Raw genomic sequence first — 67,005 nt, 5'->3', positions numbered from 1 at the left:
GTCCTCAAAAGAAAGCAGGGGTAGCCATCCTTATATCAGATAAACTAAAATTTACCCCAAAGACTGTAGTGAGAGATGAAGAGGGACACTATATCATACTCAAAGGATCTATTCAACAAGAGGACTTAACAATCCTCAATATATATGCTCCGAATATGGGAGCAGCCAAATATATAAATCAATTATTAACCAAAGTGAAGAAATACTTAGATAATAATACACTTATACTTGGTGACTTCAATCTAGCTCTTTCTATACTCGATAGGTCTTCTAAGCAAAACATCTCCAAAGAAACGAGAGCTTTAAATGATACACTGGACCAGATGGATTTCACAGATATCTACAGAACTTTACATCCAAACTCAACTGAATACACATTCTTCTCAAGCGCACATGGAACTTTCTCCAGAATACACAACATATTGGGTCACAAATCGGGTCTGAACCGATACCAAAAGATTGGGATTGTCCCCTGCATATTCTCGGACCATAATGCCTTGAAATTAGAGCTAAATCACAACAAGAAGTTTGGAAGGACCTCAAACACGTGGAGGTTAAGGACCATCCTGCTAAAAGATAAAAGGGTCAACCAGGAAATTAAGGAAGAATTAAAAAGATTCATGGAAACTAATGAGAATGAAGATACAACCGTTCAAAATCTTTGGGATGCAGCAAAAGCAGTCCTAAGGGGGAAATACATCGCAATACAAGCATCCATTCAAAAACTGGAAAGAACTCAAATACAAAAGCTAACCTTACACATAAAGGAGCTAGAGAAAAAACAGCAAATAGATCCTACACCCAAGAGAAGAAGGGAGTTAATAAAGATTCGAGCAGAACTCAACGAAATCGAGACCAGAAGAACTGTGGAACAGATCAACAGAACCAGGAGTTGGTTCTTTGAAAGAATTAATAAGATAGATAAACCATTAGCCAGCCTTATTAAAAAGAAGAGAGAGAAGACTCAAATTAATAAAATCATGAATGAGAAAGGAGAGATCACTACCAACACCAAGGAAATACAAACGATTTTAAAAACATATTATGAACAGCTATACGCCAATAAATTAGGCAATCTAGAAGAAATGGACGCATTCCTGGAAAGCCACAAACTACCAAAACTGGAACAGGAAGAAATAGAAAACCTGAACAGGCCAATAACCAGGGAGGAAATTGAAGCAGTCATCAAAAACCTCCCAAGACACAAGAGTCCAGGGCCAGATGGCTTCCCAGGAGAATTTTATCAAACGTTTAAAGAAGAAACCATACCTATTCTCCTAAAGCTGTTTGGAAAGATAGAAAGAGATGGAGTACTTCCAAATTCGTTCTATGAAGCCAGCATCACCTTAATTCCAAAGCCAGACAAAGACCCCACCAAAAAGGAGAATTACAGACCAATATCCCTGATGAACATGGATGCAAAAATTCTCAACAAGATACTGGCCAATAGGATCCAACAGTACATTAAGAAAATTATTCACCATGACCAAGTAGGATTTATCCCTGGGACACAAGGCTGGTTCAACACCCGTAAAACAATCAATGTGATTCATCATATCAGCAAGAGAAAAACCAAGAACCATATGATCCTCTCATTGGATGCAGAGAAAGCATTTGACAAAATACAGCATCCATTCCTGATCAAAACTCTTCAGAGTGTAGGGATAGAGGGAACATTCCTCGACATCTTAAAAGCCATCTATGAAAAGCCCACAGCAAATATCATTCTCAATGGGGAAGCACTGGGAGCCTTTCCCCTAAGATCAGGAACAAGACAGGGATGTCCACTCTCACCACTGCTGTTCAACATAGTACTGGAAGTCCTAGCCTCAGCAATCAGACAACAAAAAGACATTAAAGGCATTCAAATTGGCAAAGAAGAAGTCAAACTCTCCCTCTTCGCCGATGACATGATACTCTACATAGAAAACCCAAAAGTCTCCACCCCAAGATTGCTAGAACTCATACAGCAATTCGGTAGCGTGGCAGGATACAAAATCAATGCCCAGAAGTCAGTGGCATTTCTATACACTAACAATGAGACTGAAGAAAGAGAAATTAAGGAGTCAACCCCATTTACAATTGCACCCAAAAGCATAAGATACCTAGGAATAAACCTCACCAAAGATGTAAAGGATCTATACCCTCAAAACTATAGAACACTTCTGAAAGAAATTGAGGAAGACACAAAGAGATGGAAAAATATTCCATGCTCATGGATTGGCAGAATTAATATTGTGAAAATGTCAATGTTACCCAGGGCAATATACACGTTTAATGCAATCCCTATCAAAATACCATGGACTTTCTTCAGAGAGTTAGAACAAATTATTTTAAGATTTGTGTGGAATCAGAAAAGACCCCGAATAGCCAGGGGAATTTTAAAAAAGAAAACCATATCTGGGGGCATCACAATGCCAGATTTCAGGTTGTACTACAAAGCTGTGGTCATCAAGACAGTGTGGTACTGGCACAAAAACAGACACATAGATCAGTGGAACAGAATAGAGAATCCAGAAGTGGACCCTGAACTTTATGGGCAACTAATATTCGATAAAGGAGGAAAGACTATCCATTGGAAGAAAGACAGTCTCTTCAATAAATGGTGCTGGGAAAATTGGACATCCACATGCAGAAGAATGAAACTAGACCACTCTCTTTCACCATACACAAAGATAAACTCAAAATGGATGAAAGATCTAAATGTGAGACAAGATTCCATCAAAATCCTAGAGAAGAACACAGGCAACACCCTTTTTGAACTCGGCCATAGTAACTTCTTGCAAGATACATCCACGAAGGCAAAAGAAACAAAAGCAAAAATGAACTATTGGGACTTCATCAAGATAAGAAGCTTTTGCACAGCAAAGGATACAGTCAACAAAACTCAAAGACAACCTACAGAATGGGAGAAGATATTTGCAAATGACATATCAGATAAAGGGCTAGTTTCCAAGATCTATAAAGAACTTATTAAACTCAACACCAAAGAAACAAACAATCCAATCATGAAATGGGCAAAAGACATGAACAGAAATCTCACAGAGGAAGACATAGACATGGCCAACATGCATATGAGAAAATGCTCTGCATCACTTGCCATCAGGGAAATACAAATCAAAACTACAATGAGATACCACCTCACACCAGTGAGAATGGGGAAAATTAACAAGGCAGGAAACAACAAATGTTGGAGAGGATGCGGAGAAAAGGGAACCCTCTTACACTGTTGGTGGGGATGTGAACTGGTGCAGCCACTCTGGAAAACTGTGTGGAGGTTCCTCAAACAGTTAAAAATATACCTGCCCTACGACCCAGCAATTGCACTGTTGGGGATTTACCCCAAAGATACAAATGCAATGAAACGCCGGGACACCTGCACCCCGATGTTTCTAGCAGCAATGGCCACGATAGCCAGACTGTGGAAGGAGCCTCGGTGTCCAGCGAAAGATGAATGGATAAAGAAGATGTGGTTTATGTATACAATGGAATATTACTCAGCTATTAGAAATGACAAATACCCACCATTTGCTTCAACGTGGATGGAACTGGAGGGTATTATGCTGAGTGAAGTAAGTCAGTCAGAGAAGGACAAACATTATATGTTCTCATTCATTTGGGGAATATAAATAATAGTGGAAGGGAGAAGAAATGTGTGGGAAATATCAGAAAGGGAGACAGAACGTAAAGACTGCTAACTCTGGGAAATGAACTAGGGGTGGAAGAAGGGGAGGAGGGCGGGGGGTGGGAGTGAATGGGTGACGGGCACTGGGTGTTATTCTGTATGTTAGTAAATTGAACACCAATAAAAAAAAATAAAATAAACAAGCAAAAGCTAAAGGACTTTCTCACCATTAATACAGCCTTACAAAGGATGTTAAAGAAAAAAAAAAGCAGAAACAACCCAAGAGATGCTAAAGAGATTTCTTTCAATTGAAAAGAAAGGGTGCTAATTAGTGTTTAGAACACATATGAAGAATAGTTCTCACTGGAAAGGTGCATATGTGGTAAAAGACAAATAATAAAAATAACTGATTACAATTAAGTAAGGGATACACAAAAGAAAAACATGTAAAATGTGACATCAGGAACATAAATCATGGGGGGAAATAATGTTGAGCTTTACAATGGGATCAAACTTAAGTTGTTATCAACTTAAATAGACTGTTATAGAAGTTGCTTCACGATAGCCATAAAGGAAAAACCTATAGGAAATATGCAAAAGATGAAAAGAAAGAAATACAAGCATACCACTAAAATAAATCAAAGCACAAAGGAAGAGAGCAAGAGAGGAAGAAAGGAAGAGATCAAGACTATACAAACAGCCAGAAAACAATTAATAAAATAGCACTAAGCCTATAATACATAATCAATAACTAGTCAAAATGTAAATAGACTCAATTCCCCAATCAAAAGACAGAGTGGCGAAATGGATTAAAGAACAAAATCTACCAGGGCACCTGGGTAGCAAAGTCAGTTAAGCATCTGATTTTTGGTTTAAGCTCAGGTCATGATCTCAGGGATGTGGGATTGAACCCCAAGTCAGGTTACATGCTTGGCACAGAAACTGCTTGAGATTCTCCCTCTCCCTCTGCCCCTCCTGCTCACGCTTGAATGCTCTTTCTCTAAAATAGGTGAATAAATCTTTAAAAAATAAAATAAAAATTAAGACCTATCTGTATGCTGCTTACAAGAGACTCACTTTATATGTAAGGACACAGAGAGACTAGAAGTGAAGAGGTAGGAAAAGATATTTTGTGCAAATGAAAACCAAAAGAAACGTGGAGGAGTAGCTATACTTATATGGACAAGACAGACTTTAATAAGAGACAAAGATGGGCATCATATAGTGATAAAGGAGCCAATTCAACAAAACATATAACATTTGTAAATATGCACCCAACATAGGAGCACCTAGATATATAAAGCAAATACTAACAGACCTAAGCAGAGAAACAGCAATACAATAATAGCTGGAGACTCTAATTTCGCACTTATGTCAATGCATAGATTATCCAGACAGAAAATCGATATGGAAACACTGGCCATACAGTAGACCAGATACTTAAAAATATTCCATCTAAAAGCATCAGAATACACATTCTTTTCAAGTGTAGGATACTGAAGAAAGACAAAGAAGAAATCAAAAGAGAAATAAAAAAAAAATCTTGAGACAAATGAAAATGTAACATACCAAAACTTACGGAATGCAGTTCTAAGGCGAAAGTTTATAACAATGCCTACCTCTAAAAACAAGGACATTTTCAAAAAGCAGCCCAACTTTACACCTAAAGGAACTTGAGAAAGAAGAATAAATAAGCCCAAAGTTAGAGAAAGGAAGGAAATAAAGATCAGGGAAGAAGTAAAATACAAACTAAAAATACATGGAAAAGATCGATTAAAGAGCTGGTTCTTTGAAAAGATAAACAAACTCGACAAACCTAGACCTAGACTCACCAACTAAAAGAGAAAAACTCAGAATGAAAGAGGAGATGGAATACTGGATACCACAAAAATACAAAGTATCAAAGAGATTCCTATAAACAATGATGTGCTACACAAACCGGACAACTTGAAAGAAATAGATAAATTCCTAGAGGCATACAACACCCCAACACTGAATGATGGTGAAATAGAAAATCTAAACAGACCAATGATGAGGAAGAAGATGGAATCAATCATCAAAAACCTCCTAACAAACAGAAGTCCAAGATCAGAAGGCTTCATTGCTAAATTCTACCAAACATTCAAAGAATGAATACCAATCCTCTCAAAGTCTTTTAAAAAATAGAGGAGGTGGCTCAGTATTTTATCATGCTCACATCATTGTTCCAGTGAGGCAAGTGTGGGAGAAAAGGAATGACTAAAGGATAGCCAGTCTTATTCCTCAATGTGGATGCACAAGACACACAAAATCCTAACAGGAATTGGGAAAAGGAGAAATGGAAGATTTAAATAATTCTGAATCCAAATAGCCAAGAAAAATAAAGGTATTTCAGAGATCCCAATAACCATCTCAAGTTACCATACAATGTTTTACGACGTGGTAGCTGGAGGACAGGCGTGCTACTTAAAGCAGTGCTTTCCAACACTGGCTGCATATTAGAATCATTATTAGAATCATGGAGCAGCTAAAAGCACGCAGATGCCTACATGCAGAGAATCAGAAAGTCTGCTGTGAGGCTGGGGAGTCAGAGCCCACTCAAGGGGAGTTTAGAAATACTTCCCAGGTGGTTCTAATATATGGCCAGTGCAGAGAAGCACTTTGCTGAGATACAAGAACCTAGGCATTCCTGGCTAAGTGCTGGTGCCAGGGGAAGGGACGCAGGTAAGCTTTCAGCAAAGCAAATGGGCTCAATTTAGCATTTATGAAAGCTAAAGAACTTATCACCCTCTGCCGCTAGCTCACTAGGAGTGTAGGAAGCTGCACACCCCCACCCCCTCACTGCAGGCAACCTTTGGTGTGCCAGGACATCTTTAAGTCTAAGAGCATAAGTGATTCCTAATAGGCAGCCACTAAAACTATTGAAAATGGGGAGTCAGTCAAGTGGCCTGACTGCCAATGTGTGGCTTCGCTCAGTGAAGTCTGATGAAGCTACACGACAAAGATGAGTTGAACGAGAATAGCCAACTCATCTGTAATAAGAAAAGCATTTACATTTGTGGAACGCCCTTACCTTTAGAAAGCACATTTAATCACTGGCCAACATGGACATCTATTACAGCCAAGGCACTATGGGACACACATCTAAATAAGACGGGGTCCAACCCTCAAGGAACGAGGAATGGAGGGGAGAGCACAAGATCTATACCCAACTAGCTGTGATAGACTGGAAGCCCCGAGGCCAACTGACAATGAAACAAAATAGTTCAGAATTTGGTGTGTGGGCTGCAGAGCAGGGAGCCATGAAAGACTTTTCAAATGGCACCACCAAGGTTAGGGTTTCTGATGACAGGGATTAAAGAGCAAGTTTTGAAATAAATTAAATAAATTTGGTTTGGAGACCACAACAATAGTGTAACATAGGCCTTTCCAATTTATAAAATTAACTCTCTGCAGCTCCAGTCACAGGTAGTCAAGTACCAACATCCTTATCTTACCAAAAGGGGACAAAATAAGGAAACTGAGGCAAAACAAGGTCAACTGACTTGCTTAGTTAGACACGGTAGGCACTCCATAATTACATCAGAGGGGAGACTTTTTTTTTTCTAAGCGCAGTTGCCTGTTTGACAGAGGAATAAGTCAGTTGCAGTGCCAGGTTCAGCATCCTTACCTCGCTCAGCTGTGTCTTCAGTTCCTGTACTTTTCTGTATTCTGGAGTGTCAAGCACCACTTGGTATCTGTCTCACATCTTCCTCGCCTTATCAGTGTACAGGTAGTTAGACCTAAAGAAAAAAAAGAAAACAGAAGCACAAGTTAATCAGTCATTGAAAGAATTATATTGAGGCTGGTGACGTGGTAATGGAAGCTGTGCCAGGGTAGCTATGTGTCATGAAGATGTGCACTCGCCCAGAACTTGCGCACGTGCCGGCAGCGGACCATGTCAGGAATGTCACACAGGAAGCAGCCCAGTCCCGAGGATCTGCAAGTCCTCCTTATATTAAATCTGTGTGGCAGAAACAGAAATAAAGCTGGCCAGGATTAAATGCAAACCAGGAACAAATAAGAGTAGTGAGACCTTCATGTTGATACAGGTTTCATTTTGGTTGAACACGTCCACCCTATACTCTTAGTTGGCTTGCACTCAAATGAATCACAGGTTTTTAAATTTAATCCTGAGCTAAGGAAAATATTGCTATTTGTTGTTCTTATACTGATGGGAGGAAAGCATGGATTGAATGGAGTGGCCTTTCAGGAGATGGAAACATTTAAGGAGAAACAAACATGGGAGGAGGAAGTTGCTAATGAGTATGGGCGTGGGGATGAGCAGGAGAAGGATACTACATGGGACCCAGGACGAGACGAGGTAGGGTGAGGGGCCGGTCATGGTTCAGTGTTGAATTCAGAGTGGTGGCCAGCAATGCTTGTAATTCCTAAACGTTCTTCCTACTACTGTTTCCGTGGTTGGAGAAATGCGGGGTCCCGCTTCCACACAATTTCACCTCCAAGCTGTATACCCAGTGTAGAAGGACTCAATGCAGCAGGCAGTTCAAAGATCACCAGTTGGCTTACATGTACACAGCCCCTTGGTATGAGCTTTTCTGAAAGACCCAGACGAGATGCTTACGTCACTGGTGATGTCTCCCACGTAGCGGCAACGGATCACTTGGGGTGTGTAAGGCAGTGAGATCACGTGGCCTTGCATCTTGAAGAAGTCTGATTTGTAGATCAACTGAAAAAATGGCCCAAAACACACACATCAGAGACCACATGGCTGACATTCCTCCCGGGGTGCCACAGCCTGCCCTCTCTCTTAAGAAAATACTCACCTCACTGACAGCCTCTTGTGTCTTCTTGACTTGGCGGATTTCAGGTGTATCAGGAGTTGTGTGAATCTTGTCTTTCAGTCTGTGGTACAATTGTCCATACACGTGGATGGAACTGGAGAGTATGATGCTGAGTGAAATAAGTCAATCAGGGAGGACAAACATTTTATGGTCTCATTCATTTGGGGAATATAAAAAATAGTGAAAGGGAATAAAGGGGAAAGGAGAAAAAAATGAGTGGGTCATATCAGAAAGGGAGACAGAACATGAGGGACTCCGAACTCTGGGAAACGAACAAGGGGTGGTGGAAAGGGAGGTGGGTGGGGGGGTGGGGGTGACTGGGTGACAGGCATTGAGGGGGGCCCTTGATGGGATGAGCACTGGGTGTTATGCTCTATGTTGGCAAATTGAACTCCAAAAAAAAAAAAAACTGTCGATACTATCTCTACACTGGAAGCAAAACCACTGCAGGTATTTAGTGTGGGAAGATGAGGGCAACTGTTGACTAATCAATAATCAAATATTCTATACAAAGAGCCATTAGAGGAGCAATTAAGGATCAAGGAAGTGTCTGACAGGAAAAAAGAGGAAATGGTACTTATTTTAGTTAGGTGAAGAATTCTGAGCATAAAGTCTTCCACATTCTATCAGATGGTTGGATATGGTCAGATATACAGGCCAACCATGTATATAGAAAACCAGGGTCACGAATTAGACTAAAATGCAAATTCATTAGTAAATGTTTCATAACGAATCTCAAAAAAGGAATTAATTTACATCATAATCTGTGAATTGGGATTGACAATGGCATTGCCAAATACAAAAAGACGTCACCGATGGATACAAACACCAAAATGGTAACAAAAAGGACCCTCTCATTCCTTGATGATACAGAGATTTCTAACTAACATATAGTACAAAGCCGTGGCCTCTGAAACTCAATACCCCCCCGCCCCCCCCCGCAGAATCAACATTCACTGTACCTCACTGGTAACATTGTTCACCCTCTGGACATGGACAAATGGGATTTCTTTAGGGCCAAGTGTGTATCTGTGTGCCTTGATGTGTTCCCACTCTTCTCTGTATTTGTACTGGGAAGGCAGAGTCAGAACGAGTTCGCTGCTGGGTCACAAAGAGTAGCTGTACATTCCTCACACAGGAAGGAGCTGCTGCTTACATTTGAAAATCACTCTCCATGGATTAAGTACAAGAAAAAGTCAGGGACAAAATGTCACCAGTAAACAGGACCTTGGCAATTATTTTCTTGGCTATATAAGCCAGGTGCAGAGAGGAATAAAATTCAGTGTTGCCTAGAAAAACCTGTTGGCAGGCAGCTATGAAAATAAAAGGGAAACCGTGTGTTTTTATGTTTTTTAAAAATTTTTTCTTGGTGTTAAATTTGCCAACATAGAGAATAACACCCAGCGCTCATCCCATCAAGTGCCCCCGTCAGTGCCTGTCACGCAGTCACCGCCAACCACCGCCCACCACCCCTAGTTCGTTTCCCAGAGTTAGGAGTCTCTCATGTTCTGTCTCCCTCCCTGATATTTCCCACTCGTTTTTTCTCCTTTCCCCTTTATTCCCTTTGACTATTTTTTATATTTCCCAAATGAATTAGACCGTAGGATGTTTGTCCTCCTCCGACTGACTTAATTCACTCAGCATAATATCGTCCAGTTCCATCCACGTTGAAGCAAATGGTGGGTATTTGTCATTTCTAATGGCTGAGGAATATTTCATTGCATACATAGACCACATCTTCTTTATCCATTCATCTTTCGATGGACACCGAGGCTCCTTCCACAGGTTGGCTATTGTCGACATTGCTGCTATAAACATTGGGGTGCAGGCATCCCAGCATTTCACTGCTTCTGTATCTTTGGGGTCAATCCCCAGCAGTGCAATTGCTGGGTCGTAGGGAAGATCTGTTTTTCACTCTTTGAGGAACCCCACACAGTTTTCCAGAGTGGCTGCACCAGTTCACATTCCCACCAAGAGTTCAGGAGGGTTCCCCCTTTCTCCACATCCTATGATTTGTAGTCTCCTGCCTTGTTAATTTTCGCCATTCTCACTGGTGTGAGGTGGTATCTCATTGTGGTTTTGATTTGTATTTCCCTGATGGCAAGTGATGCAGAGCATTTTCTCATGTGCATGTTGGCCATGTCTATGTATTCCTCTGTGAGATTTCTGTTCCTGTCTTTTGCCCATTTCATGATTGGATTGGTTGTTTCTTTGCTGTTGAGTTTAAGAAGTTCTTTATAGATCTTGGATACTAGCCCTTTATCTGATATGTCATTTGCAAATATCTTCTCCCATTCTGTAGGTTGCCTTTTAGTTTTGTGGACTGTATCCTTTGCTGTGCAAAAGCTTCTTACCTTGATGAAGTCCCAATAGTTCACTTTTGCTTTTGTTTCTCTTGCCTTCGTGGATGTATCTTGCAAGAAGTCACAGTGGGCGAACTCAAAAATGGTGTTGCCCATGTTCTCCAGGATTTTGATGGAATCTTGTCTCACATTTAGATCTTTCATCTGTTTTGAGTTTATCTTTGTGTATGGTGCAAGAGAGTGGTCTAGTTTTGTTCTTCTGCATGTGGATGTCCAATTTTCCCAGCAGCATTTATTGAAGAGACTGTCTTTTTTTCCAGTGGATAGTCTTTCCTACTTTGTCGAATATTAGTTGACCATAAAGTTGAGGGTCCACTTCTGGATTCTCTATTCTTTTCCATTGATCTATGTGACTGCTTTTGTGCCAGGACCACACTGACTTGATGACCACAGCTTTGTAGTACAACCTGGAATCTGGCATTGTGATGCCCCCAGCTGTGGCTTTCTTTTTTAATATTCTCCTGGCTATTAGGGGTCTTTTCTGATGCAACACAAATCTGAAAATAATTTGTTCTAACTCTCTGAAGAAAGTCCATGGTATTTTGCTGGGATTGCATTAAACATGAAAATTGCCCTGGGTAACGTTGACATTTTCACAATATTAATACTTCCAATCCGTGAGCATGGAATATTTTTCCATCTCGTTGTGTCTTCCTCAAATTATTTTAGAAGTGGTCTGTAGTTTTTAGGGTGTGGATCCTTTATCTCTTTGGTTAGGTTTATTCCTAGGTATCTTATGCTTTTGGGTGCAATTGTAAATGGGATTGACTCCTTAATTTCTCTTTCTTCAGTCTCATTGTTAGCGTGTAGAAATGCCACTGACTTATGGGCATTGATTGTGTATTCTGCCATGCTCCCAAATTGATGTATGAGTTATAGCAATCTTGGGGTGGAGTCTCTTGGGTTTTCTATGTAGAGTATCATGTCATCAGCAAAGAGGGAACGTTTGACTTCTTCTTTGCCAATTTGAATGCCTTTTATTTCTTTCTGTTGTCTGATTGCTGAGGCTAGGACTTCTAAGACTATGTCAAATAGCAGTGGTGAGAGTGGACATCCCTGTCTTCTTCCTGATCTAAGGGGAAAGGCTCCCTGTGCTTCCCCATTGAGAATGATATGTGCTGTGGGCTTTTCGTAGATGCCTTTTAAGATGTTGAGGAATATTCCCTCTATCCCCACAATCTGAAGAGTTTTGATCGGGAATGGATGCTGTATTTTGTCAAATGCTTTCTCTGAATCTATTGAGAGGATCATATGGTTCTTGTTTTTTGTCTTTCTGATATGATGAATCACATTGTTTTATGAGTGTTGAACCAGCCTTGCGTCCGGGGATACTTCCCTCTTGGTAATGGTGAATAATCTCCTTAATGTACTGTTGGATCCTATTAGCTAGTATCTTGTTGCGAATTTTTGCGTCCATGTTCATCAGGAGTATGGGTCTATAACTCTCCGTTTTGGTGGGGTCTTTGTCTTGTTTTGGAATTAAGGTGATGCTGGCCTCGTAGAACGAGCTTGGATGTATTTCATTTCTATCTTTCTGAACAGCTTTAGTAGAATAGGTATGGTTTTTTTTTTTTTTTTGGTTTCTTCTTTAAACGTTGGAATAAATTCCCCAGGGAAGCCATCTGGCCCTGGACTTTTGTGTCTTGGGAGGTTTTTGATGACTGCTTCAATTTCCTCCCTGGCCTGTTCAGTTTTTCTATTTCTTCCAGTTCCAGTTTTGGTAGTTTGCGGCTTTCCAGAAATGCGTCCATTTCTTATAGATTGCTGAATTTATTGGCGTATAGCTTCTCATGTTTTTAAAATTGTTTGTATTTCCTTGGTGTTTGTAGTGATCTCTCCTTTCTCATTCATGATATTATTAATATGAGTCTTCTCGCTCTTCTTTTAATAGGGCTGGCTAATGGTTTATCTATCTTACTAATTCTTCAAAAGAACCAACTCCTGGTTTTGTTAATCTGTTCCATAGTTCTTCTGATATCTATTTCATTGAGTTCTGCTCGAATGTTAATTTGTCAAATCTCTTCTTCTGCTGGGTGTAGGATCTATTTGCTCTTTTTCATCTAGCTCCTTTAGGTGTAAGGTTAACTTCTGTATTTGAGTTCTTTCCAATTTGTGGATGGCTGCTTGCATTGAGATATATTTCCCCCAAGGACTGCTTTTGCTGTATCCCAAAGATTTTGAATGGTTTTATCTTCATTCTCATTAGTTTCCATGAATCTTTTTAATTCTTCCTTAATTACCTGGCTCACCCTTTCATCTTTTATCAGGATGGTCCTTAACCTCAACGTGTTTGAAGTACTTCCAAACTTCTTGTTGTGATTTAGTTCTAATTTCAAGGTATCATCCTCTGAGAATAAGCAGGGGATGATCCCAATCTTTTGGTATCGGTTCAGATCTGAGTTGTGATCCAGTATGTGGTCTATTCTGGAGAAAGTTCCATGTGCACTTGAGAAGAATGTGTATTCAGTTGCATTTGGATATAAAGTTATGTAGTTATCTGTGAAATCCGTTTGGTCCAGTCTATCATTTCGAGCTCTCGTTTCTTTGACATGTACTTAGAAGACCTATTTAGTGTAGAAAGCGCTAGATTGAAGTCACCAAGTATAAGTGTATTATGATCTAAATATGTCTTAACTTTGGTTATTAATTGATTGATATATTTGGCAGCTCCCACATTCGGGGCATATATATTGAGGATTGTTAAGTCTTCTTCTTGGATAGATCCTTTAAGTATGATACAGTGTCCCTCTTCATCTCTCACTACAGTCTTTGGGATAAATTTCAGTTTATCTGATATAAGGATGGCTACCCCTGCTTTCTTGTGAGGACCATATGATTGGTACGTGGTTCTCCAACCTTTTATTTTCAGGCTGTAGGTGTCCTTCTGTCTAAAATGAGTCTCTTGTAGACAGCAGATAGATGGGTCCTGCTTTTTTATCCAGTCTGAAACCCTGTGCCTCTGTATGGGGTCGTTAAGCCCATTCACGTTCAGTTACTATTGAAAGATATGAATTTAGTGTCATCATGATACCTATTCAGTCCCTGTTTTTGTGGATTGTTCCATTGGACTTCCTCTCCAAGAGGAATTTTAAGAGTCCCCCTTAAAATTTCTTGCAGAGCTGGTTTCCTGGTCACATATTCTTTCAGTTCCTGCCTATCTTGGAAGCTGTTTATCTCTCCTATTGTGAATGAGAGCCTTGGATAAAGTATTCTTGGCTGCATGTTCTTCTCATGTAGGACCCTGAATATATCCTGCCAGCCCTTTCTGGCCTGCCTGGGTCTCTGTGGAGAGGTCTGCTGTTAATCTAATATTCATCCCCATAAAAGTTAGAGATTTCTTGTCTCTTGCTGCTTTAAGGATCTTCTATTTATCTTTGGAATTTGCAAGCTTCACTATTAAATGTCGAGGTGTTGAGCGGTGTTTATTCATTTTAGGTGGGGGAAGGCCTGTGTTTTTAGTCCCAGCACAGCTTGGAAGTTAGGACCTGCAGGGAAGAGAGGAGCGACTATTTTTGAGGCCAACAAGTGGCTTTCCAGATGGATTTACCAGAAAAAAAAGACATATTAGGTGGTTGGATCTGCAAGTGTCTGATTTGGATACTGTAGGTTTGGGTCTTTGGTTTTGTGTACTGGCTGGCCGGCAAGCTTGGGTCCCAAGACTCCGAAGGCAGCAGAAGAGGGCTGCAGGCTGTGTGCAGCACCCCCGGGCTCTGCCCTGCATGGGGCTCCCTAGCATCCCCAGCATCCCTGCAGGGTGGTGGGAGCCACTGGGCTAGGAAGCCCCAGATAGCAGGAGCCCCTTCACCCCCAGCTTTCTGCTCAGTGTGCAGAGGGCATGTGGTGGGGCCAGTATCGGAGCCAGCTAGCCCACAAGCAGTCCTGTCTGCCCAAGGGACGCACACAACATCCTGTCCCCAGGCAGCTGCAGCCGCCCATGGGGTGCCTGGGGTCACAGGGATGCTCCTACGCTTCTTGAAGCAAAGGCGCCGTGATGACCACACTCAGCGGGGGCCTCCACACACACCCCCGGCCCCCAGGGGCCCAGGTCAGCGCCCCTCCCCTGGCAGGCCGTGGTGCGGGGAGGCACCTACATAGGTGATCTGGTAGTGCTTTTCCCTGGAATGCTGGAAGGCGGCTGTGTCACCAGGGAGCCGGTATCCTGTGCGCTGGTCACGTCGGCCGGCACCTGGGTACAGGTCCTGCGGAGGGCGAGGGGTCAGGCTGCGCCGGGGCCCATCGAGTCATGCGCATCGCACGCGGCCCATGCCAGGCTTTCGGTCGGGATGCAGCGTGTTCTTGTTTACCAGGCCGATGTCATGAGGAGTCAGAGGAGTTCAAAGGGCCAGGTAACTAATGCATCATCCTTGACCCCCTGCTTCGAAACCGACAGGTGCCTGCGTGCTCCACTGCCCAGGCCTTGGGCTCAGGTCACATCTCTGAGCCCATCAGTCTCCCTGCTCGACCCCCACCCTCCTCGCTAATGCTCCCTCGCTTCCACTCTGTCGAGTAAATAAACCAAATCTTTAAGAGAGAGAGACAGAGAGCGAGAGAGATGCCTGGGGGTGCTCAGGGTGTGACGCTGGGTCATGGGATTGAGTCCCCAACGGGTTCCCGCAGGGAGCCTGCTTCTCCCTCTGCCTGTGTCTCTGCCTCTCTCTGTCTCTCTCATGAATAAATAAAACCTTAAAAAAGAGAGTGAGCGAGTGAACGATGAGTGAAGGGGCCCATAGGAAATAATTCTTCTATGTTTTGAACGTATGCCCAATTACCTGCATGGAATCGAGCAAGAAAACGGGAGCAGTAGAGGGAACAGGCAGTCAGTGCCGCCTGTGTCGTGAACCCTTAGATGGCATTCACATCATCACAGTCCCGGAGACAGTCATAATGATAAGGCACATCCCTGGAACCCCATTCCTCCAATAAACACAGTGTCAGGCCATGAAGAGGTCACGATTCCCCAATCCCTGGCAGATGGGGGAAAGGAGTTTCTGACCATGATCCTAAATAGCCTGTCTTTGGGGGGGAGATCCAGGAGTAGGAATAGTATCAGAGACATCAAAGAGCAAATGTTTTTCAATATTCAGTACAGGAGAGTGACATCAAAGAGGGAAACCAATGTTGCCTGAGCAGGTAACACCCAAAAGGGATATTAAGTAAGTGAGTGGAATCCAGGTCTTTCTCTTCTGAATTCCAACAGTAATTTCTAGCCCTTTCTCTTACTACTAGTAGTCCCTTATGATTATGTGTCTTCTCTTTGTCATCTTGGTTTTAAGTTGTTTGAGAAAGGTTGGCTTTCTTTCTCCCTCGTATCTTGTAAATGTAAATGCAATGTTGCTCTAAGAATGCCCATTGCTTGCGTGGTGTAAGAATCCCACCAACCAGGAGGGAAGACAGACTGTGTACTGTTTGGGTTTTTTCTTTGTTTTTTAACTCAGGTGAATGGAATAGCATTGACAACTGAGAAGGTCAGGCTGAGATAAAGCACAAGCCAAGGAGGTTTCTGCAAAAGCCAGTGGCCTGGCCCTCGGAGGCCGCCCCTTAGACTTCTGCTGCCCCCTGCACTGGGTTCTCACTGCTCACCTCACTCTGGAGCTTGTGTGCATGAAGGGCCCATCCAGTTCCATGGTTTTCATAGTTGCAGCCACCTTGCCTCTGACGCTATCCATGTAGTCATGGTGGTAGATGGCCTGTGTCAGATAGAAGAGGGGTCAGCTGATTCTGATCACAGCAGCATCATTGGAAAGAAGCAAAGTAAATGGAAACCTAAGTCTCTCTTAAAGGAAGGAAGGAAGGAAGGGAGGGAGGGAAAGGGGAAGGGGAAGGGGAAGGGGAAGGGGAAGGGGAAGGGGAAGGGGAAGGGGAAGGGGAAGGGGAAGGGAAGTAGGTAGGTAGGTTTCCCTTTGCCTCAACAACTGATCCATCATTGTCTTGTCCACAGGCTCGCAAGTGGCATGTGGACCCCGCAGCATGAGAGAAGCAGAGGACATGGCTCAGCAAAGGGAGGGAACAGCGGCTATGGTACGGCTCTAAGTTTCAAAACAATGGGTTTTTACATTCTAACTCGCTGGTGGGATTTGATATTTACTTACTAATTTGCGGGCTTAGTTAAAAGAAAATAAAAGAGCAGCCGTGTGCTGGCTCTGCCCCCCAAGTCAGAGAGTGGATGTGGCATGGGGCCGAGGCTTGGGCACCGGGCCTTCCCAGACCACGGACGAGGGGCCCCACGAAACCCACACCGCTCACTGCACGGCCTGCCCCCTCCTCACCCTGCCATGACCAGCTCTAATTTTCCAGAGGGCTGACCAGCAAGATACAACTGCTGCTCTTGACACGAGGCCTCAAAAAACAACTTTAAAGCAAAAAACTCTAAAACACTGAGTATTCCATAGTTATAGCATTTCTACCTCCACCTTGGGAACTGATTGAACACACCAGGTTTTAGGAAATATGAGCAGAACCATAAGTACTATCTAGGACACTAACTCTGGTCTCCCAGTTAGCAAAAGCCACTTACTTTTTCTTTTCTTTTTTTTTTTTTGCCACTTCTGTTTGAGTGGTGGCCCCATTTATTACTGTCCACACGACTTCCCCACGGGGACTTACATCACTCAGTTGTTTCCCACTTTTCACAGCCTGCACATAGACTTGTGTGTCTGTGACCAACTTGTAGCCATTCCTGGTCTTCTGTGTGTGAGATTTGTACTTGATCTGCCAAGAGGAATAAAAGAAGCCTGTGGTAGACCGTTTACGGTTCTAGAAATTGCTGCTTTCATGGAGGGTTTGGTTGCTTTTAACTCATGACATTTACTTTCATTAGCACATATTCAATCGACCAGGAGGCATTTGAATTTTAGGACAATCTGCATAATCGATGCTTATAGTCCTATGGAGCTTCTAGAGCCTTCTAGCAGGCTTGACAACTGCTCTTCTAGGAACATTTACGCATTTTTACTGAAACCTTTATTACAGTGTTAATTTGCTTAGCAAATTCTCTCTTTATAAATAGGTCCTGTCTATAGCGTCACAAACACCTCACAAGTGAGATTTCCCTAATAGGAGAATCATGTGCTTGATAGATCTGAAATAGTCCAAATGTAGAGAGAGGTTCCAGGGAAGGACAACAGGACAGCTCGACTGTGTTGTTGAATAGAGAGCTACGCGCATTCCAAGAAACAGCCGTTCCCTGCTCCTTAGCATTCTTCTCCAGATCAGCCATCCTCAACACCATTTAAGACATAGCTGGTCTGTGACAATGTACATAACTCCCCCTTTGACTTAGACTACGTAGAAAAGGAAATACACTTTAAAAAAAAAAACCATAAGATAGGGCAAACTCCCATGGTTACATAGAACATAAACATGCTTGGCATGAAGAATTTCAGGAATGTCCGAGATGTAGCATCCAATGCCCTTTAGCCAGTTGAGGTCATCCTTGTATACAATCTAAAGATTGCGGTGGATAGAGGGAATTAGAAAAAAGAAACTGACCGTAACTCAAACACCAAAAACACAGACACCCAGTGGGCCTGGGAGGACTTTATCGAATGACATTCGAAGGGTGTTATGCAATGAGGCTGTGGGTGCCGTGAAAACACTGGCACACAGAGCCCTGCTTCCAGGGACAGACCCATGGGTACAGAGGACAGCAACGCTGGAAGAAGGCCAGGGTACATGCAGGTGGGTCTGCTTCCCCTCAGGATGGGCATGTGGAGCCAGCGCGGGGGACCTTCACAAGCAGTGGGCTTACGTTGCTGTAGATCTGATCTGTGACTTTCCTGATGTGGCTGTTGACTTGCAAGTCAGGGTGGCAAATCCACTCACAGAGGTGTAGGCAGTAATCAATCTCACTGCCTTTCTTCTGAGATTCCTTAGCAGTAACCATCTCCACCATGTCAGGCACGATGTGGATTCTCATCTTGTTCTTTTCATAAACTGATTTATATAGGCGCTGGGAAGATAAAATAATATGCCAATTATGTAGGAAATTGTGCAAGGTCTCAAGGCAATCTGGTTCTTAAATCCTTCTTATACACCAGAGAAGTCGAGGTAAAGAATGTATGGCAATCAGGTGGGATCTGGTAAATATTAAATTAATTCCGTATACTGTCTAACAAAGTCTTTTACTAAATACGCATCTCTAGGCCAGAAGGCATTGAAAAATTTTATTGGACCACTAGCATTTAAACGAATGGAATAGAATTGAAAAGATCAGAGTGTATTGCCTTTAGTTTGGCAGTACATAGTCTTCTGTCATATGTCAGAAGGAAGTCACATAAACGTCAGCTGTGTGTGTGTGTGTGTGTGTGTGTGTGTGTACTTGATACAACATTCTCACTGGTAAAAAACAGGGTTTGAGAAATACTGATCTAAAATGCTATGTAAGGGACGCCTGGGTGGCTCAGCAGTTGAGCATCTGCCTTCGGCTCAGGGTGTGATCCTGGGATCTGGGATCGAGTCCCACATCGGGCTCCTTGTGGGGAGTCTGCTTCTCCTTCTGCCTGTGTCTCTGTCTCTCATGAATAAATAAAATCTTTAAAAAATAAAATAAAATAAAATGCTATGTAAAAGGTTCACAATTAAGAGGTAAAAGTCTCTAAAGGAGGTTAACTTCTGAAAGAGAACTAGCTTCTTAGGACTGCAATGAAGGTTATAGGTAATTTTACAATAAAAGGCTTTACTTAAGAACATTCTGGGCATAAAGGGTTGAAGTTCATAAACTTTTTTTTAATATATTTTTTATTTATTTATGATAGTCATACAGAGAGAGAGAGAGAGGCAGAGACACAGGCAGAGGGAGAAGCAGGCTCCATGCACCGGGAGCCCGACGTGGGATTCGATCCCGGGTCTCCAGGATCGCGCCCTGGGCCAAAGGCAGGCGCCAAACCGCTGCGCCACCCAGGGATCCCCGAAGTTCATAAACCTTAATACGATATCTAGATAGCTCATTGTAATTTTAGATTTTCTTTTACAATATACACAAACATATAATATATAAAACACATGTGGATGGAACTGGAGGGGATTATGCTGAGTGGAATAAGTCAATCAGAGAAGGACAAACATTATATGGTCTCATTCATTTGGGAAATATAAATAATAGTGAAAGGGAATTAAAGGGAAGGGAGAAGAAATGGGTAGGAAATATCAGAAAGGGAGACAGAGCATGAAGACTCCTAACACTGGGGGTGGTGGAAGGGGAGGAGGGCGGGGGGTGGGGGTGAATGGGTGGCGGGCACTGAGGGGGGCACTTGACAGGATAACCACTGGGTGCTATTCTGTATGTTGGCAAATTGAACACCAATAAAAAATAAATTCATTAATAAATAAATAAAACACATGAATCAGTAGAAAAATTCTAGGAGCGGAGAACTGGGGAAGGTAGAGGGTGGGTGAGAGGCCATCACAATGCACTTGACTTACATTGCTAGCCAGATGCTTCTGGTTCTTAGCATGCATCAGGGACATGGTACTGGTAGGCAGGATGTAGCTGGTGGCTTCACTCCATCCCAAGCTTCCTTGTACAGGTTCTACAGGGGTTATAAACCATTTTGTGAGTACAGAAAATGCACTCTGGTTGGATCTTTAGAAGGGGATTTTTCCTGTATCTTTTTTCAGACACTGCTTAACAACCCCTGATCTTCATACTCAGCAGGACCCAAGTCCCCCTCAGTAAATAATGGGTTTAATGCTGTGACCATAATTTTCTGGTCCATTATTCTGTTCTCTTCCATAGTACTTATTTCAGTTTGGCAGTTATCATGGAGCACTGCATCTTGACAACAGTGGTGAATGTATGAATATGCATTTGTACAGCTATAGTACTGTAGGCCACAAAGAGTGACATTTTACTGTATGGAAACGAAAACAAAGTTTTTGACGCTGTGTTCCTTTGCTCTAGGTCTAGGAATTCCTGAAGGGTGAAAACCACTAACTTAAAATCTATTTATCCTATCTTACATTTTTGTAGCTAGTGGGAGCTCAAGAAAGATTTCCACTCCTAGGTATTTATTTACTCAAGAAAACAAAAATTACATATGCACAAAAACCTATACTCAAATGTATATAGCAGCTTTATTCATAATTGTCACAAACTAGATACAATCCAGGTGTCCTTGGACTGTGAATGAATAAATTGTGGTATATTCATACAATGGAATATCACACTCTGCAATAAATCCAATAAACTACTGGTTTTTACAGCAATGTGTAGAGTACACATGTGGATTTTACTAAGACAAAGAAACAGACCTGACGGCTGCAGACTTCATAATCCCATTTGCAGGACATTCTGGAAAAGGTTTTTCAAAGTTTGTTTCTTTAAAAATAGGTCCAGAAAATGCTTCTATGGGTCTCAAAGAAGGAAAAGGAAGAGGGTAATTTTGAGGTGATAGATTTTCTGTGGCTTCACTGGGGTGAATACATGACTTTGCATTTGTTAAAAGCCATAGTCCAGAGGCACCTGGGTGGCTCAGTGGGTTAAGCATCTGCCTTCAGCTCAGGTCAAGATGAGCTTGGAGAACGCTGCTCAGAGGGAAGTCTGCTTCTCCCTCTTCCTCTGCCCCTCTTCCTGCTCATGCTCTCTCTCTCTCTCTCAAATCAATAAAATCTTGTTTTAAAAAACATCCTGTAGTACTATATACTACAAAGAGTGATTTACTGTGTGTAAATTAAAACAGAATCAAGCTGAATGGGGAAGAGGACACCAATGGAATAGAAATCATAACAAATAAACCTAACTGTGTTACAAATGCATAACAAGACTATGCTGAAGGAAGTGAGTTAGAAAACAATTTAGTTTATTTTTGAAAATGGTATTTTGACTCATTAAGCTATAGACAAAAATAACCAATAAGATACTGTAGTTACTACATTTGTTTCTCACAGGAATATGGGTTAGCAATTCTCAAAACTATGTGCCGATAAAAGTTGAACAAATAGGAGCGCCTGGGGGGCTCAGGGGTGAGTGTCTGGCTTCAGCCCAGGGCGTGACCCTGGGGTCCTGGGATCGAGTCCCGCATTGAGCTCTCCGCAAGAAGCCTGCTTCTCCCTCTGCCTGTGTCTCTGCCTCTCTCTGTCTCATGAATAAATAAATACAACCTTTAAAAAAGTTGAACAAATAAGCAAACATGTCATAGGTAATGAGGGCCAGGCTTTCTAGGAAAAAAAAAAGCCACAAGTTGGAAAAATAAAAGATAGAAGTCTAAAGTCTGTAGTGTTGAATGATATAGGAAGCATCAATAGGAACTCATGGTTCAAAGCACACATATAATTAGACAAATATAGAAATAAATACTGATATGTATGCATATAGAGGTTAGTATCCATAATATATTTCTAAGCTCTGTCCATAGAAGGGTCCCAGCAGCAGTGAGCACGCCTAGTGCTGAGATTTTTGCCTTTGAAATGCCAATCCTTAATACATAAACCAGGGCTCCTTGGAGAGGGGGTATCTGGAGCAGGTAAATACAAGATGAACATCTTGTGGTGCCAGAATGTAAGGAAGCACTCAAAAACAATGACAGAGTATGTTAAGTTCTTATAGGAGCCACCCTGAAAGGCACCCAATGGGGAAAGGTGAAATGATTTGAGCAACAAAATAAATAGCAGTATTAGACTACATCACGTAGAAGAAATTAAATATCCATGAGTTCAGATATAATTACTTACTGATACAAGTAAAAAAAAAAAACCCAAATGGTAGGAAGAAAGAGTGGTTTCTTACCGAAGAATTCCAATTGATAAATGTAGGAGGGATGAAAAAAAAAAAAACAGAAAATCACCAATAGGCATATTTTATACTAAAAGTTGTTTCAGGCAAGACCCATCAATAGATGGTAAAATACATGAGAGAACATTTGAAGAGAAACAGGCTATCTGCAAAGTCCCAAAATATCTCCCTCCATGATATGTATTAACAACAAAGGGAAAAATCACGACATTACAGTAGAGAAGCTCAGCAGCCAGCCACCTAACCAAGTCACCACGTTCAACATCACCAGTTACCGGCATCACGTCCCACCTGCCATGATGCCGGAGAGAAGCTTTTGTGTTAAACTCGCCAAAAATGGACTGTCTTGATCTAATCATAAGAAGACATCATATAAAACCAAATGGAGGGGCATTCCACAAAATAACCGGAAAGTATTCCTCAAAAGTGTTACAATCAGAAAAAGACAAGGGAAAACTGAGAAATGATCAGATTGAAGAAAGCTAATGAGTCATATGAATTAAATGCAAAATGGGATGACAGGCTGGCGCCTGACATAGAAAAGCACATTAGTGGAAAAACCCTGGTGAAATCTGGATGAAGTCTGTAAGTTACACTGCAACAAGGTTAATTTAGTTTCCATGATTGTATTACAGACAAAACTATGCTGGAATTCTCTGGACTCTTTCTGCAAGTTTTCTGGAAACCTAAAAGAGTTTCAAAATAAAGTTTTAAAAAGTTTGTTGAATTAACCAATTCAGAGGAGACAAAAAAAAAGTGTCTTTGTAGGCTGTACGCCCCTTGTCCCTGGAGAAGCCAGGGAAGGACAAGTCCAGGGTGAGGGTAGCCTAGTTTCAACAGTGCTCACCTGCAATAAGGAAGGAGCTCCCAAATCTGTGCCAATGCACAGCATGGTGTGATATTCCACTTCGGGCTCAATGAATTGTCACTAGGACTACTGAGGAGATAAAATAGGAAACTGGAAGTGCCTGAAAAAACCTGGGCGGTAAGGTGCTTATCCCAACTATTCCGTTATTGTCTCCAGGGAAGAAGAGAAAAATAACTCACTCTGCTGTAAAGATTCTTCAGGTTCTTGGTTCTGTCATAATCCACTGTTTCTAGGACTGTTGTATCTTTGTCCTTAATCTGATGATAATTTTCTTTACATTTCACCTACACACAAAAAAGATGGGTTATTCTTTTCTGCTGTTCAAAAATACAGAAGGACAGGAATGGCTTGTGTCGGGAGAGAAGTCCAAGAAGACGCACCTCACTGGCATTAATGCCACTTTGAAGAGCAGTCACCTAAAGTGGTGTATCTGTGACCAGGTTCTAATTCTGCAGATTTTCTTTACCTGCTGCCATGTACCCGTATCTGTAAAGAAAAACCAGGCACCGGAAATGGTAAAATACACGTCTGCCATCAGCATGAGCAGTTTGTGCCAACTTAGATGAGCCTTTACTTCATTCTGGGTTCCTGCTTTAATACTAACAGAGACACAGTCGTTCTGTGTTCCTGCCAACTTTGTAGGGTTGTCAAAACCTGGCTCTTTGCCAGATCTTCTTCACCATTTTGTTGCCTTTTCCATGCATGCACCCCCATCCCTGAGTGCCTCAACCGTCCGTGAACCTGCCCTAGGAGAGCTAAACCATATCCTGGGGACATTTTCCAAATATCTACTTTTTTACTTCAGAACTTACCTCCCAAAGGTCAAAGCATGCATTTGCATTCTACTCTCTGCAGGCTAACCTAAGCAACTTCCGTATAGATGCTTGAGGGTGGTTCACTCTGAAACACCTCACAGGAAACGTTCTGGGTAAACCTCAAATGCTTAAACCCCTGGAGAGACCAAAACCGAGAAGGTCCCACACCAGAGCAGGTCACCAGGAGAGGCTGTATCAGGCAGGGGCCTCTGGTTTCTGTGGCTCACGTACTGTTAGAGCAGCTTTCTCTAACCCGGGCACAGGGCTGGCCTGGTTGTCACCCCACTGAAAGCACCACGATTTCACTGATCCACAGAGAGCCAGTCCTTCTGGGAAGATCTCACCTGACTCTGGAGATCACAGGATTTCTTGGCCTGGAGGATCTGAGGCATATCCCAAATGTAGCATCCCATGCCTTTCAGCCGATTCAAGTCATCCTTATACACGTTCTGCAGGAAAGAAGGGATGATGAGAGGTGACAGGTACTAACTGAATTTACAATCGGGCATTTTGATAATTTCCCATCAGCCATTGGCTGTGCTGAGTGCTTAGCAGTCATAGGGTGGGCCCCGCACCAGCTGGAGGGCTTTCCCGCTCCGACCTAAAGAAGCCTAGGAGGAGAGGAAGAGCTAAAGTTTTGTCTGGAGTAAAAAACAGGTTAAATATTTAACACAGGGGTCACATGGCTCAGAGGGGATTCTCACACCAAAAAGTGGTTACGCGTGCCACTGTGCTTTAAAAAGCAGTACAATTTATGAAAACGGGGACACGTGGAGCATAGGGGGCCAAGACACGGTTGAGTGAAGGTGTAACTAAGTCAAGCTGCAGAAAGGGCATCGTACATTGCTCAGGATGTCCTGCATGCTGTGGGCCCGAATTACGCCGGGTTCTTCCGGGAGAGACATCCACTGGTGGAAGTAGTGTTGGTACTCTAGGTCACGGAGGATGTACTGACAGTGTTTGGCCAGCCCGTGATTCATCATATCGATGGGGATGTGCACATTTGCTTTGGTATCCGCATAATCTCTTCTGTAGTTCAATTAAGCCCCCTTTTTTTAAAGACAAAAAGAAGGATTAAAATGTTAATTATTCAGATCCATCTCTCTCGGGGTCTTATCCCTAGTATAGATCAGTACCTTTAGGATGAACAAAGGCTAAAGAAGATACTTTTTAAATAGATTCTTCATTCCCAATGTCCCTTCCTTTCAAAACACAGGGGTAAGTAGTCACCTTGTTGCTTTCTCCTTTTTCCAAACACAGGTACTTCACTGTGGGTTTGGAAGTGCAGAAGGGAAGGAAAGGGAGGAAAGCCCATAGTTACCAATGGTAACTGGCAGGGGTGGGGATGAATCTCAGGGAAGGAATGACTCCTTCCTCACCACCCCATGCCTCTCTCAACCGAAGAACGGGTCACAAACAGACCCCCTAATAGCACCCTCCAGGGTACAAATCCTCCGTCACAGTGAGCTTTGCTTTGCTTACTGCACTACTCGTCTTTTGGAAATCCAGGCACTGGACCACACCAGGGAACTCACTGATTTCTTTTCCAGCCAGGTAGTGGCCCTTCTGCTTCTCATATGTCTCTTTGTATTTAAGCTGTGAAGTAGGCACAACTTAGTTGAGAATCTCTGGGATTTTTGGACCAGCTCCCCAGAGAAGACTCTTAAATGCACGGAGGAAAAACCACCACTGACCTCGCTGTTCACATAGTTGGCATGCTTAGCTCCCACGATGGGAATGTAGCGCCTATGCAAGGTGCAGCCGTAAGCGTTGGTCCCTTCTCAAGCCCCTTTGTACAGTATCTGGAACAAAGGAATATGTGTCAGCAAGTTTGCAGTCAACTTCCTTCAGGTATTGCTAAAAAGAAAATGGTAAAACCAAGGTAAAATATTTATGTTTAAAGGCCAAGAGCCCTTACTGCGTCTACCTAAGAGTATGGGAGAATCTTCTATCTTACTGCAGATTGAATCTACAAACACCAGGGTGTTCTAGGACATCTATAACAGAGAATAACTGTATTTAAAGTTATGGTAAAAGTGGAAATACATTTTCACATAGGTAGAGAATCACCAAAGACTGCTTCCCATTGGGCATACACACAGACACAGGGCACGCGCGCACACACACACACATCATCCTTAAATCAGCTGAATTAAATTAGTCTTCCGTCTGTTGGCTGGAGATATTTATACATGACTGCCAGAGAGGGACTGGCCTTTCCTCTCTTTTCCCTGTTAGTGGGTGTTCAGTCCTCTGCGCACCTACAGCTGGTATAGCACCTGCTACCTTATTATCTATTTGCCTGTCCATCTCCCTCATTGGCATGGGCTCCTGAGGGGCTTCTCTTACTGAGTGTTAGCCCCGTAGCACTTCCTCCAATGCCTGGCCCATTACTGGAGCTCAAAAAGAAAAATACCAGCTGAATAAATGCTACTTCTAATAAACAACAGCAGTTATTTCTAAGAAGATTAAATGCAATGATAGGTCTTTTAAGTTCAGTTGTTCACAAAATCAGCCAAGAAGATGAATTAAGAGCTTAAAATTAAGAACTGAGTTGTAAATCAAATAAAATAGAACTTACAGTACTGTAGAGTTTTCTCATGTCTTTGGAGTGGGTGATATATGGTGTATCTGGAGAAAATAGATACTTGCCCTTCAATACTTTATTAAATGTTTCTTTATGTTTTACCTAACAAGAGAAAACAAGACAAAACCAATCCACATCTTTGGTCAATATAAATGCATATTTAAAGTTTCATAGTTTCGGGGCAGCCCGGGTGGCTCAGCGGTTTAGTGCCGCCTTCAGGCCAGGGCATGATCCTGGAGACCCAGGATCGAGTCCGGCATCGGGCTCCCTGCGTGGAGCCTGCTTCTCCTTCTGCCTGTGTCTCTGCCTCTCTCTGTGTATCTCTCATGAATAAATAAAATCTTTAAAAAAAAATAAAAAAATAAAGTTTCATAGTTTCTACCCAAAAAGATAATAACCAGTCTACATTTGGAGATTTAAAACAAACTAATTGGTTAGATTTCAGTTCATTTTGCCTAATACAATAATTTGGACAAGAATATGGATGCTTTTTAAAAGAAGAAATGGGTAGGAAATATCAGAAAGGGAGACAGAACATGAAAGACTCCTAACTCTGGGAAACAAACTAGGGGTGGTGGAAGGGGAGGAGGGCAGGGGTTGGGGGTGACTGGGTGACAGGTACTGAGGTGGGCACTTGATGGGATGAGCAATGGGTGTTATTCTGTATGTTGGCAAGTTGAACACCAATAAAAAATAAATTTATTATTTAAAAAAAAAAAATAAAACCTGCATTCTCACTCTGAAAAAAAAATGTTCGTACAGTACATCTCTTACTAGGGACTTTAAAGACATGCCCACCAGAGATGATCTTCTAGTTTCCTGCCCCACTGTCCATTTTCTTACAAGCAGTTACCTGGAGGTGAGCAAATGCAGTCAATGACACACAATGAACTCCCCAGTCCATGCACACATCACTATACACAAAGAAAACTTACATCACTTTGACTGACTGAGTTAATCTTCACCAAAACAATCTCTGGAGGATCCACCACACTTGTGAAGTTAGGACAGTTGTCGAGATCAGCCTTCTTGTATTTTATCTGCAAGGAAACAGAGATGATTAAGACTGGTCTCCTTCCAGTGGGTACCTGCCCCCACATGACAGGCAAGGCGGCCAGGCATTAGGTAAGAACAGGGTTTGTGTACCTGATTCACCATTTCCTGGTTCTTCGTAACCCTCACGTAGTCCACAGAGTCCACGGGTATCCAGACAATGCCACGGAGCCACTCCAGGTCAGCCTTGTAGACATCCTGAGAGCAGGAAGAGAGATACAACGCAGGCATAAATGACTCAGGCACAGGATTCCAGACTGTAGGTCTGAAGCAACTTTTTCAGGAGCTTTTTAAGGATTTCCCTCTAGTGACTGTCATCTCTTGATGCAATCATGATTTCACCTGTTCACCAGAGAGGTATCCTGTGAGCCTATTATTATGAGCAAAGTACTGTACTAGGTGCTTTCAGAGATAAGTACAAAGGAATCTGGTGTGAAGAGAAGTCCTTTATAAGTGGAGAGTGTAACAGCAAGAACACTCAAGGGCTATGGGAGCTACGGGCAGGGAGCCATTGTATCTAGCATTGAGTCCAAGGAAGGGTTTTACCAGGGAGGGTGGGTTTTTAGAAGGATTTATATTTAATTACTTGGTACGTGGGAAATTTAGACTAACTACACAAAGGAAGTGATACAACTAAATGCTCCTGTATGGTAGAGTAGGGGACACATGCCCCTGGCCAGGCCTAGCTCTCCCCCTCCCCACCCCACATCAACCACAATGGAGCTGCTGATCTGGTTAAATGTCCATGACCATCGTTCTGCTGCAGCAACAGGGAGGTGGCAAGTTCAAGCTCACCACCTGGTGGCAGGCAGCCTCTGATTTCCTGTTTCCAAAGTGGTAATGAGAAGACCAGGTGGGTTAGCTCCAGGGTATGTCTGAGCATCAGGTCGATGCATGGAGTTTCTGTTCCTTAGGAACTGCTGGCGGCAGCTACACGTCTGGGCTCAGGCCTCACTGCAAGGTGGCCTAGGTCATGTATTCTCTTCCCTACCCTCACCCAAAGCTCTGTGCAAGCAGATTCTGGGCCCTCAGGTAGTTTATCAGGATTTTGTTTCTCTTTTGCTTTGATTCTTTGCAAGCAAGTCCTACATCAACGCCTGAAGAAGAGACGCTTGGCAAAGGGCATACCAAGGTCTTTGCCTACACTAACTACAACCCCCATTTACTCTCCATTCTCACCCCAAGCCATTTATTATTTTAAATCAGCTGATAATCTCCCAGGCCAATGTGAGATGTTCGTGATGTCAAAGATGATGCAAAAACAAAAAAAAACAACCAATGAAAAAAATTGGCTTTGAACGATACTCGGAAATAAGTCGTCAAAAAGGCAAAGCTGTCAATCACTGCTCCTGGTTTTTCTCTACAAAAGATTCAGCCTCAGTTCCCTTCTGGGAACAAATTCAGTATTTATGGCTCAAAGTTTCAAAGCCCGGTGCTTCCAGAGTACTGCCTGTAACTCTCTGAGTACACCATACATTCCTAGGTCATTAAGAAACAAAAATTACTTACATTGCTCTGTAGGTCAGAGGCTTTCCTTGCCTGGATAATGTCATTTTGGTCAGGATGACACATCCATTGGTGCAGGTAATTACGGTAATCAATATCACTGACGAGGTCCTGCCCATGCTTGGCAGCCAACACCGACACCATATCAGTGGCTATATATTGATCTTGGCCTTTGTTTTATGGTAGTCCTCTCTGTATAGTCTGTCATTCTGAATCTGGCCTGTGCGCTCAAACCAAACCAGTTTAGGATCATCTCTCATCGTCGAACACCAACATAATGACCTCTTTGTTTTACATGTTCAGCTTTGTAGTTCAGCTGGTGGGAGAAAAAAAAATAGAGATTCCATCGGTTGTGACAAGCTCTCAAGGAAAAGGGGAGCTTGAAACATCAGCACACACAGCCCCTCAGCCTTTTGTCACCTGCCTCCCCGAGAATAAAGAACAAAAAGCACTGACATAATAAATATGAAGAAATACAGATTTAAAAGTAGGAAAAATACATTCGTTTTCTAATTCTGCCTATGTTTTATTGGAAAGCTTAGAGATTTTAAGGAAGTGAGGGAATAGAAGAGAGTAAACACTCAGACCATAGCTTTTAAAGAAGCCAACAAAACAAACACTCTCAAAGCCCAGAGAGGACCAGAAGGGTAGAGGACTCCAAACATCCCCAGGCCTCCTAGCTCCAGGAGCCCCCAGCGTGCGCTCCTAGAAGGATAAATGACCTCGCTCTGAATGTCACCAGAGTGATGGGCGTGAACAAATGGTACGCGTCTAGAGGCAAAATGTAACCCGTAGCCCGTAGCTTTTTGTTTCTCCCAGCCTTCCTTGTAGAGATAGTAAAAGACAGAGAGCCACAACAGAGCTTAACCTAAGGAGTCAGAAGGGCGCTGGTCATGTGCATACATCTCCCCACTGTTACATTCCGGTCCTCGGTTCCCCCGCCCAGGAGTATCAGGCATCTGGCTGAAACCCATACCTGGTCCAGCATCTGGGCTGTCTCCTGGGCAGTGTGCAGCAAGGGGGTCTCGGTGAGGGTGTACTGTGATTTGGCATCATTCCAATCTTTCTGGTATTTACTCTGGAATTGAGAAGCCAGAGGTTTAACATACTTGATATTAAGAAATCATAATGTTGCTCGGGAAAATGCTAGCATCATCTCATGATTACAGTCTGTGTCTCAGACAATGACTGCACGCTGAGCTAAAGTAGGTGAAAATCTTTGGAAATGACATTTCATGATCGGGTAATTTTAGAATGACAGGTACTCACATCATTTAGGATCTCACCGCTTTGTTTTGCAGTCTCGTAATCAGCTCTATCATCCACGGGAGTAAAGTTGAGAGTTTCTATTTTTGGGCGGTATTTTTTCTATTGGAAAGAAAATATCTTTCCTCTCAGGCAGGACAAAGACACACTAGATTTAAGGGTCTTTCTCTACTAGAAGCACAGAGAGCCATATCTGAACGGCACCCTTCGAGACAATTTGACCTTTTTCTTACCATTTTATTTTATTTTATTTTATTTTATTTTTTAATTTTTTATTGGTGTTCAATTTACTAACATACAGAATAACCCCCAGTGCCCGACACCCATTCACTCCCACCCCCCGCCCTCCTCCCCTTCCAACACCCCTAGTTCGTTTCCCAGAGTTAGCAGTCTTTACGTTCTGTCTCCCTTTCTGATATTTCCCACACATTTCTTCTCCCTTCCCTTATATTCCCTTTCACTATTATTTATATTCCCCAAATGAATGAGAACATATAATGTTTGTCCTTCTCCGACTGACTTACTTCACTCAGCATAATACCCTCCAGTTCCATCCACGTTGAAGCAAATGGTGGGTATTTGTCATTTCTAATAGCTGAGTAATATTCCATTGTATACATAGACCACATCTTCTTTATCCATTCATCTTTCGTTGGACACCGAGGCTCCTTCTACAGTTTGGCTATCGTGGCCATTGCTGCTATAAACATCGGGGTGCAGGTGTCCCTGCATTTCACTGCATCTGTATCTTTGGGGTAAATCCCCAATAGTGCAATTGCTGGGTCGTAGGGCAGGTCTATTTTTAACTCTTTGAGGAACCTCCACACAGATTTCCAGAGTGGCTGCACCAGTTCACATTCCCACCAACAGTGTAAGAGGGTTCCCTTTTCTCTGCATCCCCTCCAACATTTGTTGTTTCCTGCCTTGTTAATTTGCCCCATTCTCACCGGTGTGAGGTGGTATCTCATTGTGGTTTTGATTTGTATTTCCCTGATGGCAAGTGATGCAGAGCATTTTCTCATGTGCATGTTGGCCATGTCTATGTCTTCCTCTGTGAGATTTCTGTTCCTGTCTTTTGCCCATTTCATGATTGGATTGTTTGTTTCTTTGGTGTTGAGTTTAATAAGTTCTTTATAGATCTTGGAAACTAGCCCTTTATCTGATATGTCATTTGCAAATATCTTCTCCCATTCTGTAGGTTGTCTTTGAGTTTTGTTGACTGTATCCTTTGCTGTGCAAAAGCTTCTTATCTTGATTAAGTCCCAATAGTTCATTTTTGCTTTTGTTTCTTTTGCCTTCGTGGATGTATCTTGCAAGAAGTTACTATGGCCGAGTTCAAAAAGGGTGTTGCCTGTGTTCTTCTCTAGGATTTTGATGGAATCATGTCTCACATTTAGATCTCTCATCCATTTTGAGTTTATCTTTGTGTATGGTGAAAGAGAGTGGTCTAGTTTCATTCTTCTGCATGTGGATGTCCAATTTTCCCAGCACCATTTATTGAAGAGACTGTCTTTCTTCCAGTGGATAGTCTTTCCTCCTTTACCGAATATTAGTTGACCATAAAGTTCAGGGTCCACTTCTGGATTCTCTATTCTGTTCCACTGATCTATGTGTCTGTTTTTGTGCCAGTACCACACTGTCTTGATGACCACAGCTTTGTAGTACAACCTGAAATCTGGCATTGTGATGCCCCCAGCTATGGTTTTCTTTTTTAAAATTCCCCTGGCTATTCGGGGTCTTTTCTGATTCCACACAAATCTTAAAATAATTTGTTCTAACTCTCTGAAGAAAGTCCATGGTATTTTGATAGGGATTGCATTAAACGTGTATATTGCCCTGGGTAACATTGACATTTTCACAATATTAATTCTGCCAATCCATGAGCATGGAATATTTTTCCATCTCTTTGTGTCTTCCTCAATTTCTTTCAGAAGTGTTCTATAGTTTTGAGGGTATAGATCCTTTACATCTTTGGTTAGGTTTATTCCTAGGTATCTTATGCTTTTGGGTGCAATTGTAAATGGGATTGACTCCTTAATTTCTCTTTCTTCAGTCTCATTGTTAGTGTATAGAAATGCCACTGACTTCTGGGCATTGATTTTGTATCCTGCCACGCTACCGAATTGCTGTATGAGTTCTAGCAATCTTGGGGTGGAGACTTTTGGGTTTTCTATGTAGAGTATCATGTCATCGGCGAAGAGGGAGAGTTTGACTTCTTCTTTGCCAATTTGAATGCCTTTAATGTCTTTTTGTTGTCTGATTGCTGAGGCTAGGACTTCCAGTACTATGTTGAACAGCAGTGGTGAGAGTGGACATCCCTGTCTTGTTCCTGATCTTAGGGGAAAGGCTCCCAGTGCTTCCCCATTGAGAATGATATTTGCTGTGGGCTTTTCATAGATGGCTTTTAAGATGTCGAGGAATGTTCCCTCTATCCCTACACTCTGAAGAGTTTTGATCAGGAATGGATGCTGTATTTTGTCAAATGCTTTCTCTGCATCCAATGAGAGGATCATATGGTTCTTGGTTTTTCTCTTGCTGATATGATGAATCACATTGATTGTTTTACGGGTGTTGAACCAGCCTTGTGTCCCAGGGATAAATCCTACTTGGTCATGGTGAATAATTTTTTTAATGTACTGTTGGATCCTATTGGCCAGTATCTTGTTGAGAATTTTTGCATCCATGTTCATCAGGGATATTGGTCTGTAATTCTCCTTTTTGGTGGGGTCTTTGTCTGGTTTTGGAATTAAGGTGATGCTGGCCTCATAGAACGAATTTGGAAGTACTCCATCTCTTTCTATCTTTCCAAACAGCTTTAGGAGAATAGGTATGGTTTCTTCTTTAAACGTTTGATAAAATTCCCCTGGGAAGCCATCTGGCCCTGGACTCTTGTGTCTTGGGAGGTTTTTGATGACTGCTTCAATTTCCTCCCTGGTTATTGGCCTGGTCAGGTTTTCTATTTCTTCCTGTTCCAGTTTTGGTAGTTTGTGGCTTTCCAGGAATGCGTCCATTTCTTCTAGATTGCCTAATTTATTGGCGTATAGCTGTTCATAATATGTTTTTAAAATCGTTTGTATTTCCTTGGTGTTGGTAGTGATCTCTCCTTTCTCATTCATGATTTTATTAATTTGAGTCTTCTCTCTCTTCTTTTTAATAAGGCTGGCTAATGGTTTATCTATCTTGTTAATTCTTTCAAAGAACCAACTCCTGGTTTTGTTGATCTGTTCCACAGTTCTTCTGGTCTCGATTTCGTTGAGTTCTGCTCGAATCTTTATTAACTCCCTTCTTCTCTTGGGTGTAGGATCTATTTGCTGTTTTTTCTCTAGCTCCTTTATGTGTAAGGTTAGCTTTTGTATTTGAGTTCTTTCCAGTTTTTGAATGGATGCTTGTATTGCGATGTATTTCCCCCTTAGGACTGCTTTTGCTGCATCCCAAAGATTTTGAACGGTTGTATCTTCATTCTCATTAGTTTCCATGAATCTTTTTAATTCTTCCTTAATTTCCTGGTTGACCCTTTTATCTTTTAGCAGGATGGTCCTTAACCGGAGGTTTTCTTTCTTCACTCATGAAGCATCAGGTTAATTTCAGGTCACTTATATTCTTTCCACGGCCTAAACCCTCCTTTCTTCCTAGGCTTCCTAGGCTTTCTTCCTACACTTCCTAGGGAAGTGTAGCCCCATCCCATTACCCTCCAAGGCCACCCAGGCTACAGAGCAGATCTTTGTGCTGTGACAGAGATTTTCTAGACCCGTGCTGTCTGATGTGAAAGCCATGAGACACATGTGACAACAGACCACTTGAAATGTGGCTCATGGGACTAACTCAATTTTTAGTTTTATTTAATTTCAATTAATAGCTACATGTAGCTACATGCTACATTTTTGGACAGTACAAAACTAGAATCTATAGAAGTCAGAGACAGGAAACATTCATTCGTAATCTCACCAAGCTATGAAATCCACTCCTATGATGCTATTATGGCGTTGGCAAGAAAACTGAGAAATATAATATGTCCCTTTTTAAGGAACAGTGAATATTGGCAATTATTGGCCAATCTCACTTTTGTATAAAGATATTTATTTATTTATTTATTCATTCATTCATTCATGAGAGACAGAGAGAGAGAGAGAGAGAGAGAGAGGCGCAGAAGCAGGCTCCATGCCAGGAGCCCGACACAGGACTCAATCCCAGGACTCCAGGATCACGCCCTGGGCCAAAGGCAGTTGCCAAACCGCTGAGCCACCCAGGGATCCCCTCACTTTTGAAGCTGGATGTAAAAGTCCTAAACAATGAAACACTGACAAATCGTTCTCTTAAAAAGATGATCATGTATGATTGATACCAGGAATGCAAGAAGGGTTAATGTCATTAATTATTTAACTGTGTCAATGGCGACAGGAAAATCAAGTAAGGGATAGGAAGAAAATTCCTGAACCTGATATTTAGTAGTGGTGTTCTATATACACTGCCTTTAAAGTCAAATAAGAGCCACCATTCACATCCTGCACACCTGATGCACCCTGCACGTCCAATTCAGGGAGTGTCACTGATCCAGGGCCCACCCTGTTGCCCACAAGAATCCCTGGCAGCCTGGAGCAAGGGCCACACCTCACATGTGTTGCTCTGCACCAAGGACTGCGTGCAACAGACTAGCTCCTGGGAGACACTTTGGTTTGAGGACTTGCCAAGGACTTTGCTGAACCTGCTTGAGAGTGCCTGGTGGATCTGGCACACTTCCACCTCACCTTGCCTCCCTAATTGCCTCATCGCCTATGTCCATCTGTAGCTCTCCAAGCCTTCCTTGGCTCCTTCCTCATTTTCCTTCATAGACAACTCCCCTAGTAAAATCCTTGCACATTTTCCTATCTTAGCATCTGGTTCCTGTGGGGCCTGGACTAACTCAGATGTCATATCGCCGCTTCTATTCAACACTGTACTGGACATCCTGTCACACTTTTACAAGGAAAAAGGTTGTATGAGAACAGGAAAAGAAGAAACAAAAGTGCTAATAAATGTAGATCATATGACTCTTTACACAGGAAATCCAAGACAATCCTAGACAAACCTACAGAATAATAGAGTTCAGCCAGGTTGTGTCACATAAGATTGACATATAGACATCAGTGGTGCTAGTATGTATCAGTAACAACCATTGGAAAAATGTAATCGTCATGATTATAAGGTCCCAATCACAAGTGTACTAGATGGTCCTTAATAAAAGCAACAACAACAACAACAACAACAACAAAATAAATAAATAAATAAATAAAAGCAACAAATGTTTCTCAAGATGTCTTTAAAAGATTTCAAAATTTTGGACCAGAGTATATATAACGTGACAATCACTTAAATTGACTTTTAACTTTCTTATAAGTTTTAGATAATAACAACCATAACACACAGATTGTTAAGACAGCAAAAGGACACTGCTGGGGGGCTGCATGGTGGTGCAGTCAGTTGAGCGTCCAACTCTTGGTTTCTCCCAGGGGTTGTGGGATTGAGCCCTGCAGAGGGCTCCAGGCTCTGCGCTCTGCATATAGTTTGCTTGAGACCCTCTTTCCCTCTTCTTCTGCCCCTCCCCACCACCCTCTTGGGCTCTCATAAATAAATAAATAAATAAATAAATAAATAAATAAATAAATAAATAAATAAAGTAATTAAAAAAGTACACTGTTGGGAGAAATAATTTTTTTGGGGGGGGGAGAAATAATTAAATAAAATCTCCTGTCAGGGGATCCCTGGGTGGCTCAGCGGTTTAGCACCTGCCTTTGGCCCAGGGCGGGATCCTGGAGTCCCGGGATCGAGTCCCACGTCAGGCTCCCAGCATGGAGCCTGCTTCTCCCTCCTCCTGTGTCTCTGCCTCTCTCTCTCTCTCTGTCTATCATAAATAAATAACTCTTTAAAAAAAATCTCCTGTCAACCCAGTACAACCCCTTCACAAAATGTAGACAAGAATGAAAGTTTTGTTATTAAGCATTAAACCAGACCATGATGCATATCACAGGCATTCAGCTAAAGAAATTGGAATGATAAAGAAATCTCACCCTTTTAGATAGCTAGGCAGAAACAATCCATTACATACATACAACTGTCTTAGTCCAAAGGAAAAATTAAAACTTGGAGCCAAGTGCTTGGACAAAACTTCCACAGAGTTAGGGAGACAGAACCCCACACTCCTCTGTGTTCACCTTTCACAGAGGTGGCTCCAGAAAGACACACCTAGAATGCAAAACTGGCAAAAGGCTTGTTCAGCTTTTTAAAAGATTACATATGTGTGAAAAGAACAAAGAAGATTAGGATCACAAATTTTCAAAAGGAAATGCTGGAAAGAAAAGCAGGGGAAGAAAGTGTTCTTTCCCTTTTGGCACGAGGGACACATCAAAGTTCTTGAGACTAAAGCAAAGTTATTTGTTTTGTATATTTTTTAATTGGAGTTCAATTTGCCAACATATAGTATAACATCCAGTGCTCATCCCGTCAAGCGCCCCCCTCTGTGCCCATCACCCAGTCCCCCCGTCCCCCCGCCCCTTCCACTACCCCTTGTTTGTTTCCCAGAGTTAGGCGTCTCTCATGTGCTGTCACCCTCTATGATATTTCCCACTCATTTTCTCTCCTTTCCCCTATAATCCCTTTCACTATTTTTTATATTTCCCGAATGAATGAAACCATATAACGTTTGTCCTTCTCCAAATGACTTACTTCACTCAGTGTAATACCCTCCAGTTCTATTCATGTTGAAGCAAATGGTGAGTATTCATTGTTTCTAATGGCTGAGTAATATTCCATTGTATACATAGACCACGTCTTCTTTATCCATTCGTCTGTCGATGGACACCGAGGCTCCTGCCACAGTTTGGCTATTGTGGACATTGCTGTAAAGTAAAGTTTTTAGTTAGAGGCAAATTCATAGTCAGATTCTTCAATTACTAAAGAACACCGAACATATAAACTCTACAATTCATTTAATAAGAATAAAATCAACCACAAAGGCAGCAGAAGAAAGGGCATAATTACGAGCACTTGAAGATAAAATAATTAGCAGAAAAACAGCATTAGGAGAAAAATAGGCAGACTGTAAAGAAGAGAAAAAGAACTAATCAGAATTAGAAATGGCAAAGTGACTATACCTATGGACACGGATCATATCATGAGAACCAAGAGAAACAAAGACAGAACGAGCAGCACTATCAGTATTTTGTTGATGTTTGAATTAGGACAAGCATACACACTATCAACATTGGGAAAGCTGCGGCCAATGCAATATGACATGTAATGCTGGTGCTCTCAATAGCAATTAAAAGAAAAAGAGAAAAAACCCATGTATTTCAGTGGAAAACTATGCATCCTTTATAATGTATACCCTTTTAGATTATCAGATTCTAGATTATCAGCTCAGATTCCTGTTCATTATCTTTGTGCGATTTTGTAACTCCTTGTATGTTGTAGGTAACTGATAGATATATAATTCTATCTAGCCTGGTAGTGACTTTCCGCTAATTTCCACCTGTGGAAAAGCAGTTTTATCTTTATTCATAATTCATCTCACCATCCCTTTATGTCATATAACTGCACTGATTGGATTCTTCTTTTGAATTTGCTATAACATCTGCCTCATATATTCACTTTATAACTCTATATGAGAGTCATGATTCTACCTTTTTTACCAATAGAAAGCTAAAAGAAAAAAAAATTTTAAAGGCTAATATAATAAGAATATTTTTATTGATGTGACTGGATGGGAATGTTGAGTATATCCAGCAAGAACTGAATAGTAAATGTACAATGGCAAAGTAACTTAGACACATGAAAGAAACCACACCCTAACCAGGCTATCACTAGGGATGACATTAATAATAAATATGTGAAATAAAATTAAGAATAGCAAATTATTGATGTAATGGAATAAAATTAACAAAACTAAAGACTTGTCAATGGGCAGAAAGCAAATATTGAAAAGATATAAATTCTTAACTTATTGTTATAATCAGAATATTTTTGGTAATCTGTCTAAATAATTATAACTTTAATCTAGAAGAAACAACAAAATAAGAGAATGCTAAAAGATACTAACTTTACCAGATATTTGCATAAAGTAATATTGACCCAAGAACAAAAACCAACTGATGAACATAAATAAAGGAAGCTCTCCCAAGAGCTCACTGTATTATTGAAGGATCTAGTCTTCAGGGGATCCCTGCATGGCTCAGGGGTTTGGCGCCTACCTTCAGCCCAGGGCGCCATCCTGGAGTCCCAGGATCGGGTCCCGCATCGGGCTCCCTGCAAAGAGCATGCTTCTCCCTCTGCCTGTGTCTCTGCCTCTCTCTCTGTCTATCATGAATAAATAAATAAAATCTTAAAAAAAAGAAGGATCTAGTCTTCAGTATCCAGATTGTTGACTACAGATAGCTAAGACAAAAAGACGAGCTTCTTTGGAGAAGATTCCAGTGAAAGGTGGCTCAGCAAAGTGAGGGAAACTGCCTGTCACAGTTAAGGTTTAGGCAGCAGGAGAATCTGGCAGCTAACTCTTCGTCCTCCAACCTCCACTCTCAGAGCTTTCCCACAAATCCAGCAGCAACAAACCCTCCGCAATGCTTCCCTGTCTCAGGGACACCTGGGTGGCTCAGGGGTTGAGCGCCTGCCTTGGGCCCAGGGCATGATCCCGGATTCCCCGGATCGAGTCCCACGTCGGGCTCCCTGCATGGAGCCTGCTTCTCCCTCTGCCTGTGTCTCTGCCTCTCTCTCTCCCCCCCCACCCCGTGTCTCTCATGAATAAATAAAATCTTTAAAATAAAATGCTCCTCTCTTCACAAACATCGGATAGCTTTGAGAGAGATGAATTTGTAAGATGCGGGCAGCCCCGGTGGCGCAGCGGTTTGGCGCCGCCTGCAGCCTGGGGTGTGATCCTGGAAGCCCGGGATCGAGTCCCGCGTCGGGCACCCTGCATGGAGCCTGCTTCTCCCTCTCCCTCTGCCTGTGTCTCTGCCTCTCTCTCTGTGTCTATGAATAAATAAATAAAATCTTTTAAAAAAAAGAATTTGTAAGATGCATCACATAGGAAAGAAAAAAATCCACTACCAATAAAACACCCAGTGAGGGTAAGGCCCATACTGATTACTGAGATGCCAATCCCTGATGTATCCATGATGCACAATGAATAGGACTTTTTGGTAGGTGGATGTATAGCGTGAAAAAATAATTTTCTAGAGGGACACCTGGGTGGCTCAGCCGTTGAGTGCCTGCCTTCGGCCCAGGGCGTGATCCTGGAATCCTTGGTTCGAGTCCCACATTGGGCTCCCGGCATGGAGCCTGCTTCTCCCTCTGCCTGTGTCTCTGCCTCTCTCTCTGTGTGTCTCTCATGAATAAATAAATAAAGTCTTTAAAAAATAATAAATAAAGTATGTTAATTTCATTCATAAAAAAGTCTTTAAACACAGGCTAAACAACATTGGTTGGGGCTTAAGAATGCATTTATTTCAGGAATAGTTTCTGCTTGGGCATAACTGATAACATTCAAAAGGCAGAAAGTGATTTTTCCGTACAAATTATTATAACTCTAAAGTACCAAAGGCCATTCTGGAGATACTAAGACATTTGGGGATAAAAAACATATGTAGTTTCCATAGCTTGGCTTTATTCCTGAAAGACTCCCTCATCCTTTTGACAACAGAAATATCCCCCGCTCGCTAAGGCCAGTTGTATATCAAACACTCCCATATACAAAGACTGGCCCCATCCCCATCCACCAATTTTCCAGTGATAAGAGAAGCTACAGGAGACAGCAGGAAGCAGACCAATAGGGAGATCTCTCAGGAACTCCAATTTGCTTCGCTGGAATTTTCTTAACCGTCCAAATACGTCTTTTGCCAAAGAGCCATAGTTGTCAATAGCAGTCAGGGAATAAATGACGCCAGGGGCAACACAGTTGCTCCTTACTCCGTTCTGGCCTATTCTACAGCCAAGGATTTGGTGAGATTGTAAACACCTGCTCTGGCAGCTGCACTATACACAAGTCCTGGAAATCCATTTTAAACAAGGATAATATTATTCAGAATGGATCCTCCATGCTCTTTCATCCAGGAGTTGTAAACTGCTCTCCACATGTAGAAGGTGCTCATCAATTTGGTTTCGATCACAGCATGCCATCCCTTTGCACTGATGTGTTTTGCAGGAGACCTGAACTGACCTCCTCCATTGTTTACAAAAAATTGATCTTACCATAAATATCTAAGGTGGATTTGACCAAATTGTTCACCGCCTTTTCTTTGCAGATGTTGCATTTTATGGGAGTGACCTGAGCCTGGTGGGCTCAGTTCATCTGCAGTAGATTTTAGTCAATCAAAGTTACGTGACGCAATGACCACATTACACCCCAGCTGCAAGATCTTGGTCATGATGGCCTTTCTGATACCTGTGTCCCCTCTGGTGATGATGGCCAGTTGGTCTTGCAGCAAGCCAGCAACCAGCCAGCTCTTGCCCTTGTCCCAAGTGCCCATCTCCACCAAGCATCTGAGTCTTAGGAGTGCTAAAGTCACTTACATGGTAAAAAAAAAAATAATAATAATAATAATATTTTTTACTTTATTCTTGAGAGACACATACACAGAGAGGCAGAGACATAGGCAGAGGGAGAAGCAGGCTTCCTGTAAGGAACCCAATGTGGGACTCCATCTCTGACCCCGGGATCATGCCGTGACCCGAAGGCAGAAGACACTCCACTCCTGAGCCATCCGGGTGTCCCTACAGGAAAATTTTTATGTTTAAAAAAAAAATCAATAGCCTGTCTAAATTATCTCATTTTATTAAAAATAGATTATCATTTTAAATACTGATATTCCGTCAGAAGTCTCTTATTGACAGTTATTTTGAATTTCAAACTATAAATAACCCAGAAATAAATTTTGTTAAATGCCTTTATCCAAATTTCAGGTTATTGAGTATATGCTTCCTTTACATCTTTTTCTCCTTTATGGAGATGATCATGTGGGATCTCTTCCTCTCTTTTGTGTCAATATGGTGAGGTTTGGTTTTGTCTTTTTTAAAGACTTTATTTATTCATGTCAGAGAGAGAGAGAGAGAGAGAGAGAGAGAGAGTGACAGGCGGAGGGAGAAGCAGGCTCCATGCAGGGAGCCCGATACGGGTTCGATCCTGGGTCTCCAGGATCAAGCCCTGGGCCGAAGGCAGGCGCTAAACTGCTGAGCCACCCAGAGATCCCTAATATGGTGGGTTTTATTAAAAGATTTCCTCATATTGGACTATCCTTGCATTTCTAGTATTTCTCACTTAGTCACATGCTATTATGACTATCAATGCCATTGCACCAGTATTTATCAATGAGATTCGTCTGTAATTTTCTTTTAGAGACCGTTTTGTGAATTTGTGTTTGGGATTTTTTTTTTTTAGTGAAATAGCTCTGTCAATTTTGATCTGTGTTGGACTTTGACTTGAATCTAGTGTGGTCTGGGGTGAATGAGCTGGCTGAATGACAGACCCTATCCTGTGATAGGTGGAAAGAGGATACTTCCGTGAAAAACTATGCATTGCTCATATCTTACTTGTTCAGTCTAGTCTTCACTATTTCCTAGTCTTTCATGGTTTTTAAGCTACTTCAGAAGACAAGTGATAGCAATGCAAAATAATTCTTGTCTCTGGACATGTACATTCTGTCCTATTCAATTGACTTCTCCTCACTAGCCGGTTAAATAAATCTTTAACACTTGTTCGTTTTTGTATCTGCATGAGTCATGATTTTATCATTTTTAAATAATCTATTTTTATTGTAAAAATATATTTATATTATGTATATTTATGTAAAATATACATAAAATTGCCATCTTAACCATTTTTTAAAATATGCGGGTCAGTGTTAAGCATTAAGCACATTATTGTGCACCCATCACCACCATCCATCCCCAGAACTCTTTCATCCTACTAAATTGAAATTGTACCCAGTAAATAATAACCCTCCATTCCTCTATCACCTAAGCTCCTGGGAAACCACCCTTCAACTTTCTGTCTTTATAAATTGGACCGCTCTACATATCTTTGTAAGTGTGCTAGGAGGAAACACTTCCTACCAATTCAGATGCAGTGATCTAGAGACTATTAATTAACTGACAGATTTGGGATCCCTGGGTGGCGCAGCGGTTTGGCACCTGCCTTTGGCCCAGGGCGCGATCCTGGAGACCCGGGATCGAATCCCACGTCAGGCTCCCGGTGCATGGAGCCTGCTTCTCCCTCTGCCTGTGTCTCTGCGTCTATCTCTCTCACTGTGTGCCTATCATAAATAAATAAAAAAATTAAAAAAAATTAACTGACAGATTTACAGGAGAAAAGACAAGATTAATTTACACACTCACGCAGGAGCATTCAGATGAAGAGGCTCCCTAAAGAGCTGGAGATAGACGTTTATATACCAACTGAACAGGGGAAAGCGATGGAAAGCAAAGAAAGAGCTTCTCTGGAAAAGACTAAGGAGCTTTTAGGAAAACAAATGGAAAGTATAATATTGTCATGTTTGCCACTTCTCAGATGCAAGTGGTCCAGGCTGAGAGTGAAACTACCCCAAAGAGGGATTTATGGCAGCTTCTCTCTCAGAAGGATAAGCCTTTAGTCAGATACATGAGACCCAGAAAGGCTTCTGCATTTGCTGTGTCATAAATGACTTCAGTTTAAAATAACCTTGCTCCAACTCAAGGGGTATAAGTGGATCCATACAAGTGGAATCATATAGTATTTGTCCTTCAGTGACTAGCTTATTTCATTTAGCATAATGTCCCCAAGGTTCATCCATGCTTACAATGTGTTAGGAATTACCTTCCTTTTAAAGACTGAAATAAAATTCTGCTGTACTTATATATTACATCGTGTTTATCCGTTCATCCATTGATGGACACTTGAGTTCCTTCCGCCTCTTAACTATTGTGAATAAATGTGCTTATGAATACAGCTGTACAAATTCTTCAAGACCCTCCTTTCAATTCTTTGGGGTATATACCCAGAAGTAAAATTGCTGGATATATATTTTTTAAGATCTTATTTATTTATTCATGAGAGACACACACAGAGAGAGAGAGAGAGAGAGAGAGAGAGAGGCAGAGACACAGGCAGAGGGAGAAGCAGGCTCCATGCACCGGGAGCCCGATGTGGGATTCGATCCCGGGTCTCCAGGATCGCGCCCTGGGCCAAAGGCAGGCGCCAAACCGCTGCGCCACCCATGGATCCCCCAAAAGGTTTTAATATTTAATTGTAAAGGTGGGCAATAAATCTAAATTGTGGTATCATTATGATTTTTTCTTTTTTAAAGAGTTTACTTATTTCTTTTAGAGAGAGAGAACACAAGTTGAGGAGGGAGAGGGACAAGCAGTCTCTGCACTGAATGTGGAGCCTGATGTGGGATTTGACCTCATGACCCTGAGATCATGCTCTGAGTCAAAATCAAGAGTTGGATGCTCAACCGAGACACCCAGGTGCTCCTCATTGTGATTCTTAAAACGAGAGATACACAGTGACTTATTTTTCATGGCAAATATTTTTAGATCCATAAAGCTTTATGGTAATTATCCATGTGTTATTTGTTTTGGTCATGCTGTCAAATTTGTAATAAAGCTTCTTAACCCAAAGGAAAAATAAAGTTATGTGTAGCAAAAAAATTTTTTCTCTCTGTAGTGTGTTTGAATCTATTAAGATATATATGCTCCAGGGGCATCTGGGAAGCTGTCAATTAAAATGTTTGCCTTTGGCTCAGGTCATTATGCCAGGGTCCTGGGATCAAGTCCCGTGTTGGGCCTGCCTGCTGCTCCCCCTACTATTCTTTCTCTGATTGATAGATAAATAGATAGATAAATAAATAATCTTTTTAAAACAGATATATATGCTCCAAACAAACCTTAAAGAAAAAACAGCAAAATGTTATTGGTTTCACTCTTCACACACTGCTATAAACATTCTCATTAGCTCACACAGTCCTTCCAGCTGGCTTACGTATACTTACTTCCCTTCGGCTTCAGGGATTGGGGGAATGGCTGGAAGTGCACACGAGGCTCTTTTTGTGATAAATTGTAAGCAGGCATACATTCAGCCAGAAGCCTTCCAGACTGGTCATATAAAAACATGGAGAGCAAAAAGAAAATGGAACTGAATGACTACCAAATTTCTACTCAGTACAGAACATTTTAGACTTACAACAGTAACTCTAAAAGCTCCCATTAAGCACGTTCAATATTAGTTTATAACCATTATCTCATTTAATCTTCACACACATACAATTTATGTGGTATATAGCATCTTAATTCCCATTTCAGAGCTGAGGAATGCTCTGCTTGAGGTCATGCAGCTAGTAATTGGAGCTAGGGGTTCTTAACATTGCATACTCTTTTCACCCTGGGGATGCTACTGAACTCAAAGGGCAGTTCTGAGGATTAGATGTGCTGAGGCACATTGTTTCCTTAGCCTCCTGCCTGCCATGGAGTAAGTAGTCATTATATGATCGCCATTAGTATTGAATCATTACTATTTAATATTAAATTATATTAATACAAATAAAACAATTAAGTTATTAATTGTGCATATCTGGGTCCTATGTATAGGTTTTCCAACCGTTTTATTCAATTCCTGTACTTCAAGATCATATAGCACACAAGTGAGAATATCTCCAACTTTGTGATTATAAATTAATAAAGGGTTAAGACTAGGAATACAGAAGTACTCACAGTTCAAATTTTAACTCACCATTTGTGAAATTGTGGGTCAGGATGATGTTGTAATAGGTAATAGGGCCATCCTAGTTGCTGGACAATGTTCTGGTCAGGAGTCCATCGGCAGCACTTTGGGATGGGTACTCCATTCTGGAGTCTGACTTTCAACACTTGCAGTCCAGAAACTCAACTTAGTCAGTCTATGGAAAATTACTGAGGCTCTTGGAAATTATTAAAATGAACCAAACTAACCAAATAAGTAATCTTTAAATCATATTATCAATTGCGTATATATAATTAGAGACATAGCTCTCCTAGAAGGGGCTATTCTATCCCCTTATTGTCCTAGCAATGAGAACAAATTCTTGCTCACAGGTGGTCCATTGGAAATCACTTCCCTAACCAGAGTTAGGGAATCTCCCTAACCAGAGTTCTTCCTCCCCAAATCTCTCCCCTATTATGTGTTTTGTTTTCTGGTAGCAGTTATCACTACCTAAAATTATCTTACTTCCTCCTAGATTGTCTGCCTTCCTCCATTAGAATGGCAGGTTCTCTGATGTTTGTTCACTGCCATATCCCTAACTTCTAGAACAGAGCTTGACACATAGCAGGAACTCAATATATGCTTGAATGAATTAATGTCATCCGGAGGTTGTAAACCCAAGTTAGATGCAAGTCAACTTAAGCTTCTTTCCCTCAACAGGAAATAGTTGCCCTGTCACTGAACTGAGTTTAGGGACAGTCCTCAGAGATGGGTCGGCCCCCTCGGACTCAGACCCCAGAGCAGGTGGAACCTGGCCCAGCCCAGTGATCTGTGTGTCTGCTCTCTCAGCTGCCCTCCAAAGCCCTGGGATCGACTTGCCACACTCACTTGCACCCTGAGCCACAGCTTCTGGTATAAGCAGAAACCACGGAGCCTCCCAGTTTCTCTTATTCCTTTCTTCAGGTTCAAGGACCCCTAAGGCTCTGGGTCCCTAGTTGGTGTTCTGGACCTAAAGATATGGGCATCTGCTTATATCTAACTCTAACCTGTTGTGGCCCAATGATCTCCTCCCTGCAACAAAGAAGGACTGAGATATGTAGATTGAGAACTGTGATCCTTCTTGGTTGTTAAAATAACTTACAAGTTATTATGGTACTAATTTTGGGGAACAGCAATGGATACTGAGTTTGTGCTTAATGCTCATCGACTGTTCCCCTCCCATATTCCCATTAAATATGTTTGAGAACTCAAAAGGCTAACTCCCAAGACCACCCTGAAATAGAGTCCTCCAGTCTTTTTTCTTTTTTTTTTTAAGATCTTATTTATTTGAGAGGGAGAGTATCTGCACACAGGAGTGGGGGGTAGAGGAGACGGGAGGGAGAGGGAGAAGCAGGCTCCCCGCCTGAGAGGCTGCAGCGCCTGGCATTCCAGTAGTGCTTTGTGTGGACTCAGGGGACCATTCCCCCGGTGACTTTGAAGGGAAGCCTTCTGAGAAGCTTGGGACCAGAAGAGTTCAGGTGCAAGAGGAATAGGGATGGTGTGGACCTTGAAGACCCTGATCCCATCATAGAGTGTTGTGGTGTCCTGGGGGTCTCATGCAGGACTGGGGTGCCAAAGTAGCAGACACTCTGTTCAGCTTTGTCGGGGCACGATGGCACTGTGTATCCAGGCTCCAGCTGTTTTCTTTTTTTTTTTTTTTTTCCGGCTGTTTTCTGAGAGCCACTTGTTATTGTCTTCTCCTCATAAAAGTGAGGGGAACTGATTCTTCAAGTTGGTTTTATAAGATCACTTGAACTACTTCTCAAATGACTGAATTCACAAGCCAGGTCACAGACTATCCTAGTTCCGGTAACAATGACCTGCAATGCACACGTAAACCTCTTATCCACCAAGTCCACTGCGTACTCCTAGCCACAGACTCTTTTACTCTGGACATCACCCTGATCCTGGGTGGCTAAATACATGTCCATCGTTTTCACCAGATTGTCCCGTCTTTTCATGGTTCTACTTCTGGTTTCTTCTGCATCCTGTTCTGTGCAGTTCCCTGCTGCTCTGGATCTATGCAGTCCCTTTAGGGGAATGTGCTGACCTCAAGATGCTCCTGGCACGAAGGTGGTAAGTGACAGCATCCAAAACCTGGTTCAAAGTTCATGCTATTCCATGATGTCACAGGAGCTGAGGCCTGTCTACACAGTGGCCTACTTCACAACTCCCATAAATAGCCTATATTCCATAAAATGCAGGGGTTGGTCACTATCAGGAGATTGGAATGAAACTTAAAATAACTCCACCAATCCAAATAGGAGGGGTCTGCCCTCAGTTTGTTTTGATCTTTTTTAAAAAAATCTTTATTTTATTTTATTTTTTATTTTTTTGAGAGAGACAGCATGACCAGAGGGTGAAGGGCAGAGGGAGAGGGAGAGGCAGAGAATCCCAAGCAGGCACCACACCCAGCTCGGTGCCTAACTAACATAAGATCTGATCTCATGATCCTGAGGTCATGACCTGAGCCAAAATCAAGAGGAGGGCACTTAACTGACTGAGCCACCCAGGTGTCCCTCAGTTTCTTTTTCTATTAACCCTTTAAGATAGAGAGCTTTTGTATAAGTGAGCAGTAGGTAGAAGAATTGGTGGCACCAACAAAGACCAACAGGACTCACAGCAGGGTCGTCTGTCTTCAGTGGTGCTGGGAGCAGGTCTCTGCAGACTTAACACTCCCTGCATATCACGGGGAGATGGCTACCTATCGCTCAGGTCCTTAAAAATGTTTGTTAAATTCGTTTAGGCAGGGGTAGAAGTACTTTCTAGAAACTGAATTTAATAGCACCTGTCAGGGAGAAGAAAAGCCTATTGTTCAGATCGAAAAGGCTCACAGAGTCAGAAAGTCTGAGGAACTCAACAAAATAGCCTCTGATGTGCGGCACCATGGGGGGAAGGGTTCCAAGGTCCTGGGGGAGACAGGAGAACCGGAAGTCAGCATCTCTGTTGCCTGAGACCTCAGCCAGCTCACTCCTCCTGCCCCTTCCCCATCCTGGGCAAGTGGCGCCTCTAACAGTGAACCCAGGAAAGGAAAAGACAGCAGGAAAGGGAAAACAGGAATAGAAAAATGGAAGGAACAAACAGAATAAAAATAGTAAGATGAGAAGAATGTGGTTTTTTTCCTCGGATACCAAATATGTGTTGTTTTCCACACCAACCAATTCTGACACTAACTGGGTATCTAAAAATTCAATTTAATGACACCGCCTAGCTGGAGTTACCATCACATTCCACACAGGTTAAATGGCTCAGTCCCACAAGACTATGTGCACTTCAGATGCCAGATAGGAATGGGGGGGGGTGCTCAGGCTACCTGTGCTTCTGCCAACTGCAAATGTGGGGGCTCCCCTGACCCCTCAGGTATGATTACGACTCACCTTAGGAATGCACTTGACTTACAATGACTGGTTATAAAGGATCTACCTCAGACACAGCCAAAGGGAAGTGATGCATAGGACACTGTAGAGGGTGGGTGCCACAGAACTTCCAGGGCTCCTCCAGGGTGCCACCCTACCAACACATCCATGTGCCCACCAACCAGAAACTCTCTAGAACTTGTTTTGAGGGGTTTTATGGAGGTTTCATTACACAGGCGTGACTGGCTGAATCAGTGGCCATGGTGATTGAGCTCAATCTCTGATGCCTCTCCCCTCCTAGAAGGTTAGGGATGAGGCTGAAAAATTTAACCCTCTCATCACCAAACCTTCACACAGGCAAAAATCTACATATACATTTGGATTTCCCAAAATGTAACTACTAATAACCTAATAGTCGATTAACACACATTTGGTATGTTACAAGTATTATATACTGTATTGTTAAAATAGAGCTAGAGAAAATAAAATCATTAAGAAAAATCACATTTATACTGTTGTACTGTATCTGTCCAAAAAGAGAAAATCCACCCTTGCGTTAAGTGGACCTTTGCAGTTCAAACATGTTGTTCAAGAGCCCTGCTGTGGGGCACAGCTACAGCAGTGCTTAGAAAGAAATTAAGAGATAAGTGCTTAGGTAATAAATATACCATAGACAAAATGACCTTACTGGATGTGAACTCCATTCTGTGGGAGATTGACTAGCCTTCTCTTGAGGAATAGACACCCACCTATGAGCCTGGCTACTGGGTTCCTGAACTTTTCCCATAACTACCCAGAAGAGTTGCAGTAGGAATGACTGGACAGAGACAGAAACTGAAAGCTATGACTTTATGTGGCCAGAAACCCAACATAATCTTTGTACAAAGAGAAAAGAGAAGAAAAAATGGCATTGGCAGAAAAAGCAGGATTGTAGCACAGGATGGTCTTGATCCATTGACCATTGGGTTAGGGGTCCAGCACCCTTCTGCTACCTTTTCCTCTGTTGTAACAAAGATCCCTATTGTCGGGGCTATAGGGAAAAAACACTTACGGCATGCCTGTAGCACAGTGAAGGGGTTGATTCAAACTAATTGGAAGCCCAGGGTCCTTAAGCACTATAAAGCCATCATACCATGAGGGAGGCTCCTAACCCTGAGGGTGCTAACTGGAAAATTTTTGGAGAAAGAAATTTATACAGATGAGAAGAAATGTAGGAGAATCACTGAAGTGTATACTGAGTGTCTAGAGGAAGGAAGAAACCTGACAGTGAGGAACTGAAGCAAAGCTAAAATAAGGATCCACCACTTGATCCAATTGGAAATTCAAAATCTACTAAAAATTTCATATGATAACTGTGGGACCCAAGGAATTTAACAAAAATCCCCTACCCCTGGACAAGCAGAGCAGGGCTAACTCCATTTTGTGCTACATCCGCCATCTCATGTATGACCCCCACAAGACCTACTTATTGCACTCCCCCCACCCTAGTAAAGCCACTGAGCACACCCTTACTGGAAACGGGCTCATATAGGAATGCGGAACCCCTAAACCGCAAAGAATGTAAACCCCGCCTTTTGCTTGCCAATCCCGCGCGCCATTTCTGACCACAGTGATAGGCTAGTTCAAATGGTCACTGTAGGGTAAACTGTAATTCAATTGGCCACCTGCGTGTGGACCGACATGACTGTGCAAGTCTGTGTGTGTTACAATCCCATTGGCCACTGGCCCCTATAAAACTGCTACGCCTCTTACCCTCGGGGTACAAGTCCCTGCTCCACTGTGTCGGGTATACTTGGCCCAAGCTCTAGTTTGCAAATAAACCCTCATGCGCTTGCATCAGTGTTGGCTTCTAGGTGGTTTCTCGGATACGCCATCTTGGGCACAATAACAAAAAGACACACATTGGCTTTGTGCCGCTATTAACACAGATTCTTTTTTTTTTTTGATTCTTTAATATTTGCCTTAAATGTGTCAGTTGGTAAAGCTTCACAGCCTTAATCCTGAGGCTCAAGTTATAGTTGTATCTGGAGACCCCCAAAATTTAACCAAGGTACTCATTATAACCCTTTAGTAGAGTTACTGAATATGAAGTGGAGGACAAATAGGTAAGTTTTACCTTAATCATCCAAACTATTACTGTCCTGCGTAAATCTGCACAGTCATAGCACCCATTGCCTCAAAATATCCCACAGTGGGTGAGAAAGCTCTGCCCAAGTGAGTAATAAATTAAAATTAAGACTTTGGGGGCAGCCCGGTGGCTCAGTGGTTTTGCACCGCATTGGACCCAGGGCATGATCCTGGAGACCTGGGATGGAGTCACACATCGGGCTCCCTGCACGGAGCCTGCTTCTCCCTCTGCCTGTGTCTCTACTGCTCTCTCTCTGTCTCTCTCTCTCTGTGTCTGTCATGAAAAAATAAATTTTAAAAATCTTAAAAATAAATAAAAGACTTTGGTAATTACAGGGGCACCTGGTTGGCTCACTTGGTAGAGCATGTATGTGACTCTTGATCTCAAGGTCGTGAGTTCGGGCCTGATGCTGGGCATGGAGCTTACCTTAAAAATAATAATAATAAAAAAAGACTTTGGTAGTAACAAATTGGCTTGACAAAAGTGAATCCCCATGGATGCCCCTCATCTATTAAAACAGTTAATATAGCCCAGTGCAAAATAAAAATTAAAAATAAAATAGGACTTCCTTCGGGCACCTGGGTGGCTCAGTCAGTTCAGGGTCCGACTGTTATCTCAGCTCAGGTTTTGGTCTCAGGGTTCTGGGTCCAAGGCTGGTATTACGCCTTCCTTCAATGATTGAAACTTTGGGAAAACCTAATGATTGAAGAGGTGATTATCCCTACTACTGCTCCGTTTAAAAAGTTAAATTTGCCTATTAAACTTTGCCTGTTAATAAACTTGGAAAGAAGGCAGGCACCTCATGGTGGACTACTGCAACCTTAATTCTGAGGTCCCATTCCCTAAGGCTCCATTACCAAACATTATTGAAATTTCCAAGTCCATCCCATCAGTAACAAAGAAATATTCTGAGATTACAGATTTGGCTAATAAATTCTGTTCGTTGTCTATTTCAATGCCTCTCAGCCATAGTTTGTCTTCACCTCCCAAGGGATACAATACACCTTTACCCATGGGGGTACCTCATGGGTACCTCAACAGCTTTGGGATCCATCACATACAATCTTTGAGGGCAAGCCCTTAACTGGACCCAACTTTCTTGACACGCACAGGTATGACATTATATTGATGACATACCTCCTCCAAAGAGAGTCTTCTGACACACTCGTTATGAAGATATGAATCCCAGAGCTCACAAAAGGAGGATGGGTCCTCAATGTTCCATACACAATGCAAGTCCCACCACATCATTTTCAGTTAAAGTACCTGAAAATTATTTGGTAAACCGTCCCTGACACTGTCAAGAAACAGTTGTTAACCTTCTCAGCACAGAAGTCGAAAATCTTTTTGTCTTTTTGGGTTCTCAAAGGCAACATGTTCCCTATTTACTAATTTTACTCAATTTGATTGATGCTGTTATTTGCAAATTGACCTCCATGGAATTGATGTAGGAACGAATTAGTGGCAGATGGGGGCCTAAGCAGGGAAAGATCAAGGAAAGGCCCCAGAGTCAGGCTCCTACCCATCCCAAGAAAACAGACATAAGACAGCAAAAACAGAAGAAATAAACGTGGCTCCCTAACTCCAAAATGCTAGGGACTATCCCCCCTTGCATGGCTACTAAGTAATCACAGAAACTCACCAGACTAAAAAGAAATAGGTCATTAAGATGTTTTCAATACAGTCCCTGCTCAAACCAAGACATCACAAGAATCGCAAGCTCATGGGCTACCTGACCAGGCTCACAGATATCCCAGATGTAGAGAAATATTATGGAGGAGGGATCAACCAGAGACAAAGGAACACCTTGCTCATGATATTTATAAGAACATCTTGTTATTACGATAGTTACAAATCCACCACTTTTGTTCTAAATATCCATCCAGATACTGACAAGAAATTTACCAAGTTCCCTGAGCAGTTTCCTATAAAAGACCATAAAAAGCCCTCAGTGGCACCCCTGTCAGGGGGGCCGTCTCAATTCTGAGAACTTTCTCTGCATGTCTGCTTAAAAAACTTCTATCACTTTGCTCACTCTGTGTCGTCTGTTCTAGATTCATTCCTTGACTCCTTGAGACAAGAACCAAGCTCTCCTGTATCATTTTGGTGCCCAAACCGGGGGCCACTCCCCTTAAAGGGTGAGTAAATGTGGATTCTATCCTTTCTTTCCTGGGTGACATCTCTCCCTTCGGTAACCGCTTCTTGTAACAAAAAGCAAAACCAGGTACTTGTCAGCCAGTTAAAGGCAGATAGCGAGGCTGCTGGTCTTAAAGACTCAGGTTGACAGGCTTCTGGAGAAAGGTTTGCTCAATCCCCCTTCCCTAAAGGAAGGGAATGTTGGCCTAAGCCTAACCAGCTCCACTTTCTGTTTTCTGGCTTTCTGCATTGGCTTTTCCCCCCGCCTGAGGGCCTTCGCTTATTGTGGGGTCATGCTTGCAAACGGGGCCCCAGGTACTGGAACAGAGAGAAGCAAGGGTGAGGCAGGAAACTTAACTGCAACTGATCATTGTGGAGTCCGAGAAAATTAAGGCCATTCACCTCAAGTTCAGCATTAGCACAAATACAGCCATCTCAGGCCCTGTGAAGAAGAGCTGAACTTTACCTTCCTTCAGTTAAGCCCCATATTAGAATGAGAACAAAGCTCAGAACGCCCTTGGCAGGAAGTCCCATATCAGAAAGACTACAGAGCTCAGAGAATCCCTTATCAGATCTTAAGAAACTCCCCCACCCTTTCCCCTCATATTGGAATGGGAAAAAAACATTCCTCCACCCCTTCTGAAAATTCCCTAGACCAGCCCATGAAAAACCCAGCTGTAACCCACTTCAGGGTCCAAGCTCCTGCTCTGTTGTGTGGAGTATACTTGGACCCACGCTCGAACTTGTAAATAAACCCTTGTGTACTTGCATCGGTGTTGGCTCCTTGGTGGTTTCTCGGATTCGCAATCTTGGGCACAACAATCATGATCGGCCTGACTCATCAGGCACCATGGGGCAAGGGATGCAAGTGAATTTATGTGACCAAAGGATGAGGTCTCCTGTAGGAGAGCCCAGGAACATAAGGTCATTTATAGGATTCCATGTTCATTGATTGGAAGAATTAATATTGTGAAAATGTCAATGATACCCAGGGCAATTGGCACATTTAATGGAATCCCTATCAAAATACCATGGACTTTCTTCAGAGAGTTGGCAAAAATCATCTTGACATTTGTGTGGAATCAGAAAAGACCCCAAATAGCCTGAGGAATATTGAAAAAGAAAACCAGAGCTGGGGGCATCACAATGCCAGATTGCAGGTTGTACTACCAAGCTGTGATCATCAAGACTGGGTGGTACTGGCACAAAAACAGACACACAGATCAATGGAACAGAATAGAGAATCCAGAAATTGTCCCTCAACTCTAGGGTCAACTAATATTCAACAAAGCAGGAAAGACAATCCACTGGAAAAAGGACAGTCTATTCAACCCAATGGTGCTGGGAAAATTGGACAGCCACGTGCAGAAGAATGAAACTAGACCATTCTCTTACACCACACACAAAGATGAACTCAAAATGGATGAAAGATCTAAATGTGAGACAAGATTCTATCAAAATCCTAGAGGAGAACACAGGCAACACAACACCTCTTTTGAACTTGGCCACGGCAACTTCTTGTAAGATACATCTATGAAGGCAAGGGAAACAAAAGGCAAAATGAACTACTGGGACTTCATCAAGATAAAAACCTTCTGCACAGCAAAAGAAACAACAGAACTAAAAGACAACCCGCGGAGTGGGAGAAGATATTTGCAAATGACGTATCAGATAAAGGGCTAGTATCCAAAATCTGTAAAGAACTTCTTAAACTCAACACCAAGGAAAAAAACAATCCAATCATGAAATGGGCAAAAGACATGAACAGAAATCTAACAGAATAAGACACAGGCATGGCTAACAAGCACGAGAGAAAATGCTCTGCATCACTGGCCATCAGGGAAATACAAATCAAAACCACAATGAAAAACAAAACAAAACAAAACAAAACCCCAATGAGGGCAGCCCCAGTGCCTCAGTGGTTTAGCGCCACTTTCTGCCCAGGGTGTGATCCTGGAGACCCGGATGGAGTCCCATGTCTGGTTCTGGCATAGAGCCTGCTTCTCCCTCTGCCTGTGTCTCTGCCTCTCTCTCTGTGTCTGTCATGAATAAATGAATAAACTCTTAAAACACACACACACACACACACACACACACACACACACACACACACAATGAAATACCACCTCACACCAGTGAGAATGATGACAATTAACAGGACAGGAAACAACAAATGTGGGAGAGGACGTGGAGAAAGTGGGACCCTCTTGCCCTGTTGGTGGGAATGTGAACTGGTACAGCCACTCCGGAAAACTGTGTGGAGGTTCCTCAAAGAGTTAAAAATAGACCTGCCCTACGACCCAGCAATTGTAGTGCTGGGGATTTACCCCAATGATACAGAGGCAGGGAAACGGCGGGATACCTGCACCTGGGTGTCCACCGAAAGATGGATGGATAAAGAAGATGTGGTCTATACATACAATGCAATATTACTCAGCCATTAGAAACAACGAATACCCACCCTTCGCTTTGATGTGGATAGAACTGGAGGGTATTAATTATGCTAAGTGAAGTCCATCTGAGAAAGACAATCATCATATGGTCTCATTCGTTTGGGGACTATAAAAATAGTGAAAGGCATTATAGGGGGAAGGAAGAGAAAACGAGTGGGAAATATCAGGGAAGGTGACAACACATGAGAAACTCTTAACTCTGGGAAATGAACAAGGGGTAGTGGAAGGGGAGGTGGGTGGGGGAACAGGGTGACTGGGTGATGAGCGCCGAGGGGGGCACTTGCTAGGAGGAGCACTGGGTGTTATGCTACATGCTGGCATATCAAACTACAATAAAAAAATATACAAAAAAACCCCCAAAATAGGATTCCTTGCTAGCCTAAGGTTCATCTGGAGAGTGCACATAAGGACTGGCAATCCAGCACTCTGAACCTGCCTTTGCTTACCTCTGGTGGCCTTGGGGTCCCCAAGACAGGTTAAAGGATGGAGACCTGTGCAGCCCCGGGGACTCCGCCGTTTAGCCCCGCCTTCAGCCCAGGCCTGATCCAGGAGACCTGGGATTGAGTCCCAGGTCGGGCTCCCTGTAAGGAGCCTGCTTCTCCCTCTGCCTGTGTCTCTGCCGCTTTCTCTCTCTCTGTATGTGTGTCTTATGAATAAATAAATTAAGTCTTTAAAAAAAAACAAAAACAAAGGAGACTGGCCCTGGGGGTGACACCCTGGGAAGCCTCATCCACAAGCAGCACAGGCCTCCCGCTGAGAGACCATAGGTGTTCCACTTACTTCCTCAGCCTTCTAAAAGGAATATCACCGTTTAAATTATTAAGCTTCAGGGATCCCTGGGTGGTGCAGCGGTTTAGCACCTGCCTTTGGCCCAGAGCGCGATCCTGGAGACCCGGGATCGAATCCCACGCCGGGCTCCCGGTGCATGGAGCCTGCTTCTCCCTCTGCCTATGTCTCTGCCTCTCTCTCTCTCTCTCTCTCTCTCTGTGTGATTATCATAAATAAATAAAAATAAATAAAAATATTAAGCTTCGCTAAGCTCTGGATTAGGACTCGGTTTTTCACAAGATCCAGAGGAAGCAGGATCATTTAGGTGGCAGACGGGTGAGAGTGGCTACTCCCGCTGGCCTCACCCCTCCTTATCCCAAGATGTCAGGCCACTCTATCACCTTGGATAGGCAGCAAAGGGGCACCTTGGTTTAGGTGAGAACTGACTTGTAGGGATGCCATCAGTGGTCACCTCTCTAGAACAGGTACAGGGCAGGAGATTCCTACGAGAATTTCGAGGTGGGAACCAATCAGCCTTTGCAGAGATGCTTGTGCACTGCATTCTGAAAAGTTGGGGAAATTGACCCACTGACACTGAAAAGGAAGCGTATGATGTTTTTCTGTTCCCAGGCTTGGCTTCAGGATCATCTGGAGGATGGAGAGACCTGGTCCCCCCTGAGGGAAGTATTGAAACAAAGCTATCTTGCAATTAGATTCATACTGTAAAAGGGGAGTTAAATGGTCCAAAGTCCCTTCTGTGCCTTACAAGAGCAGGCCGACTTCTGTAAATCTTGCAAAGAAAACACCTCCCTAGCCAAAGCAAAAGATCACAAGGGGCAAATGCTGATAACCTGCCCCCTGAGGCTCCCTCCCATCAAGAGGTACCTGTCAAACCTTCCTGCCGGCCTTACCCAGGCTTGCCTCAAACTGAGAAACCTCCCAATGAGAGGAAGGTGCACTAGCTATACCCATGAACTGACACGCGTAGTAGAATTGGCCCAAGTAAGGTACACGTGCCATTCTCTCTCCAAGACTTTATAAACAGATCAAGAGTGACTTGGGCAAATTTGTAGATAATCCTGACCACTATACTGAAGTCTGTCAAAATACAAGCCAAATGCTTGAATTTGATTGCAGAGATATAATGCTGATTCCTTTTTTTTTCTTAAGATTTTTAAATTTTTTTGTTTATGAGACACACACACACACACACACACACACACACACACACACACACACAGAGGGGGAGACCTAGGCAGAGGGAGAAGCAGGCTCCATTCAGGAAGCTGGATTCGGGACTCTATTCTGGAACCCTGGGATCACACCCTGAGCCAAAGGCAGACAGATGCTCAACAGCTTAGCCACCCAGGCATCCGGGCCTTTTACAAACTTAAACAAGCTTCATTAAAAGCTCCAGCTCTAATTTCCTGTAGGAAAAGAGTTTAACTTGTATGTTACAGAAAGAAAGGGAATAGCATTTGGAGTTGTGACCCAGACGAGGGGATCAACTCAGCAACCGACAGGATACCTAAGCAAAGAATCAGACATGGTGCCAAAAGGAGGGCCGGCTTGTTTACGGGTGGTAGCACCATTGAGCTTCTAATACCTGGAGCTACTAAGATAACCTTGGGGGCAGAAAGAACTGGTTACCCCCCTCCTAATGTAACAAGACTATGGGAATCAAAAGGAGGCTTCTGGCTGATAGTCGCCTCTTGAAATATCAAGCCTTACTCCTAGAGAAACCCCATATTTGCATTACAACTTGTACATCTTAAAATCCTGCAACTTTCTTGCCAGAGGAGGCTGCTAAACTGGAACACGACTGTGAACAAATGATAATGCAAGATGATGCTGCCAGGCAGGATCTGCAGGAGACTCCACTAGACAATCCTGAGTGGAATCTGTATACTGATGGCAGATGCTTTGTAGAGCAGGGAATAAGTGAGGCCGGATGGGCTATAGTTAGACCCTCTCAAGTACTGAAAGCAAGCCTCTTTCTGTGGAGGCCGAGAGAGAGAAGATCTCTGGCTACCATCTTAAACCCCTAGACCAGCCCATAAAAACCCAGCTGTAACCCACCTCAGGGTCCAAACCCCTGCTCTGTCGTGTCGGGTATATACTTGGACCCAAGCTCGAGATTGTAAATAAATCCTCATGCGTTTGCATCGCTGTCGGCTCCTTGGTGGTTTTTCAGATATGCAATCTTGGGCACAACATTTGGGGGCTCGTCCGGGATCCAAGAGACCCCTAGGACCCCATCTGGAGGGTGCCAGGCATGGAGAGTATACTCAACTTTTTCCACCTTTTGCGCGCATATTTCCCGAGAGCTCTAAACTGTATTTTTACCTGTAGGAATTCCAATCTGTATTAGGTCGACACTGGCTTAGGCGGTTGTGCTGGCAGACCGTCGACCAAGGGTCTTGGGAGACATCCCTTACGCCTGCCGACTTCCGTCCTCCCGGCAAGCCTACAAATCTGGCCAAGGTGTATGATGTAAGTAAGACAAGGTAAGGATGAGAGTCCAGCAGCCTTCTTAGAAAGGATCATAGAGGCTTTTAGGCAGTACACCCCTATGAACCCAGGAGCCCCAGAAACGAAGGCCGCAATGATCATGGCCTTTGTTAACCGGGCCGCTCCGGACATTAAAAAGAAATTGCAAAGAGTAGAGAGACCGGGGGAGAAGAGCTTGCAGGACTTAGTAATAGTAGCAGAAAAAGTCTATAATAATAAAGTCTGGAAGAGCATCAAACTAAGTGACCGGCAGACCCGAAACCTAGCCAAGATCCTCCTGGCCACAACCATGGACGACCCACGGGAAAGTCGGAGATACCTCAAGAAACTGGCTTCAGGGACAGGTAAGGACGATGGCCCTGGTTCCCATCCGGAGTGCCCTAAACTGAACAAAAGCCAATGTGCTTATTACAAGGAGGAGGGCCACTGGGTGAAAGACTGCCCTAACAAAAGACCCAAGGCCCCTACCAAAAACTTGGAGATAGAGGACATGTACGACTAGAGGAGTCGGGGTTCGGCGCCCCTCCCTGAGCCCAGGGTAGCTCTCAGAGTGGAGGGGCAACCCGCTGAATTTCTAGTGGACACTGGGGCACGACATTCGGTTTTATTACAACCCCAAGGTAAATTGGCTAGCAAAACTTCATGGGTGCAAGGGGCCACGGGCACCAAACAGTACTCATGGACTACCCGGACAACTGTGGATCTAGGCATGGGCCGGGTGTCCTACTCCTTCATGGTCATCCCTGAGTGTCCCTACCCATCGTGAGGTTGGGACTTGCTCACCAAGATGGGGGCACAAATTTGCTTCCACCCCGAAGGGGCAAAAATCCTAAACAAGGAGGGGCACCCGATTCAGGTGCTTGTCCTGAGTTTAGAAGACGAATATCGTCTTCACCAAATGCCCTCGGCCCCAGTGACTGACATTGACCATTGGATGCAGGAATTTCTCCAAGCATGGGCAGAAATTGGGGGAACTGGGCTTGCCTGGCACCGACTGGCCATTTACATAGAACTAAAGCCAGGGGCAGATCTGTCAGGGTCCGCCAATACCCCATGCCTCCCATAGCCCATACGGGAACCACACCCCACATATGGTAACCAATGGACTTGGGCATATTGAGACCTTGCCAGTCGGCATGGAACACTCACTCTCTTCTGCCGGTGCGGAAACCGCACTCTAATGATTACAGGCCAGTCCAGGACTTAAGGGAAGTCAGCTGGCAAGTGGAGGATATGCACCCTACGGTCCCAAACCCATACACCTTCCTATCCACCCTGCCTCCACACAAACTTTGCTTTACTGTATTAGATGTAAAAGACGCCTTTTTCAGCCTGCCTTTAGCAACCAAGAGCCAAGACCTTTTCGCCTTTGAATGGACAGACCCCGAGAAAGGCATCAATGGCCAGCTCACCTGGACTCGACTGCCACAAGGATTCAAAAATTCACTGACCATCTTCGATGAGGCCTTACACGAAGACTTGGGTGAGTTCCAGTCCGAGCACCCTCATTCGACATTATTGCAATATGTACATGATACCCTGTTGGCAGCGGAAGACCAGGACACATGCCTGCGAGGCACCAGGGACTTGCTCCCGACAATAGCGGCTCTAGGATAACCGGGCTCAGCTCAAAAACCCCAGATCTGAAGAGCAGAGGTGAGCAACCTAGGGTACACATTAGAGGATGGACAAAGATGGTTGACAGACGCACAGAAGGAAACTGTCCTAAGGATCCCACAGCCACAAACCGTATGCCAGGTACATGAATTCTTGGGATCAGCAGGGTTCTGTCGATTATCCATTCCGGGTTTTGCCAAGATGGCTAGACCCTCTTCTATGAGGCCACCAGGAACCAGCAGAATTTTGAATGCATAGAGGCCATGAACAAAGCCTTTAATGATCTTAAACAGGCCTTGCTGTCTGCCCCAGCTCTTGGGTTGCCCGACCTAACCAAGCCCTTCTACCTGTATGTGGACGAGAAAGACGGGGTGGCAAAAGGGGTCCTCGTCCAGTACCTAGGTCCCTGGAAGAGACCGATAGCCTATCTCTCGAAAAAGTTGGCCATGGTAGCCACTAGATGGCCCCCATGCTTAAAAATTATTGCCGGTGGCCACTATGGTCAAGGACGCAGACAAACCGGCCATGAGGCAAGAACTGCATGTTACCACCCCACATGCTATTGAAGGGGTACTTAAACAGCCCCCAGACTTCTAGATCAGCAATGCCCATCTGACCCATTATCAGAGCCTACTGCTAAACCCCACCAGAATTTGATTTAAGGCACCAACAACCCTGAATCCGGCAAAGCTACTCCCTAACCCAGACTGGGACCCCCCTCTACATGTGTCAAGAAATTGTGGCACAGGTGCATGGAATCAGAGCTGATCTCCAGGACCAGCCACTGCCTAATGCGAACACCACCTGGTACACGGACGGCAGCAGTTTTGTCCTAGAAGGAATCAGATTCGCGGGGGCAGCCGTAACCATGGAAACGGAGAGCATCTGGGCAGCACCATTGGCAGCCGGAATATCGGCTCAATGGGAAGAAGTGATCGCACTGGCCGAGGCGCTAACCGTGGAGAAAGGTAAACGAATAAACATTTATACTGACAGCAGGTATGCCTTTGCCACCGCGATATCCACGGAGCCCTTCACAGGGAGAGAGGGCTTCTGACAGCAGAGGGAAAAACTATTAAACATAAAACAGGGATCCCTGGGTGCTCAGCGGTTTAGCGCCTGCCTTTGGCCCAGGGCACGATACTGGAGTCCTGGATCGAGTCCCACGTTGGGCTCCCCGCATGGAGCCTGCTTCTCCCTCCTGCTGTGTCTCTGCATCTCTCTCTCTCTATGTGTCTATCACGAATAAATAAATAAATAAATCTTTAAAAAAATAAAAATAAAACAGAGATCCTTGAACTCCTAGGGCCCCCTGGCTGCCCAAGGACCTAGCTATCACTCATTGTCCGGAACGCCACAGAGCAGTACTACCAGTAGCCAGGGGAAGCCGAGTAGCCGACTCCAAAGCTAAGGACGTGGCCCTTATGATGACCCAGGTTTTAACAACCACACTACCTGATGCGGGGGCTGCAACCCTGCCTGATACTCCCAACTATACTGACACTGACTTGCACTGGATCAAACGCTTGCCTACGACCCAATGCTTGCGTGGCTGGTGGAGGGCCGCAGACTCCAGCCTCATCCAGCCAGAGGAACTAGGACGGCGAGGCCTATCCAAAATGCATCGGAGTACTCATATGGGAACAAAGAAAATGGAAGACCTCAAACGGCACGAAAAGATCACTATTAAAGGCTCTAGAGCAAAGATCAAGCAGATATTGGCGAGCTGCCACGCATACCAGTTAATGCCACTGCCCGTGGATCACACCCAGGTACCCGACTCTGAGGGGACCGCCCAGGAGCCTACTGGGAAGTGGACTTCACTGACAAAAAACCTGGAAAATACGGGGACAAGTATTTACTAGTGTTTGTGGATACTTTTTCAGGGCAGACAGAGGCATTTCCCAACAAACATGAAACAGCACAGACCTTGACCAAGAAACTGCTAAAGACATCTTACCGAGGTATGGTTTTCCTGTTAGAATTGGATCAGACAATGGCCCAGGATTCGTCTCTAAGGTAACACAGGGAGTGGCACAAATACTTGGGGCAGATTGGAAATTACATTGTGCATATAGGCCCCAAAGCTCAGGACAGGTAGAGAGGAGGAACAGAACATTCAAGGAGACCTTAACTAAATTAGCTCTGGAGACTGGCGGGAACTGGGTGACTCTCCTCCCCTTTGCCCTATATAGGGTGAGGAACTCCCCATATAAGGGGGGACGGACTCCCTACGAGATCATGTTCGGTCTTCCTCCACCTGTTATCCCCAATTTAAAACCTGAGGTGCTTGCTGAATTGGATGATCACCCACTTCTTTTCACTCTCCAAATGTTACAATGAACCCATGAGCAGGTGTGGCCTAAGCTGAGGGCCCTCTAGGAGACTGGGCCACCCCCGGACCCCCATCAATATCAGCCAGGTGATTGGGTGTACGTGTGGAGATACCAACACCAGACACTTCAACCTCCCTGGAAGGGACCCTTACATCGTGATCGTGACCACTTCCACCACTCTCAAGGTTGACAGGATTACGCCCTGGGTCCACTACACCCACGACCAGCCAGCTGACCCACACGCCTTTCTCAAGGACTTTGTTCCAGAATGGAAAAGCCAACCAGAAAAGGTCAATCCCCGAAAGCTAAGACTGAGCTAATCTCACTTATTTCCCACCTCCAAGACTCCCTAGTCTTAGGTTGTCCTTCAAAATAGAAGGCGATTATACTTAGTCTTCTTACAACAAAGGGTGGGGGGTTATGTGCTGCCATAAACGAAGGCTGTTGCTTCTATGCTGAAATGTAAATCGGGGCGAGAACAGGAACAAGGTTGGATCGAACCCTGGTTTAATCATTCCCCCTGGCTGACTACCATGTTATCCTCCCGCCGTCCCACTCATCATCAGCCTCCTCCTTCTAACCTTCAGACCCTGCATCATTAATCGATGAGTAGCTTCTTGTCAAAGATCGGAGTCAATACAGTCCAACTTATGGTACTCAGGCAACAATGACAACCACTGCCTCTTTAGACAGAACCCAGAACCGGAAATTCGGTCCTGCTTAGGATCCTAGGAAAAGAGGAGAATGTGGCACCCAGGGAATTTAACAAAAATCCCCTACCCCTGTTTTAGTATATGTGCTGCCGAAGTGAGCACAAAAATCCCCTACCCCTGGACAAGCGGAGCAGGACTAATTTCATTTTCTGCTGCACCCGCCACCTCCTGCTATGACCCCCACAGTACCTGCTTATTAAAAGGAGCTGCACCACCCTAGTCAAGCCACTGAGCACACCTTTATCCGAAATCAGATCATAAAAATGTAACCCCCGCTTGTGCCCCCCAACACTGCGCGCCAATTCTGACCAGAGTGATAGGCCAGTTCAAACGGTCACCATAGGGAGGGTAAACTGGGAGTCAACTGGCCCCCAGTTGCGGGCGGACTCACATGACTGTGCAACCTTCTGTGTGTGTTACAATCCCGTGGGCCACTGGCCCCCGGAAAGCTGCTACGCCTCTGAGCCCCGGGGTCCAAGTCCCTGCTCCGCCGTGTCGGGTATACTTGGACCCAAGCTCGAGCTTGTAAAGAAACCCTCGTGTGTTTGCATCGGTGTCGGCTCCTGGGGGCTTTCTCGGATTTGCTACCTGGGGCACAACGTGGGGTCCTGCTCCCAGGAGCGGGGAAGTCCGTCTCTTTCCTGCTGGACACGGGGCGACTGGCTCCATTCTGCCTTCCACTCGGGTGCCGGGTTCCCCTCTCCAGTGGTGGTGGTGGTGGGAACTGATGGCACCTCCATCTACTCCACGGACGGGCTCCCCTCTCACCCTCCTTCCTTACAACTCCTTCCTGCCCGGCTCCTCTCCTGGGCCGGGATATCCTACACAAACTCAAGGCCACCGTTCGTCTTTCTCCCTCACCCACTGCCTCTGCTCACCTCGTCTTACCCTTCATTTCTCCTGATCCCTCCCACTCCACGCCCCCCGTCTCCCTCTACCCCTTAACCCCCAAGTCTGGGACACCTCTAAACCAATGGTGGCCACTCACCACCCCCCAGTCAAAACCCACTTAAAAGATCAAACCCCCCCGCCTCCTCTCCTTCTCAGCCCCAATTCTCCATTTCGGAAACTCACCGACGGGGACTTAAACCTAGTACAGACCGACTTTGCCAGCACGGCCTCCTGATCCCCAACAGCTCCCCGAGCATCACCCCCATTCTCCCTGCCAGGAAACCTTCTGGAGCCTATCGCCTAGTACAAGGTTGAAGACTCATCAACGAGGCTGCTAGCCCTCTCCACCCGCTGGTGCCCAACCCATACGCCCCACTTTCTACTGTTCCCTCCACCGCTACTCCCTTCTCACGCTTAGGCCTCAAAGATGACTTCTTGATTCACTGCTCCTCCACACCCACATTCATACGTTCTCTTGGCCTTCCCATGGGAAGACCCCGACACACATACCTCAGGACGACTGGCCTGGACGGTCCTGCCTCAGGGACTCCAAGGATAGTCCCCATCTCTTTGGCCAGGCCCTTTCTAGACATCTCCAACAATGCTCTTTCACACAGAGCACGCTCCTCCAAGAAGTCGATGACCTTCCCCTTTGTAGGCCCTCCCGACCTTCCTCACAGGAAGACACTGCTCTCCTCCTCAGCTTCCTTGGTTCTAAAGGGTACCCGGTCACTCCCTCCAAAGCGCAACTTTGCACCCCCACGGTTACCTATCTGGGTATATCCTTAACCCCTACACCTCGAAAACACTCACTGGAGACCGCCTCCGCCTACCACAACGCCAGCATCTCCGGCCTCCCCTCTCCCCGCCAGAACGCCGACAACCTTCTCTCTTTCTTGGCTCTCGTGGGTTTCCTCTGGTACTGGATGCCTGACTTCGCTCTCCTGGCACGACCCCTCCACAGGGCAGCCAAACCAACCCCACGGGGGCCACGGACAGACCCCTCCCCTGTCAAACACCTTTTCTCCAAACGGGAAGACTGCCTTACTCTGGGACCCGTTTCAGCTCTTCCAGATCCCCCAAAACCTCCCTACTTATTGACTGATGAACGTTCCCGCTCGGCCCCTCGCCTCCTGGTACAGCCAACAGGACCAACGGAGCGGACACGGGCGTACCTCTCACAACAGCTAGATGTCGCCGCTCAGGGCTGGCAACCATGTCTCAGAGCCCTGGCTGGGGCCGCCTCCCTGACAAAGGAGGCCCTTAGACTCACTCTACAAGGCCCCTCGCCGTTTTCTCCTCTCACCGCCTGGGACACAGATCTACGGAGCCAGAAATCTGTTTCTCATCTGGACCCCTCTAGACTCCAACTTGATCTTCTCCTCTTCACCGAAAACCCGGACATCTACCACCCACCAACCTCTCGTCTAAATCCTGCTCCCCTCCCGCGGGTGGGTACTCCCCCCGCGACTCACTCAGAACCCTCCCGTTCCTGCCCTCAACTCCTGCAGGGGCTGACTCCTCCACGTCGGGACTTTCCTATCAAGCCCTCCCGAAGCCTGACCGAATCCTCTTTGTGGATGGTAGTTCTCTCGTCGCCCCGGACGGCCAGAGAGAGACACGCGGCCTACGCCGTACTTGCTTACCCTCGATGCCGTCCTGGAGGCGGCTGCCCTCCCCCTCGGGACACCACATACACTGCCTCCAAATACGCCTCCCTCATCACACACACACATTCTGTCCTCTGGCAAGAGCGAGGGTGTCTTACCACCAAGGGTACCACCCATAATCAATGGGCACCTCATTTCACAACTACTGGAGACCCGCAGCCCAGACCCTCAGACCCCACAACCTCACTCAAGTAGCCACTGTCCACTGTCGTGGACCGACCCTCCGAGGACCTGGTGTCCCGAGGCAACAACAAAGCCGACTCTCCACTGCCCGACCCACTGCCTTAGACCCCCACCAGCTCCCCTCCTCTTCCTCCACACCCCACAGTCCCCCTCTTACACACACCAGGAAACTCAGACAGACACCCAAGAGGATGGGAGGAATCGCCAGGGACAAAGGCCGCATCTTCATTCCAAAGAAACTCGCTCTTCCAGACCATTCAGCCCCCATGATCGTTTCAGACATACGGCAGTCCCTACACGTCGGGCCCAAGGCCTTACACCAGTTCCTACAACCCCTTTTCCACCCTCCACATGTGCCACAGGTTACCGGAGAGGCGCCGAAGTCTTGCAAACCCTGCTCCACGGTCAACGCTCGAGGGGGAATTCGCAGGCCCGGCGGGGCCCAATCCCCAGCTCTGCGCACACCAACCTGGCGAGGACTGGCAGCCTGACTTTTCCCACGTGCCACGCCATAAATCCTTTCCCTACCTGTTAGCCTCAGTGGACACCTTTACACGATAGATAGGGGCTTTCTCCATACCTCGGGACACTGCGGAGGCGGCGGCCACCATAGCCCTCCAACACATCATTCCGAGGTTCGGCCTCCCGCGGACCCTACCATCCGACAACGGCCCGGCCTCATCTCCAGCATCACCCAGCAAGTCTCCGAGAGCCTACATATTACCTGGAAACCCCATATCCCATACCAACCCCAGTCTTCGGGTAAGGGAGAGCGGGCCGACGGCCTTCTCGAGGGACGTCTCACCAAACTGCCCTTGAAGCCCGCCCGTCCTGGCCACCCTCCTCCCGCTGGCTTTAACAAGGCTCAGAGCTTCCCCTAGAGGGCCGTGGGC

General features: G+C 44.1%; 2 protein-coding genes, 1 long non-coding RNA gene and 2 pseudogenes across 3 annotated transcripts; 1 reads left to right on the top strand and 4 right to left on the bottom strand.

The window, feature by feature from the left end:
- Positions 1-7,271: 7,271 nt before the first annotated feature.
- On the bottom strand, positions 7,272-25,202 carry LOC144309503 (nebulin-like). Its single transcript, XM_077890591.1, has 7 exons — positions 25,065-25,202; positions 24,567-24,671; positions 17,415-17,519; positions 16,392-16,498; positions 8,431-8,557; positions 8,229-8,333; positions 7,272-7,386 (listed from the first exon to the last, which is right to left on the bottom strand). Exons 1-7 carry the CDS (start codon positions 25,200-25,202, stop codon positions 7,381-7,383), a joined length of 693 nt encoding a protein of 230 aa, XP_077746717.1. The 3' UTR covers positions 7,272-7,380.
- On the bottom strand, positions 18,174-29,512 carry LOC144309502 (nebulin-like). The gene is made up of 11 exons (XM_077890589.1): positions 29,372-29,512; positions 27,956-28,060; positions 27,745-27,849; positions 26,804-26,911; positions 25,917-26,024; positions 24,567-24,671; positions 23,788-23,893; positions 23,587-23,691; positions 20,232-20,338; positions 18,559-18,759; positions 18,174-18,254 (listed from the first exon to the last, which is right to left on the bottom strand). The coding sequence occupies exons 1-5, from the start codon at positions 29,510-29,512 to the stop codon at positions 26,004-26,006; spliced, it is 480 nt and encodes a 159-aa protein (XP_077746715.1). The 3' UTR covers positions 18,174-18,254; positions 18,559-18,759; positions 20,232-20,338; positions 23,587-23,691; positions 23,788-23,893; positions 24,567-24,671; positions 25,917-26,003.
- Positions 29,513-37,203: 7,691 nt separating this feature from the next.
- LOC144309505 (uncharacterized) lies at positions 37,204-45,499 on the bottom strand. Its single transcript, XR_013375469.1, has 3 exons — positions 45,363-45,499; positions 44,626-44,720; positions 37,204-37,506 (listed from the first exon to the last, which is right to left on the bottom strand). It is a non-coding gene; the product is annotated as an uncharacterized LOC144309505 (long non-coding RNA).
- Positions 40,318-41,156, bottom strand: LOC144309500 (peroxisomal trans-2-enoyl-CoA reductase pseudogene; annotated as a pseudogene).
- Positions 45,500-58,991: 13,492 nt separating the features above from the next.
- Positions 58,992-61,435, top strand: LOC144309501 (uncharacterized; annotated as a pseudogene).
- Positions 61,436-67,005: the final 5,570 nt, after the last annotated feature.

Source organism: Canis aureus, unplaced genomic scaffold (genome assembly GCF_053574225.1).
Source record: "Canis aureus isolate CA01 unplaced genomic scaffold, VMU_Caureus_v.1.0 NW_027326446.1_RagTag, whole genome shotgun sequence".
Lineage (NCBI taxonomy): Eukaryota > Metazoa > Chordata > Mammalia > Carnivora > Canidae > Canis > Canis aureus.
This window is presented reverse-complemented; position numbering and strand designations above follow the sequence as displayed.

What these genes read in the sequence shown, in the direction of transcription:
- LOC144309503 (XM_077890591.1), bottom strand. Translation starts at nt 25,202, where the DNA reads ATGAATCACGGGCTGGCCAAACACTGTCAGTACATCCTCCGTGACCTA. An exon ending in CCTGTGATCTCCAGAGTCAG is followed by an intron (nt 17,520 to 24,566) that starts GTGAGATCTTCC and finishes TCCTCTTGGCAG; the next exon opens with ATCAAGTACAAATCTCACAC. An exon ending in GTGGGAAACAACTGAGTGAT is followed by an intron (nt 16,499 to 17,414) that starts GTAAGTCCCCGT and finishes TATCTGACACAG; the next exon opens with GCCATCTACCACCATGACTA.
- LOC144309502 (XM_077890589.1), bottom strand. Translation starts at nt 29,512, where the DNA reads ATGGTGTCGGTGTTGGCTGCCAAGCATGGGCAGGACCTCGTCAGTGAT. An exon ending in ACCAGGAAATGGTGAATCAG is followed by an intron (nt 27,850 to 27,955) that starts GTACACAAACCC and finishes GTTTCCTTGCAG; the next exon opens with ATAAAATACAAGAAGGCTGA. An exon ending in ACTCAGTCAGTCAAAGTGAT is followed by an intron (nt 26,912 to 27,744) that starts GTAAGTTTTCTT and finishes TTCTCTTGTTAG; the next exon opens with GTAAAACATAAAGAAACATT.